Genomic DNA, 71,862 nt, shown 5'->3' on the forward strand with positions numbered 1-71,862 from the left:
AGTGGCCCCCATATCCAAAAACTGTTCCTGGCCCCTCTTAGGCTGTGTCCAGACTCAGGGTTTTTTTCGGGAAAAGTAGCCTTTTTCCGAAAAAACTTCACCTGCGTCTAGACTGCAGCCGCGTTCTTTCGAAATTAAATTGAAAGAACGCGGCTTTTCTTTCGACGGCGGTAAACCTCATTTCACGAGGAAGAACGCCTTCTTTCGAAAGTGCTTCTTTCGAAAGAAGGCGTTCTTGAATGTAAATAGGGCTTCTTCGAAAGAGAGCATCCAGACTCACTGGGTGCTTTCTTTTGAAAAAGTGGCTTGCTCTTTCGAAAGTTCCGCATGCAGTCTAGACGCTCTCTTTCGAAAGAGGCTCTTTCGAAAGTATCTTTCGAAAGCGGCTCTTTCGAAAGTATCTTTCCAAAGAGCCTCTTTCGAAAGAGGCTTGCAGTCTAGACATAGCCTTAGAGAGATGATGCTGCAGCAAAAGAAGGTCCAGGAACAGCAATCAGATTTTGTTTTTAAAATGAAAGCCACCAAACACACACATTGGCTGTGTCTACATTGGCATGATTTTGCACAAAAGCGGCCGCTTTTGCACAAAAACATGCTGCCTGTCTACACTGACGGGGAGTTCTTGCGCAAGAACACTGACATTCTAATGTGTGAAATCAGTGCTTCTTGCGCAAGAACTATGGTGCTCCTACTCAAGAAAAAGCCCTCTTGCGCAACTGTTCTTGTACAAGAGGCCAGTGTAGACAGGCAACATGAATTTCTTGCGCAAGAAAGCCGGATGGCTAAAACGGCCATCAGAGCTTTCTTGCGCAAGAAGAGAACATCTACACCGGCACAGATGCTTTTGCACAAAAGCACATCTCTTGTGCAAAAGCACATGCCAGTGTAGACACTCTCTTGTGCAAATACTTTAACGCAAAACCTCTTGCGTTAAAAGTATTTGAGCAAAATCTTGCCAATGTAGACGTAGCCATTGTGTTTAGATTACTGGGATATGTTTGACTACAGGTGTTAATCAAATTGCAACTGCTGTTTAGAAGTGTATTATACAAAATTGGGCCTTTATACTAAAAAGCCAACTAGATACAGTTGTTTCATTATTCATTACCTTCTGATGGTCTAGAGTATTACGCGAAGTTCGAATCCTACATGCAGTCTTCAGCAAGCCAAGATTAAAATTCATTTACATGAAAATGGAATTTGTGCAACTCCAAAGAATGAGAACCACTGCTGTTGTCAAATGACTCACTAATGGACAATTGTTAGTATATAAAAATATCATCCCTGGATTGTAGGAACTAAATCCTACTCCAGTCCAAGTTGCCATAACAGCTAACATTTCAGTATTTTAGCCTGTCAAAGAATTGCAGGGTTTAAGAACCCAAGATACATGTTAAATATGTCTAGATATGCAGTTATCCAGGTATACCAGTTCATAAGCATCAAACATCCCTTTTATATTAAGGGAACTTTTTTCTGGACAGTTTTCAAGTACAAGGAATAATCATGTTAGTTACACCCAACTATTAACAGGTTTCCATCTTTAGTTTGATCTCAGATCATCTTCATGATCACTGAACTTTTCCTTGAAAAGGAAGAACTTGTAGAAAAACTGCACTTAATGCTTATAAGAGAAGGGAGCAATGCAGAAGGCTCAATTAGAGCCAATAAACAAAATCTGCAATGGCTAGGCTTATTAGGACAGTAAATAATGGCAATTAATTGTGCCATTAAATACTATTTAATTTGTTTTCTACATTTTCAACTATTGATTTTACACAGAATAGTGTACAGTGATCTTTATTACAAATTTATTTTGTAAAAAATAAGTGTTTCAATTCCCACTAAGATACTGTGGAGTAGTCTTTAGCACTGAAGTGAACTTATAACTATTACATACAGAAAGTAAAGGCATTAAAAATTAAAACAAGGTCAGACTTCAGTGCCTACTAATCCACTCAGTCCTTCTTGTAAACTCATGTCTTAGAAACTGGCCAAACATTTATAGGAGATATTGTAAACAAGAAGTGGGCAAGCACTGTCACCTGAAAGTGAAAACAGGCTGTTGCATATCACTTATAACCAGCACTGCAAGATACTCAGATGCACTAAAGATTCCTATGTTGCCTCATGCTTCTCCCATCATTCTGCAGGACATGCATCCATGCTGATAGGTTCTGCTGGATAACTAGCCAAGGCAGACTGGACTGACATGTTCATTTTAATCATCCTAATCAGGTGTCACCACCAGAATGTTTCCTTTGGTGGCAGGTGCTGTAGTTTCTACATTTAAGTGTTGCTCTTAAGACTTCTGGAAACATGCTGTACACCACTGTTTCTTAAACTGTGTTCCGCAGCACACCAGTGTGCCGTGAGGCAGTTGGAGGTGTGCTGTGGAGAACAGAGTTCAAAATGGCCACTCTTAAAGAGGCAGGTGACTTCCCCCACTCCCAAACCTTCCCCCTCCCGACTCAAAGTGTGGTGCTCTTCAGGAAAAAAATGGTGTTCCTCAGTCTTAAAAAGTTTAACAAATGTTGCTGTACTCCTTGTTCCTCATTTTGGAGGGCACTACAGATTCTTAAACCTTGGAATGCTGTAGCTATTTAGAAGTCTCATATTGGTACCTTCACTGCATATCTGAAGAAACAAGCATCAGAGACTGCATAATTATGGCTGAACATGAGTAAAATAGCAGGAGGCATTCAATTCCCCAAAGAGCCCAGGGCCAAAAGCTTAACTTTTTTAAAAGAGCTTCCATGCTGATTCATGTTGTTTGGAATTGTGGCCCAAGTAGGAAGGGGCACAAGTGTTTAGCACATCTGGCACACAACTACCTTACAATGCCAGCTACATCAGTGCCACCTGAATGCCAGTTCTCATTTTGAGGTGAGTGAATAGAAAGCAGATGGCATTATCGCTCAACGTAAATAAACTTGTTTGCCTCACTGATTGAACAAGGACTGAGTGGCCTGTAAACCCTAAAGTTTCACATTGAGTGCAGATATGAACCAAAAAAAACAAAACAAAAAACCTCCACTTGTAAGTTGCTGCATCTTCATGATAAAGAGATTGTATTGCATTGCATAAGGATGTTCAGTTAGTTGATCTAAATTTAATAGTCAGTTGATACAACTTGCACGGATTAGTTAAGGGCATCTCTGCCTTTGAAGTGTAGCAAGAGCCTGGCTGGCTCCTGCTACATTTCATAGGCAGAAGTGCCATGCTTTGCTTTTGAAGCATAAGAAGAGCTCTGCTGTTACTACATTTGAAAGGCAGAAGAGTCACCAGTTCCCTGCTGTGCCCTGCCTCTTTCCCCAACAGTGCTGGGGGGAGAGGGGGAAGGGAGAAGAGAATCAGCTTTTAAGATGGCTCCCTCCAGCACTGGCTCCTGCTTTTACCCCACCCCCTTCCCCAACTGCCTCTGACAGATGTAGCAAAGAGGGGAAGCAACTAGCTAACTGATAAACATGTCTGTCAACTAGTCACTTACATTCCCTAGTACTATAGTACTTTTGAGGTGAACTGAAAAAGCCATTTACAGTGCAAGTATTGTTAATAAAATGTGCAGTGTACACTTTGAATTCTGTATTATAGTTGAAATCAATTTGAAAAAGTGTAGAAAAACACCCCAAAATACTAAGTTTTAATTGTCTATTTAATAATGTGATTAAAACTGCCATTATTCATGATTTTTACTCAAAAATTGCATACATTGACTGCCACTAATCCTCAGCCCTTGTTTTTAATGTGATCTTTTACTTATTTTCATACAGCTGAAGTACTGAGCCATAACCTTCTTACAGGTTTATTAGTAGCAGCTGTGATACCATAAGAAGTGGAAAGACTATTTATATAGTAATAGGAGTTAAATGAACATGAGGGAGGAAGAAAAATGTTTTATTCCCTTAATATCCATGGCAGAGCAAGACACACTGGAAGTGCATTTTCACTTTTATTTCAAAACTTCACAAATTTTAGTATATAAATTTGATTTCTTTACAGAATATAAAGATAATTCCCTCATTTTTCAATATAAAGTGTTTTACAAGCTTGAAGACGATTGCAGAAGTGCATTTTGAACATGGGGATCTCTGAAACAGACTGCCTTGGGTCATTACACAAGTTAGACGATTATAGTAGTTATTTTAACAAGATACAGTTAAGTGATTTAATTAAATGCATGTGAATGTGTGACACTGGAACAGTGTTAGTCCAAGTAAGGCCAACTCAGTAAACTGTGTTAGGGTCATTGCTAAGAGTTGAAAATACTCCACTAGTAGTGCAGATGGACTCTAAATAGCTTCAATGCTATTATAATTATAAGAGATTCATGGAGTGATTTAGCTAAAGCAAATTAGTTCTTTACTGACAAAATAAATGCAAAAACTGAGCTGTGTACTCATGTTAGTATAGAGGAGGCTTATTGTGCCTGTATCTGCTGCATGCTTAACTATAACCTTTGAAACCAAGTGCATTAGTCACTAACATTTACTTTGAGTGGATATTTAGAGCATTCAGGCATGTCTTATTTTGGACGGCGTGTAGTTTTTGTCTATTACTTCATCTTGTAAAAACATGTGAAGACAGCGTTCATTCTGCGCTAGAGGGTGGCCAGCAACTCTAGGAAAAAGAGAAAAAGAATTAGTTTCAGAAAATAAAAGCAAGAGTTTCAGGTTCTTAATCTGAAGGCCCCTAAATCCTCAACTGCAGATTAGAAATGCATACACCTAAAAGGCATCACATTGTTCAAGAGTGAGACTTCAAGTGTCTCCTCAACTTCCCATCCTCACCCCTTGGAGATTTATTATACCATAATACTGAAAGACTTCTCCCCCAATCCCATCTTGAATCAAAGCTGATCAGAAGACACCAAAAAAGGTGGGGAAAGACATCTCAACCTCTCCAGAAACTCCCCTAGCCTGGTTTAGAAAGATTGGATGGGGAAGCCTCTTAGCATATAGAATGGAGAACAGCAATTTATGGCAAGAACTGCACTGAACTCTGGGGCACAAAGCAGGGAAGTATTGTTCGATGGGGAATCTCCACCCCAGATGCTAATGAATCCATGCTTACCTGTACCCAGATCAGAAATTATCAGATCAATTCTAATAATAAATCCTTTACTGATATTCAATATTGAAGCTGCCCAACTATATATGAGCTCCCTCAAAGGAGCCAGCTATAGCCAGGAATGATCAGTGCCTATTGTCTAGCCTAAACAACTTTAGAACACTCTTCATCATCAGTTTCCCTGTAAATCCAGTATTCCCACTTGCACCATTGTTTCTTCCCTACAAAACTCCCTACCCATGCTCAAGTAAAGTGTTCTGAAAACTGGATCTGAATTCTGCATCAGTTCCATTGTGACTTCTGACTGGTCATGCTGGGGGGCTCTGCTCTGCATATCTCCAACACTTTGGATCCCCAGCTACCATCACCACCTGGGAACTCTGATCTAATTGAGCTAATGGAATGGTGAGATCTCTTGGATAGCCTCCTGATCCTCCTCTGTGATAAGTTAGAGTTTGCTATCCCTAACTTGTGATAAGAGTTAAATTAGAATTAATTTTAACTGTTTTGGCTCCCCTTGTAGGGTTACTGCCTGAAAATAAATGAATGGTTAAAATGGTTGCTCTCCCACCAAAGTGTTGCTTTTAGTTTTCCATTCACTCCACAAATGCTGCTTGTACCCAAGCTAAAGATCCCTGTAGCACCCAAAAATCCTGTGGGGTTTGCTCATCAAGGGGTTACTAGCAGAATGGTTATAGCATGAAAGTGGGGATAGGAATGTGCTGAAAGTGGAAGCATGAGGGTGGCAGCTGAAAGTGCTGTTAAACCCAGCCCACTGAGTCCCAGGGCACATGGGTCACAGCTTGGCATTGCGGTCCAACCCAGCCCACTGAGTATAGGGACATACAAGGGATGATCAGCCAGTCCTGTCACACCATTAGTATATGTTCATTTGTTTCACAGAGTTGGAGGGAAGAGAACTCAGCCCTGGGGAATCTAGGTCCTGCAGAATAGCTCCACTGGGAGGGAACTGGCAAAAGGGAGTCTGTTCTAACATGGTACTCAAGCAGCATAACACCTGCCTGTCCAGAGTAACCCTAATAAATGAATATACCCCAAAGAAATGGACAAATCTGGTAAAATCCAAAGTTTTTTAATGAGCACTCATTCACTGGCTCTAGCAAGTCCTCAGACTTATCTAGTTCTGCCCTGATTAGGGATGTACATGACTAGCTGACTACCTGATAAGCATATGCTTATTGGTAGCTTAGTGACTCAACTAGTCACTTCCTCTATCAGAGACCGGCAGCAAAAGAGGTAGGGGTGGGAGGAAAGCAGGAGCCAGTGCTGGGGAGAGCTGGCTTAAAGCCAGTTCCCCAGCAGTCCCCACTCCTGCCTGCTGCTCTTCTGCCTCTTAAAGGTAGTAAAGAGTCACAGGTGGCTTTTACTACATTTCAAAGACAGAGGTGCAGCTGGGATAGAGAGCGCCGCCGCCGCCCCCCCCCCCCCATCAACTAGTCAATTAGCTGATTAATTGAAATTTAACATCCTTAGCCCTGATGTAGGAAAGTTTTTTGATCTGGAGTAAATTCTAGCAGAGCACATGGGTATTCTTCTAGTCTGGCAGGGATCAGAATTGCTGGTACAGCAAACACCAACGATAAGCCTAAACGGTAATTAAACATTTGCAGCTAGCCTGTGCCAGCTGACTCAGGCTTGGGCTGAAGGACTATAAGATTGCTGAGTGGATATCTGGACTCAGATGCAAACCTGAGCCCATGGAAAGAGGGTTGTAGGCCTGGATTCTAGCCAACACCTGAATGATTGTATTGCAATTCGATAGCCCCAGAACTCAACCTCTTTGAGCCTAAGGCCTTGTCTATACTACCCCAGGCTGTCAACTTCAGCTATGTGAATAATGTAGCTGAAGTCAATTTAAGTTTGCTTATGGCTGTAAATTAGCTAATGCTCTATTAACTCTGCTTACTCTTCTCATTTTGATGGAGTACTGGAGTTGATGGGAGAGTGCTCAGTGGTAGATTTATTGCATCTATAACTACGAGATAAGCAAAACATACTGGATTGATCCCTATCTTTTGATCCAGCATATAATGAAGATGTGCCCCGAGTTGCTGACAGGGCAGCCATGGGTGTTTTATTGCAGTGTAGACACACCCTAAGATTTCAGCCCTCTGTAGTGGCACCAGAAGCCAATTCTGAGATACAGAGGACATTCCTGTGGAAGGAATCAATCATTCAGGTCAGGGAATGTGTTTACTCCCAGCCTATGCATCTACACCATCACTATTTAGCATTGATGTGAGACCAAGATTAGCTTTTCTGATCTATTTAAAGCTGGAAATTTGTATCTTCATGTCAGAATGTGTCCCCAGGGATCAGATTCTCCTCTCTAGGAAAGGAATGACCATCTAACTTTTCTTTGGACAGAAAATACCAACATCCACAACATGACAAGACTTATCAATCCTAGGGGGTTCCACTACATCCACTAACCCCAGAAGAGTTAATCTGTCCCATGGGAAGTCCTGAACTTCAGTCCTCTGTGCCCCCCACTCACCCACCATGAAGCTGAAGCACCAGGCGAGTGAAGTGTCGCAGATGGGGACCACACAAGTGAAGCAAAAAACCCCAACCCTCACTGCAGTGGCCCCCCATCTGATTTCTCTGTGGATCCGTGTCCCCAACCCAAAAGTTTTAACTTATATATGTGTATATGCTGTTTTAAACATTTTCTAGGCTACCTTGAATATTTTAAATAGAGGGGCGAGGTAAACATTTAATAAAAAGGGTTCCCCTACCCCTGTCAAAGACTGTGTTGATACCTTTTGTGGTCAAATTAATCTTACTTTTAAACAGCAATGGCTGCTGTTCTAACTACCCTCAAGAAGCATCAATATTTTAAAATCTTTTTATCTTTCAAAAAGGGAAGCTGACTAATAATTTGCTCTCCAATTTCAATACACACTTAACAATTCAAGATGGATTTATTTTTTCCAGCAAGTTTATGGGTATCAATAGTGTACTTCACTTAGGGTTGGATTAGCTGTCTTTATATCTGGAAATGTTACATTAATATAAAACTATCACCTTGTCCAAAAGTGAGTAGTTATTTGGTGTAGGTTAGAATATTCAGTGCAATGTTCAACATCCCATTTATGAACTGAACATGTCACCTATCTGGAAGAAATGCATTCTATGGTATTTCTTTCTTCAACTTGTTTGTTAAACAAAGCGTGAGAGTACTTTTGTCCCATGAATACCTAGTAAGGCTAAAAACCATTAAGCTGCAGATAAGCCACCTCCTTCTCAAATCTGTTTCCTTGAGCTCTTAAATGAGCTTCAAGACATGACACAAGCCATTTCAGTAGTAAGATATATGGGTAGGGAAGTAGCATGTGTTATTTAATACTATCCTTAGAACAGGTTTTATAGGGGTGCCAACACCAAGAACCTAGCTGTCACAGGTTAAGTAATCCTAACCCAGTAGCAATAGCTTGAGGGTTATGTCCATGAAGTTCAGATTTCTGAACCATACAAAATACCCTTTTCACTGTCCAGATCTAGTATGGCAAGCATGTTTATCCTATGCAACAGGCAAATATTTTGCTTTTGTATCCATTCCCAAAATGTTTAAGATGTTTCCTTATCAGCAAACAAGAGAAAACTGAAGCACCTTGAGCATATTTGATCTGCTGAAACCTAATTTATAAAATTGAGCCTGTCTGATTAAAAACTATCAAAATCTCTCTACTTTAAAAAGGAAAAAAGAATGAACACCTGAATTTTGCAGATAAATCTGACTTGATACCTTTAACAAAAGCAATACCACAACTTTTATCGTGATAGAAATGTAGCCGTGTTAGTCTGGGGTAGCTGAAGCAAAATGCAGGACAATGTAGCACTTTAAAGACTAACAAGATGGTTTATTAGATATGAGCTTTCGTGGGCCAGACCCACTTCCTCAGATCAAATAGTGGAAGAAAATAGTCACAACCATATATACCAAAGGATACAATAAAAAAATGAATGCATATGCAAAGGACAAATCACATGTGATTTGTCCTTTGCATATGCGTTCATTTTTTTTTTAAATTGTATCCTTTGGTATATATGGTTGTGACTATTTTCTTCCACTATTTGATCTGAGGAAGTGGGTCTGGCCCACGAAAGCTCATATCTAATAAACCATCTTGTTAGTCTTTAAAGTGCTACATTGTCCTGCATTTTGCTACAACTTATCGTCACTGAAAAACCTACATTTCAAAGTCCCTAGCCAGTAGTTTAAAATACCACTTCAGAATTTAATCTGTACATATGGGAGAGGGGCAGAAAAAAACCACCACATTTTGCCTCTGAGCAAGCTACGCCATTTACTTCATGGCAGATAAGTATTAGACATTTGTGCTAATCCCAAGTATTGAATGTTTCATGCCCAAGTAGAATCTGAGAAAAGTACACAGCAGTTTAGGTCTCAGTGACACTAAATGCCAATGTAATTACTGTTTGTTGTCCTTTATAAGTGCTTATCTAGAATTACCCTTTTTATTTTAGTCATCACTGATTCTGAAAACCTATGACGTATACTTTATAAAAGCCCCACAGCACTCCCACCTGTAAAATTAGTACTCTGTTCCTTTGAAAAACTTTGCTCTACAGCAAATAGTATTAGAAAGCTTAGATGGGCTTGGATCACTACATGTAGAGGAAAAAAAGTTGTACTAGGAAGCAGAGTTGGCTCAAGTCCTACATTGGTAGTTTGAAATGGATATTTAGTCTAATAACTATACCCAATTGGGACAATTAAGTAGTGTTTTTACAGCTTCAAAATCTGAAAAAATAAAAAATTTACCAAGCTGTTACTAGGGATGTCAGTGTGTAGTTAATTAGGTGTTTAACCTATAAACCCAGGCTTATTTGTTATCTTGACGACTACATGCACTTTCCCCTTGCTGCCTCTGTATCAGAGGCAGTGGGTGAAGGGGAAGAGCAAGAGCAGTGTCTGAGGAATTGGCTTTAAGCAGGCTCCCCACAAGCACCAGATCCACCTGCCCTCTTCAGCTGTGCACTTCTGCCTCTGACAGAGGCAGCAGTGCAGAGGGTGAGGTGGTCAGGCTAGAGAGGATAGTTGTGAAAAGCCAGCTTTTGAGTAAGCTCCCTGCATGTGCTGTCCCTGTGGACCCACCTGCCCCCCCTTGCTGCTTCCTACGGAGGCAGTGAAGGGGGGCAGACAGAAGCCAGTTCCGAGCACCAGCTCCGCAGTGCCACCTACGCTCTCCGCTATGTAAAGGGGGAAGGGGATGCTGCCACAAAGCAGCCACTGTCCAGTGGGAGCTCAGTCCCTCTGCATACAGGAGCTGCTGCCACCCACCACTACTGCATCTGATACCAAGGCAGTAGTGTGAGGTGGCAGGGGGCTCCCTAGGAGTGGGGCCAGGAGTACATGGGTTGCTGGCCCTGCCCCTGGGACCCATCAAATAGTCATGTAACCACCAAGATTTCATGCAGATATTCAATTACACAATAGTTGTGTAGTTGAATATCTAACATTTGTAGTTCCCACATCTGTCAAGTGTCTGAAATCCATTGTAAGCTTTGTTTTGTCCAATGGAAAGCACCCTTTTCCCCACCAAAAAAGACTCACAAGTAGAACTTCTTTGAATGCTGTAATTTCTGTAGTAATTTGCATAAATTAAGCCAAACACACAGAATTTTGGTCAACACACCTGAATGGATAAGCACGGAATATCAGACATGATATTCCGTGTTTGATACTTTAACATTGTAGGTTTTTAAACAAGGTCTAATCACAAGTTTGTTCTAAAACAGTGCAACCACTTAACAGTAGAAGATGGATTGGTGCTAATAAAATTCCAAGAAATAAACCTCACACTTACTTGTTTATAAACTGCTCAAGAGCTTGCTTCCTTTCTTCTATAAATGAATCGTCAAATATTCCATCATCTCCTCTAAAAGGAAGCTGACGGAGGAGAGCTTTCCCAGGTAAGGATGGTACCACAACCTGAAACATTTTTTAAAATTACTACCTATAACCATGGCCTATACATAAATTAACACTCACCCATTTGTTTTGGGGGGGGGGGTGTTGGCGGTTAAGCAACACTACATTTAGGATGTGAAAAAGGAATTTGCCTACATTGAAGCAATGCAAAAAAGTTAAGCGTAGAATTGCTTTTTCTGTATGGCCTGAGTGTCACATAGTAAGATTACTAACTAAATGTAAAAACTTGGAGCCATCTTGACAGCTTTTACAGGGTCTTCAGTACTTCATTACAATGAAAGCACACTCTTTACATCAAGTGTAGGCTTGGGGAAATTTCAAATTATATCATTAGTTCCAAGTATTGTAGTGAAAACAAAAGGAGAGAATTTAACAGATTCATTTGTGATCATTAAGCTTTCCCAAGTGGATTTGTACATTTTACTTTAGCATTCAACTCACCTTGCTTTCTCTTTCAAGTTCACTTCTCAGCCATTCAAAGTCACTGTATCTTCTTCTGACTGTAGACTCTTTCAATTTGAAAATAGGAAGGTTTGTCTAAAATACAAGAGAAGTGATTAATAACTGATGTAATTAGTGAAAAAACTGAATAGGTAAAAATGTCTTGTTAAGTTCTGAGTCATGACATCCAATACTCTTTCCTTAAGAAGGAGCAAAGGAGTTAATGTTCTGCTTCTCTGTCTAACTTAGAGCAATGATAAAAGGACACTGACATGTGACAAACATTCTAGTCAAAAAGTGCCCAAATTAAGGTTGTGAATTTGGATGCACAGAACCAGTCTTTAAATCACATCACATACTTGCCCTCAAGACACGTCTCATTCTGTGCATAGGATAAGGATAAGCCATGCTCAGGAAAGAAAAGAATCAGGGTAGTGTTTGAATCATTCCCTCTACTTATTGAAGAAGTTGAAAGACATGTAGTGAATGAGAGAGCAGATTGCAGGCACAGAAAGTAGGTAGGTAGTCAAATGCCATTAAGGTAAACAGTAGTCTACATGGGCCCAATGCAATACTATGCAAGTCACTTAAACAAAACCCTCCCCCTCATTTTTTGAGTGCCCATACTGATAACTTGGGCCTTATATTAAACCATGTGTGTTAAGACTGGGGCCACATTCTAAGTGACAATGATTAAAATATACAATTGCTACCCATTCAATGGGCACAGTCAATCCTATGCACTTCAGGCAATGGTCCTGTGAGGAAAATGTGACTAGTTAGAGATCATCATAATGCATACAAATTAGGATTACAGAGGGAACCTTATATGTAGCACATCCTGAAACCTGTGTTTAAACTTGGTACAGGCAGTCCCCGACTTACGTCGGATCCGCAGTTACGAACATGGACTGTGGGACCGCGCGGTCCCACCGCCCATGTACTCCTGGGCAAGAAAAGCTGCTCTGCAGACCAGGAAGACGCGGAGCAAATCTGCGGAGGGGCTCTGGCAGTGGAGCAGCCCAGGTGCGCCTGGGCTGCCCCCCTGCTGGCTTCCCCCGCGGCTTTGTAAAGCTGGGGGGGCTTGCGCAGCGGGGAAGCCACGGGGGAAGCCGGCAGGAGAGCAGCCCAGACGTGCTGCGGCTGTCCCGCTGCTGGGGTCCTCAGAGGCTTTGCTCCCTGTCTCCCTGGTCTGCTGGTCTCCAGCAGACTAGGGAGACTGGGAGCAAAGCCGGAGGACCTGGGCAGTGGGACCGCAGTGCGTCTCGGTCCCCCGCCCGCGTCTTCCTGGTCTGCTGGGGGGGGGCACAGCTAGTACGCCCCCCCCCCCAGCAGACTAGGCTTTTCTCCATCGCCTGTGGCAGAGCAGCTGGGGCGCTGCCGGTTGGTCCTGCAGCGCCGCTCTGGGCACTACTGGACCAACCGGGCAGCATCCCAGCTGCTCTGCCCCAGGCGTCCTGATTCAGCCACTGCTGGTCAGTTTCAGCAGCGGCTGAATCAGGACCCCTGGGGCAGAGCAGCTGGGGTGATGCTGGGTTGGTCCAGTAGTGCCAGATCGGCGCTACTGGAGCAACCCAGCAGCACCCCAGCTGCTCTGCCCCAGGCGTCCCCAAGTCAGCTGCTGCTGAAACTGACCAGTGCTGACTACAGGAAGCCCGAGGCAGAGTTGCTCTGCCCAGGGCTTTCTGGAATCAGCTGCTGATCAGTTTCAGCAGCAGCTGACTTGGGGACGCCTGGGGTTCTTAAGTTGATTCTGTACGTAAGTCGGAACTGGCAGTCAGTTTCAGCAGCGGCTGAATCTGGACGCCAGTTCCGACTTACATACAGATTCAACTTAAGAACAAACCTACAGTCCCTATCTTGTACGTAACCTGGGGACTGCTTGTAGTATCAGTAACATTCCTTTGAAATCACAGAAGTCTTCCTTGCTCTGTTCTGGTGTCCAGACATTGTGCTGCCAAACATCCTCATGCAGCAGTTACAGGGAAAGTCCTGCACAGCTGTTCTGTAGGGATAAAGCTTTTGCAGACCCCAGTGAGAGGCAGTAAGTAGCATGCTCAGCTAAGACTGAATCTTCAGAGATTTTAGCTGACAAATTTTAACAAGTCTGCAAGCACTTGACCAATTTTTTCAGAAGTTAGTACTTTTGTCTAAATTAGAGACTTTACAGGGATGTGAAGAGGCAGGATACCCCTGCCAAATTTGAAATCCTTCCACTAGATTATGGAGGCACTATAGCTTCCCAATGAAGCTGAGATAGTGATATGGGCATTTCCACCTGTCTTCTCCAAGCTAGTCATCTGACAGGGATAGACTGCTTTGACTGAAAAGTGCTCCCCCTCAAAAAAAAAGATACAGCCTAAGGTAGACAAGCAGAGACTCAGCCTGCATTATTCAGCCTATCATCGCTTATAATGTCTAGCGATGCAACTTGTTAGGCTACAGGCAACACTTTACTAATCAGTATTGAAGACTTTTTTTGGCTGCAAATGTGCAGGTAACAAACGGCTTAGGGACAGAGAGAAGGGAGCCCCAAGGACAGATTCTCAGATCACACCTTCTCAGGAGCATGTCACAGCTAAGGATCTAACTTTCATGAAGTACTAGAATCCACACAAATCTTTCAAAACTCAGATCAAATATACAATGCATTTGTTCATCAGGATTCCCACAACAGCTCTTGAAGATAATGCATCCTAGAATACTAAAGGAGCTGATAGAGGAGGTATCTGAGCCTCTAGCTATCATCTTTGGAAAACCATGGGAGACATGAGAGATTCCAGAAGACTGCAAAAGGGCAAATATAGTGCCCATTTATAAAAAGGGAAATAAGAACCACCCAGGAAACTACAGACCAGTTAGTTTAACTTCTGTGCCAGGGAAGATAATGGAGCAAGTAATTAAGGAAATCATCTGTAAACACTTGGAAGGTGGCAAGGTGATCAGAAACCGTCAGCATGGATTTGTAAAAAATAAATCCTGTCAAACCAATCTGATATCCTATTAAAGAAAGCTGAGTCTTGTGGATAAGGGAGAAGTGGTGGATGTGGTAAACCTAGACTTTAGTAAGGCATTTGATATGGTCTTGCATGATATTCTTATCAATAAAGTAGGCAAATACAACTTAGATGGGTTTACTATAAGATGGGTGCATAACTGGCTGGATAACTGAACTCAGAGTAGTTATTAATGGTTCACAATCCTGCTGGAATGGTATAACAAGTGGGGTTCTGCAGGGGTCTGTTTTGGGATCGGCTCTGTTCAATATCTTCATCAATGATTTATATATGGCATAGAAAGTACGCTTAAGTTTGCAGAGGATACCAAGCTGGGAGGGGTTGTGACTGCTCTGCAGGATAGGGTCATAATTCAAAGTGATCTAGACAAATTAAAGAAGTGGTCTGAGGTAAACAGGATGAAGTTTACTAAAGACAAATGCAAAGTGCTCCACTTAGGAAGGAACAATCAGTTTCACATATACAGAATGGGAAGTGACTGTCTAGGAAGGAGTACGGCACTACTAGGGGTTATAGTGGACCACAAGCTGGATCTAGGGGTTATAGTGGACCACAAGCTGAATATGAGTCAGAAGTGTAATGCTGTTGCAAAAAAAGCAAACAGGATTCTGGGACGCATTAACAGGTGTGTTGTGAGCAAGACACAAGAAGTCATTCTTCCACTCTACTCTGCACTGGTTAGGCCTCAGTTGGAGTATTGTGTCCAGTTCTGGGCACCGCATTTCAAGAAAGATGGAGAAGTTGGAGAGGGTCCAGAGAAGAGCAACGAGAATGATTAAAGGTCTAGAGAACATGACCTATGAAGGAAGGCTCAAAGAACTGCGTTTGTTTAGTTTAGAAAAGAGAAGACTGGGAGGGTGGGGGAGAAGACATGATAGCCATTTTCAGGTATCTAAAAGGGTGTCATAAGGAGGAGGGAGAAAACTTGTTCTATCCTCAGAGGCCAAGATGAACAAGCAGCAATGGGCTTAAATGGCAATAAGGGAGGTTTAGGTTGGACACTAGGAAAAAGTTCCTAACTGTCAGGGTGGTCAAACACTGGAATAAGTTGCCCAGGGAGGTTGTGGAATCCTCATCTCTGGAGATATTTGAGTAGGTTAGATAAATGTCTATCAGGGATGGTCTAGAGACTCTAGACAGTATTTGTGCCTGCCATGGGGGGCAGGGGACTGGACTCGACCTCTCAAGGTCCCTTCTAGTCCTAGTACTCTATGATAATGGATAAAGAAGTTTTCCGGTGTCATTTTTGAAATACTTGATCCTAAAGTTGGCAACTGTATACCTTTTCCTCTGCTGCCCACCTTCGGTCTTCACCCTGATTATATTCTTCTTACAACTTTCCATATTTGGAACATTGTAAAAATGTTAATCCTCAACATTCCCTCAGAGGCTGGTATGTTTTACAGATGAGGGACAAAAAAAGCCAGGTCTGACATTGTCAAAGTTTTCCTCTATGTCTAGTGGCCTTAGTATGGTGGCAGGAATCAAGAATTTTCTTCCTGAGGTCTAATCCTTGCTCTTACTTAATTGCTTTGAGACAGTCACCTTATGTACTACACTAATCATACAAACTTGCACCAAGCAATTTGCTCATAACTGGCAAAGGGAAATTTTACCCATCAATGCTTGAAGCCTACCTAGAGTAAATTTAGAGACCTACTTTTATAGTTAGATTCTGAGAGTAACCTCAGCATAACAAAATCACAGCCAACATTTAAATAACACACCCCCACCCTCTTTCCACTTGAACAACAAAAAACTAGTATGATTCAGTCAACACTAATCTGGGCTCATCCCATTGCTGAGAATAATAATGCCTAAACATTAAGGTCACATACACATTAATAGATACTGGACAGATACCTCATATTTTGGTCTCCCTTTTGTTATATCACATACATCCACCATCCAGGTTAAATCACTCAGATGAATGGGTTTAGCCAACCAAAAATCTTCCCCTTATACTCAATCTGATGGCAGTCTTTGCCAAAGATGACTGTAGTATGATGTTCAACTCCAGAATTTCAGACAATGTTCTAGGCATCTGTGGGCAGAACCCTATTGATTTTGGTGAGAAGTTAGCAAATTGGAATAACTTGATTATTCTGGACCCAACCAATGGCATCTATTTGATACTGCACCCCCTGCTCCTACCTACACCTAGCTTAATATGCTATTCTCATTGGATATGCAGATGAACCTACATAAAGCAATAAAGTATTTTCTATTTCAAAATGGCAAATGTTTGTGCCAAGAGTGCAGAACTGCACTGGGGAAGTTGCTGGTAGCACACAAGTCCCTGGCTTTATCATCCAGCATAGACTCAGTCAGCAGGTCAGACCTCCAGAGCACACCATGTGATGTTTTCAGGAATCTCAGAAGTTGCTGTAGGGAGAATGTGATGTGATATATGGAAAGAGGGAGACACTGTTTTACATAGAAAACAGGGGCATGGAAGGCAGCATAGAAGATGTTGTTGAAAGGATATGAAGACATGGTTAGGAGGGAAGCTTGGGCTGAACAAAGTGGGGTAGGAGTGCAGGAGCTGCGGGGTAGGACCTTGTAGGTGAGAAGTCTGCCCTAGATGCAGAAAGCCAGGGAAGAGCTGTGTAGGGGATCTAATTTAGTGAGTGAGGGAAGACAACTTTAGCAAGGGGAGAGGGAGCAAGGCCAGAGAGGCAACATTTATAGGAATCACAGGGAGATAGGACCAAGGCACGGCATGGGACCAGGGTTTAGTGCTGTTGGAAGACAGATTCAATAGCAGTCTGAAGGTAGGAAAATAAGAGGCAACATGGAAGTTGCAAGCTTGGGTAATAGAGGGCTCAGGAACAGAAACAGGAGAGGATCAAGACAGCAGGAACTGACTAATCAATCTCTCCCACCCTGAATCTTATTGGACCAGGGGAGTGAAATGGTGAATTCTCAGGCTTTAATATCCCCAGGTGGATAGTGCTCTAGGGAAGGGCAGGGCAGTCCAACCCAAACATTTAGTTCATGGCAAGTTGAGATGTAAATCTTTGCTGCATTAGCTTGTTAAACTGTACACATGCACCCTGCTAACACACATTAACAGTTCGTTAATGACCTTTGATCTAGTCTGACTCCTTTGCAAGCACATGAACTTTGTCCTGAAGACTTGTGATGCAGCACATATGGTCAATACCACAATATTTTCCAGAATCAGGTTCCCTCCCCTCCGCCACCATCAGAAAAAGCCTGATTTCTATTCCTGGGGTGGGGAAAATGGTAGGAAGGAGAATTTTGAAGAGATCCAGCTTACAGTGCCTATTCAGTGCTGCAGATAGAAGACTTGAGCAATTCCTGCTGCTGCCTATGCAGCCAGCACCTTAACTTGCTCCAAGTAGAGAGAACTGTCACCCTACACAAGCAACTAACTATATGACCCTCAAGTATGCTTCTCAGGTGTACTATACAGGAAGAGTTGAAACTCCTTAACCTGTTTTATCTGTATTTTATTTTTGCCCAGGACAATATAAGTGCTGGGCTGAAGAGATCTTGGTTTTGAAACTTCATGTGTTGTGACATTTACCAACTATACAAACCAATATGTTGTGGTCAAATTTGGGTCCAACTCAGACAACTTCCATTTAGGAAAGGAAGTGGATAGTCATCAAGCCAAACTACCCAAGTGATTGGAGGATGAAAGTTCAGCCATTGGGGAAAGTTTAGTTGCACCACCTCTATATAGAAGATGTTTCCTGAGAAGAGAAACAGGCCTGTTTAGTGGTAACTGCACACCTAAGCATAACTGCTAGTCAGTAACAGTTTATATTATGCCTAATGTAGTAAAGCAATTCTGTTTAAGCAGCTTTTCTGAAGTGCACACTTCCACAGCACTACTTACAGCCTTGTACAGGTGCTTGTGCATAACACTGTCTCATACATGAAATCTGAGCTCACTGAGAGTTTGAAAGCATTTGAATTCTCAGGTAACAACATTGTTTATTGTACTAATGACTACAAGCAAAATTGCAGCTAACAAGACTCTTATTATACTCAAAGTCAGGCTTATATTTAAGGATGCTGGCTTTCTGTATAGAACAGTTTTCTTATCCTCAGCAGGGAACACATTAGGTCCCCTAGAGTGCAGGATGAGGATTCCCAGAAATGAAGCATTGGATTATTTTTCTCTGATTTCACCTATTGGCTTTTTAACGGAGTTCAACCTTCCGCATTAAAATATTAAGTCTTTGTAAGTGTCTAAAGAGAGAAAGGCTTTTACAATATTGAGTGTTTTCTGCAGGTGAGATTTCACATTTGAGATTTCCTCCTCTCAAGTTACTGAAGAAAAGGGATTAGCTGCTCTTTTATTCAATGCTAAGATCAAGCCTGTGAAAAGAGTTCCCTAAGATTTTTCATACTTCTGGGTACGGAAGTCTATAAAGTTAATCTCTAAACACCACATCAGGCTTACAAGTACAATGTTGAGGTAAAAGTGCCAATTCAGCTCATTTTACCTTCCACATTTTCCCTTTTGAACTTTTGACACAACTGTGATTAAATAGGACTCAGTTTAACTATTTCAGAATGGTGTTTCCTGTGCTTCACAATTTCCATCAACTTCTCCAGTTTTGAAGTGTGACTGATGTAGTTTCAGAGTTTGTGAAAGCATATCTACCGGTACTGGTAGAATCTACCACAAAGCCATGATAAATATAATGGCTTAGACATCCAGAAAGCATTTAATAACCCAAAGCTATTGAGGAGGACAAATCAAGTGGACTGGAAAATGTACTACTGAATAGGTGAACTTTTTACTATACAGAAAGCCAGTCTTGGGACTGCCCAAGTTCTGACCCCATGCACTTACAAAAATGGTTGTAAGTGCAGAAGGGGCTGAAATCCCAACTTACATCCTCAGCCCGCATTTACGATGGCGCACAGCACCTATTGTAAATGAGGGTTCGAGTTATGACACTCCCAACTTGCGATGCTTCCCCCAGAACCAATCATGTCACAAGTTGGGGGCCTCCTATACTTCAAGCCATAACTTGAGAAGCTATATAAAAAAGCAACTATATATTAAAGAGCTTTTTCATTTAACATTCCTTGGGAAGGAAGCAGAATTAGGGATGTAAGCAACTAGTCGACTGATAAGCATATGGTGATTGGTTACTCAACCAGTAACTTCCCTGCCCCCTTCCTTGCTGCCTTTATCAGAGGCGCAGCAGGGGATCAGGGAGCAGGAGCTTGAAAGCCAGCTCCCCCCAGCACTGTCTGTGGAGGGGAGGCAAAGGGGCAGGGGCGCAGCAGAGAACTGGCAGCGCATCTGCCTTTGAAATGTAGCAAGAGCATTGCTCTTACTACATTTCAAAAGCAGAAGCTGCACAGGGCCAGCAGGGGACTCAAGCAGTCCCCTGCTGGCCCTGTGCTCCCTGTGGCTACCTCTAGACCACATCCCTTTGTCAGCAGAGGGATGCAAATAAAGCACTTCGAAAGTGCAAATGACCCCAGGATTTAAATATCCCGGGCTTCATTTGCCTACTCATGTTCCAGCACACTGCCAATCACACGTCATTTCCTGTACTCATTTTTTGAGTATAGGATCTGTCAAAAAAGCTCCCTGTTGTCAGCAGAACCATGGCTTCATAGCCACTTTCACTTTCAAAATGGCATGTGATCAGCACAGCGCCGGAACATGAGTATGCAAATGAAGCCTGGGATATTTAAATCCTGGGCTCATTTGCACTTCTGAAGTGCTTTATTTGCAACCCTCTGCCGACAGAGGGATACGGTCTGGAGGTAGCATGTGGGCTTTGCTTTCGAAATGTAGCAAGAATCTTCTACATCTAGAAGGCAGAGGTGCCCTTATCGGCTAATCAAGTATTTGATGGAAATTCTATTGACTATTCAATTAGTTGATTAAATATTCCTAAGCAGAATCATTGCAGTTTCTGCTATTTTAAGTAGTGCCAGAATAGTAGTATTTCCCACAAGTACAGCTGTTTGATACAGCTGAATAGATCTGCTTTCAAGCAAGAGTGCAGTCTGAAAGCACTGTTTTATGTGCCTGTTTCCTCACTCACGATGTTCACTTTACAGCCGGTTAACCTGAGGAATGGGCTATACATGCCTCTTCACCAGAGCTGCATAAAGATGCATCTTATTGAAAGGGGTGAACCCTTTCAACATCCACTTGTCAGAAAAGAGCAGCATCAGATCATCTAACCATGCATCTACTTATTGAACCCAGAGATCCATGCTCTAGTTATACAAAAGCATGCCAGATTCCCCATGAAGATGTATCCTGCTAAGATAGTGCAATGAGGCAGAATCTATGGCATATAACAATGCCACCAAGCAAGAGATCCAAACCAAGCCTACAAAAAGTCTCTGGCCAATGAGCAGCAGCAAGGTCAACCTTTCATTCACCTATTAAAACAATAGTCATAGGTCACCATGATCCAATGGATTAGGGAAAATTGCCACAATTTCCAGTAGCTGTTACTCCTCTACATAGGACACACTGAATTGTAAGAGATGTAGCCGTGTTAGTCTGATCTTGCTGGAACAAAAGAAAGGACTATGCGCACTTTAAAGACTAACAAGCTGGTTTATTAGGTGATGAGCTTGCCAGTCCCACAAGCTCATCACCTAATAAGCCATCTTGTTAGTCTTTAAAGTGCTGCATAATCTTCTTTTGTTCCTATGTAGAGGATGAGTTTGCACGTTTTCTGCAGAAAACAAGTTATTTGATGAAAGCTGGTATGCTAGCTCTGATTAAGTAATAACCTTAGTCTAATAGCTGAAACCAGAAGTAACAGCTTTTTACATCAGTCTAACCGGCACAGTAAGGACTGCTGGCTATGGCTCATGTTAGCTCTTGCGTGGTCCCACTCTTACTTCAGGGATTTACTTTTTTCATTTAATTTCCCCAACTACGATCAAAAACGTCAACTAAATACTTACTGGGGTCCCCTCACCATTTACAAACTGTAACCCAATGCATAGTCAAACTGCCCCCTCAAGCCCTACCACTAACACTGGAGTTTCATCCTGCCTGTGCAGTTTTCTTCTCTGAACATCCCTTCACAGGTAAGCTGAACTAAATGGCTTCTCCCAGCTGTAGCCAGCCTCCTTATCATAACTATTATCCTAAAGTAGTCATTACAGGTAGATGCAGTGTAAAGGACTTAGTCTGGAAGAGACATGGTTACAAGCTTGTCAGCAACAGTGGATACACAGGTATATAGACAGTATGCAACAATTTTTAAAAAATGAAGCATCAGCCAGAATTCACAAATTCTATAGAAGTTTTAGAGAACTGTGATGCTTTGGGGAAACGCAAGTCGGCTTTGTGGGATATCATCTCAGCAACATCAGAATGTACTACTTAGATGCAAAATGCCAGCCTTATAAGATCAGTTTGGAATTACAGTCCAAATGCATTCTTTCTGGGTCACACAACAAATATTCTGCAAACTGAATGCTGAGTCAGGGAGTGACTAACCACAATCCAGTTCAATCCATTTAAAATGGTTACATTTGGCTGCAAAAAAGTCTTAGGGAGTGCCTACTAAGAGCTGTTGCTTAGTCAACTCACATGATTGATCATGTATAAACAATACCAATTGAAAACTAATTTTTAGATTTTCTATATTTTTGAAATACACAGAATACAAAGTGCAGTGTGCTCACTATTTTGATTAGATATTTGCCTTGTAAAAGCAATAGTGATTACACCAGTGTTTGAGGTGAATTGAAAAAAAACACTGAAGTTGAACTTGCAAGAATAGAATTATGTCCAAAAACTATATTAAAAACAATATATAAAACTTTAAAGCCGACAAGTCCTACTTCTTGTTCAGCCAATCATTAACAAACAAGTTTACATTTACAGGACACTACTACCTGCTTACTTACAGTATCACCTGAAAGACTTGACATTCACATGGCACTCAATTGGTGCTGCTTTTAGTTACACTGTGTAATGTGTTGGATTTACCATTGTTAGTGCATCAGTGGTCTCTCCCATTCCAATCCATTGTGTCAGCTATAATTCCCCTCTGTGTTGCTCTGCTCCATTTTGGTGGCTTACAGTCAAATGGAATTTACTAATACCATATTCTCTAATACACCAATAGCAGAATTCTGCTAAGAAACACTTCCTTAGAAGCACAAGGCAAGTAGGAAGAGTACAGCTATGAATCCATGATTATCTTTGCTTAGGTCAAGGACAAGTTTGTGTACTTGGAACAATTTTCTTTCAAAAAAGGAAACATTTTGGCATGTGCACTAGATAGTGACTTACAGGCCAACTCCTACAGAGTTCTTAGTATCTGCATCTTCAAATTCAATGGGAATTCCAGATCTCCAGCATATCTCAGAATAGGCTTTGTTATGATGAGACAATACTAGGAGCCTGATTTTTCAAGATGCAATTAGCTTAGTTGTAAAAGTTAGCCTTGGGTATGTCCAACCCAGGATTTAAGCACTTAAGGAAATCATTTACATAATAATGAAAAGCTGAACACTGATTTAGAAGAGATGATTAAATTGAAATTAGGCAAACTGTTGCCCTTGAATATGGTCTAATTCCTTTCAAGGCTTAAGAAAGTGAATGAACTAGCCAAAATGTGTGTTTTATAGTGTATCTGTCCATTTGTCCAAGAATGCCTCCTAAACTGTAAGAGCTAGGACCACGAGATTTGGTATGTGGCTTCCTCTTATCCTAACTAAGCTCAGGTTTTGGTTGTGCCTGGAAAATGGGAAGGGCTGGGAACAGGACTGTTTGACAACATGGAAAGGGAAGGGCACAGAAGAGGGATGGAATACTGAGAGTGGCTACTGGGGGCAGCTGCAGCACAAAGAGTAGCTAGTAGGGCTGGGGATCTACCATCTTGCCTGCCTCCAGACCAGGTAAGGAGCCCCATTCCCTCAAACATGGAGTCTGCCCACTCTCCAGGGACAGCCTGCAGGATTGTAGGGAGACCCACTGGAGGGAGCATCTCCCAGAGCCTACCCCCTCCCCAAACAGCTAGCAAGGGGAACTGGTGGAAAGAGCAGCCCTTGAAGCCTTGACCAACCCAGACAACCTGCAGGCCACAAGAGGGGCTGTTTGAGGGCAAGGCCAGGTCACAGGGCACCAACCCTCCCTCCCCAATAGGCTGCAGGACAGGATAGCCACTTTCCCAAGCAAGGCTCCACCTCCCCCTAGAGCAGCTGCAAGCCAGGGGCTGCCTCTACCAGACAGGCTGCAGGCCAGGGTTTTCCTGCAGAGCCCTAATCTCCATTAGGGATGTTAAATATCAACTAATCAAATAGTCGATGCATTTTGCATTGACTATTTGATTAGTCAATAAAGTGCCTCTGCCTTTAACAGGTAGCAACAACCCTAGGGCTGTTGATACACTTCAAAGGTGAAAGTGCTGCATGGAGCCCGGGGTCAACCCCAATGATCCTGGACTATGCAGCACTGCTGCTTTAAAATGCCACATGCAGCCTGATGCCGGGCTCCCCCCAGCATTTCAAAGTGGCAGCGACACACGGAGCCCGGGGTCAGCAGGGGAATCCCCAGCTGATCCCAGGCTCCATGCAGCACTGTTGCCTTGAAGTACTCCTTTCTGTTATTCCCCCCTGCTTGCTGATTCTGAGGGGCAAAAAAGGGAGGGAGGGGAGAAATCAACTAGCCTGTTGCTTAATAGATAAACATTTGCTTATCAGATAGTTGACTAGTCCTTCACATCCCTAATTTCCACCTGACAAATCTCAGAGGGGTAGCTGTGTTACTCTGTCCTTTCATCTGAAGTGGGTTGTACCCACAAACACTCATGACACCCTCTACATTTTTTTGTTAGTCTCTAAGGTGCTGCAGGACATGTTTAAGTTTCTCTACCTGATACGTGCATAGACCTGGATCCCCCCGATTACAGGAGGTGCCACCCTCTGGGGAATCACTGCCATGGCCCCCTGAGAGAAGCTGTCACTGGAGCAGTGCCATTGTCACTACCATGGGCAAACCTGGTAACCCCCCCACCATCTCCCAGCCTCCTGTCCTGAGCCCACTGCCCTGAATCATGCACCCCCCCGCCTTGATTTCTGAACCCTCACCTCCTTCCCCCTGCCCTAAGCCTCCCCCAACCCTCTTCCCTAAGCTTCTCCTTACCTCTGAATCATCACTCTAGCCTTCATTTTCAAAAAATACAATTGAAATAAAGCATGTACATAGTCCAAAATTATTACCTCAGTTAAAACCCAAGCAATGCCAGGTACATCTGCTAATTATACATAAAAGTCAGGTAGGAGTTGGATTTAGAGGGTTTGTCCAGAGATCACTTAGTTCAGAGAAATTGCTTCCTTTACAATTTAGTTTTATTTTCCTTCAAGTAAAGCTGTTTGCAATATCAAGTCAAGTTTTGATAAAGCTGAGTAGAGCTGCAAGTTTCTTCTGTCATTCTTAAAAAGCCAAAGTCATGGGATTTGTGGTATTGATAAAAATGAGAAGTGGGACACAGGGACTGGCAGAAGGAGAGGGCAGGAAAGGCCAGGAGATTGAGAGCAAGCTTGCCCTCACACTCATACTTGGGACAGGCAGCTTCTATTCCATGAGGCTGGGCCTGGCTCACTACTCTGGGCACTGTGACTTGCACAAGTGGTTGCAGCACCACCCAAAGTTGACTTGGCCAGGGGATGGTCAAGTAGAATGCAGTTCTCTTCTCCTTTAGGGGAAGTATTCATATGAACACAACAATCATTAAGACCTTCATTAATTTGTGTAAACCAAAGCAAAGTATTAAAACTCAATATAGCAATGGAATACAAAGCAGGGGCACTGAACAAATGTGATTCAATTAAAGCATTGGAATTTCTGGATATGTTATGTATATGATGCTGAATGTAGAGACAACATTCTAATAGTCTGATTTCTCAAACAACTCAGAAATGAATGGATGGGCATATTTTTCTGCTTCCCATTGTAGTGAAAAAACAAGGAATTACTATTTCATAAGTCTTTTCCCCTCCCAAGTTAGTATCCTTTAACACGTTTACAGTTCTGCACTTGCCTTTTCTAAGAATGGCCATACTAGGTCAGACCAAAGGTATCCTGTCTGACAGTGGCCAATGCCAGATCCCCCAGAGGGAGTGAACAGAACAGGTAATCAAGTGATCCCTCCCCAGTCATCCATTGCCAGCCTCTGACAAACAGAGGCTAGGAATATCATTCCTACCCACCCTGACTAAAATTCATGGGGGTTAGGTCCATCAATACTTATCTAGTTTTTTGAACTTTTCAGTGTTTCTAGCAAATCTAGGAAACTGTTGTGAATACAGTTATTGTAGTGAAAGTTTTACAACTTTCACTAAGTAAAAACCTGTAGACAGGAAATTAAAGGAAGTCATACAATTTCAAAAAAACAGGTACCAATATGTTCCTCCGATGTTAACCAGTGTTTTTGAAAAGCTCATGAAGGGGAAAAAAACAGCATTACAACTGTTTCTGCTTTCTCTTGCCTCACCCTCTCCTTCCCCCCGCCCTCCCCATTAAAAGGAGGAACTTTAGAATTAAAGCCAACATTTTTACAGAATGGAACATTTTTGTACAAGAAACTACAACAGGAAGCACAGCTGAGCTCTTTATTCTCCACAATACAATGTGATTATCTTGGGAAAATAGCTTACTGAAGGCTAGACAACACTACATGTTCACTGCTTAGACAAAGACTCACTAACATTACAATACTATATTTCATACAGCAGCACATCAAATATTGTTCAAGCTATTGGCATATCACTTATGTAATCCTCCTGGCATCAAATCTTCTTACTCAAGTCATTTGCAAAAATAGACTACTACAAGCTGGAGGACCACTGTATCATAAGTTTAGACTGTATCAGATTTTCAATAGGTTTATTTTTGTCAAAAGACCCTGCACATTTTAAAAGCATAGATTATCCACTGTAAGTGCTTAAGTCACTTGACAATGGGACCTATGCCCTTTTAAATATTCTACCTCAAATCAAGTGGTACTATTCAACAGGAGTCTGAACACCAATGCTTATGAAAAAAATTGTGAGCCATTGGTTAAGCCTTCACAAATTCAAAGCTGAAGTGCTCACCTAACTGTATACATCATATTAGCACAGCCATTAGAGACATGTGTTTCAAGTACCCTCTACTTTCCTTTCTGGATTTCAGAGGGAAAGATTTAAGTGCAGCAAGAATATCACAAATATTAAACTCCACCACTTATTTACCTCCAATTTCATGGTCAGAACAATTGACATGTTAGAAGTGGAAAGCTAATAGACAAGATGGCTAGGAGTTCTGTCTAGTCACAAAAACATGAATGAGAACTGAACTAAAGCTGTTAACTGAAGAATGTTCGCAGAAGTGGGGGGGGTTAAGTTTATAGATGGAGGAATTTATTCTGCTTCAAGAAACACTGAAGTTAATATCAGCAAGTGGAGTTAGTAATACATAATGGCTACATCTAGACTGGCATGATTCTCTGCAAATGCTTTTAACTGAAAAGTTTCAGTTAAAAGCAGTTGCGGAAAAGAGCGTCTAGATTGACATGGACACTTTTGCGCAAAAGCACTTTTTGCGGAAAAGCGTCCGTGCCAATCTAGACGCGGTTTTGTGCAAGAAAGCCCTGATCGCCATTCCCGATCGCCATTTTTGCCATCGGGGATTTTTTGTGCAAAGCAGTTTTCAGCTGTCTACACCAGCTCTCTTGCGCAAATACATTTGCACAAGAGGGATTTTTCCACCTGAACGGGAGCAACATAGTATTTGTGGAAGAACACTGACAATCTTACATTAGATCAGTGTTCTTGCACAAATTCAAGCGGCCAGTGTAGACAGCTGGCAAGTTTTTCCTGCAAAAAGCGGCTGCTTTTGTGGAAAAACTTGCCAGTCTAGACGCAGCCAATGGGTTTTAAGTACCGGAAATGTAAGCTTACTAGAAATAACTTGATCCTTTCCATTGAAATTCAGCCGTCAACTTTTTAGATGGTTAAGTCAGAGCGTTTTAAAATGAGGATAGACTGAATTCAAACTTGTGCAGAATCAAGTAGTGATATCAAACACTGCCAAACAAGCCTTCAAAGCTCCCAGATAAAGTGTAGTTTGAGGGTAATTTTAACTGTGGATTCCATGCTCCAAGAGTGGCGTACTGTAGATAAGCTGTAAAAAAAAAAAAAACACACCCCCAAAAAACCTACTCTATCAGGCCTGGTATTCTGGCCAGCAGCAAGGTATTTTATGCTTTAGATTCTGTATAAATTTAAGCTCTCATTTCAAGTTAGTTTCTAATCATTGTTTGTGAACATAGTTTACATGCATCAACACTTGGAAGGTTGACATTTTATCTTCCTGTGACAAGGGTCTGGCAGCTCCAGTGCCACCACTGCCACTAAGTAAGATTAAGAGAAATGGCTAATTTCACTTCCACAAATAACTACATGGGCATCAGTGAAGCAATCAAGAAAAGCTTCAAGCAGCAACCTGGAGTTATTCACAAGAGAGGATCTCTCCTGCACCCCAGGAAAGAGTGGGGAGGAGTAAAGTATCGCAGGTTTATTCTTCCACCTCCCTAACAGCAGGCAGGAGATTATGGAGGGGAGAGACCAGACAAGGTTCCCTTTGCGATCAGCAGCTACAAGGGGTAAAGCACAACATGACACATTCTAGTCATTTACTACATAGAAATAGTTAGGAGAAACTGAGCCCCGAAACAGTCATGATAACACCCTAATAAAAATCTCAGCATTCTTCCTTAGTTCCCCTACCTAAACTGGCAGATGGCTGGGGTTAGGAGCATTTTTCCATCTATGTGCACCAACAGTGGAAACACATGCAGCTTGCTGTGGGTGCCCTCCTAAACCAGATGGGTGGCATTTGAATCTCAGTTCACAGCTAACACTGGTTAGGAGAACACTATCCCCACATCTTGCTGGTGGGATCCTTTCCATCCCTCCTGTAAATAAGTTTAGACATCCAGCTAATAAGTTTTAGTTTTGCCCACAATACTGATTTAGTGCAAAGGCCACTTTCCATCAACATCACCAGTGCAAAGGCCACTTTCCATCAACTTCATCAGAGCCCAGATTACACCACAAGTGTTGGCTAGTTAATCCAAGTTGACTGTTATAAGTGAGGAGCATTATTCAACATGTCAATAATCACAAGATACTAAATATCAAAGAGTTTGGATGCAAAATATTTCAGCTTGATTTAAGACTGAATTACAGGAGCAGTTGAATTACACATTTAGAGCAGAGGTCAGCAACCTTTCAGAGGTGGAGTGCTGAGATTTGACTTACTTGCCTCTATGTACAGGCCCAAGTGCCGGTGACACTTTTTAAAGTCAATAATAGTCCTACTTACAGCAGCTTCATTAATAAATAAAGATCCAGATTTTACCTTTTAGTGCAGGGGTTGGCAACCTTTCTGAAGTGGCATAACAAGATTTAACTTATTCACGGATCTGTGTGCTGGGGGAAGAAGGGGAAGGGAGGCAAGGACAAACTGGGTATGGCGACCTTATTTACTGAACCAGCTGCAGCTAGGGAGAATAATTTAAATTAAACCAAACAGATTAACCGTTTTAACTCATGTTAGTTTATCATGCATCATTTTCAATACAGGCAGTCCCCGAGTTAGGCGGATCCGACTTACGTCGGATCTGCAGTTACGAACGGGGCCGTTCCTCTCCCTGGTCTCCAGCAGACCAGAGAGAGGAAGCAAAGCGGCGGAACACGTGGGCAGCGGACAGGGATGTCCGCTGCCCACGCGCTCCGCAGCTTGGCTCTGCTTTGCCCCCCCCCCCCCCCCCCGTCGCCCTGGTCTGCAGACCAGGGGTCGGGGGGGCGCAAAGCAGAGCCAAGCCGCGGAGGACGCGGCCAGCTGACAGTTGTCAGCTGGCCGCGTCCTCCGCGGCTTGGCTCTGCTTTGCCCCCCCCCCCCCCATCCCACTGGTCTGCAGACCAGGGGGACGGGGGGCAAAGCAGAGCAAAGCCGCGGAGCACGCGGGCAGCGGACAGCCCAGATGCGTCTGGGCTGTCCGCGTGTTCCGCCGCTTTGCTCCCCGTCCCCCTGGTCTGCAGACCAGGGGGACGGGGAGCAAAGCAGAGCAAAGCCACGGAGCCCGAGGGCAGCAGGACAGCCACGGCGCGTCTGGGCTGTCCCGCTGCCCCCGTGCTCTGTGGCTTTGCTCCGGACACCTGTGGTACAGCAGCTGGGGCGCTGCCAGTTGGTCCCGTAGCGCCGCTCTGGGCGCTACTGGACCAACCGGGCAGCACCCCAGCTATTCTGCCCCAGGCGTCCTGATTCAGCCACTGCTGGTCAGATTCAGCAGCGGCTGAATCAGGACGCCTGGGGCAGAGCAGCTTGGGTGCTGCTGGGTTGGTCCAGTAGCGCCGAGGAGCGGCGGCGCTACTGGACCAACCCAGCAGCACCCCAGATGCTCTGCCCCAGGCGTCCCCAAGTCAGCCGCTGCTGAAACTGACCAGTGGCTGACTACAGGAAGCCCCTGCCCCGGGCTTCCTGGAATCAGCCACTGATCAGTTTCAGCAGCGGCTGAATCTGGACGCCAGTTCCGACTTACAGACAGATTCAACTTAAGAACAAACCTACAGTCCCTATCTTGTACGTAACCCGGGGACTGCCTGTAAAGTAAAATATTATCTCTAACACAAAAGGTCTCAATGTTTTCTTTATTTAATTGCAGGGGAGGGTAACTTTTTCTGGGTTTGGGGTCACTTCCAACTGATGTTTCTGTGGGTACCACAGAAGTGAGAAGCAAAAAACCCCTCCAAAAACCCCCAATGCCCACTCATGGGGCCCCAACTGAGACTCCTCACTTCTGGTTCCCCAGCATCATGGAGTGAGGGGAAGGGAAGGAGGGGATTGAGGTCCAGGACTTCTCTGGGGTTCTAGAGTTAGTGGATTTTATGGACCTCCTTAGACTTGGGCATAGGGACAAAAACAAAGGGTACAGTGTGCAAAACAGGGCTGCCAGGAAGTAGGATAGGCATGGGGTGCAGGATCTGGGAAGGAGGTGGGGTGCAGAAGGAGAAGTTGTGAGTGTGACGTAGTGGGGGTACCTTGCTGGCTACAGCACAGCCCAGCAGGGCAGGGGATGGGTCACTATGCAAAAAGGGTCTCAACCTGTCCCACCAGCTACCCCCCAGGGAGAGGAACAAAGGAAGGTGGAATGCTGCCCCTGGCTGGGGGGCAGGGCTGGAGGAGAGTTGGTTAGTTTCTGTCTGGGAAGCAGGGGAGAAGGAACTGGGGAGGGGGCTGGGATTGTAGGGCCCAGCCACCCCACCCCCCCCATCTCTGGGGGGGGCACTGAGGCCTCTTAGCCCCAGTTCCTGTAACCAGATGACATCTGTGCTGTATCCGGGAGAAGCAATAAACTCCCTCTATTCTACTGGCTGGCGGAGTCTGTTCGTGCCATTACGGGGGGGTGCAGGAGATGGAAAAACCCCAACGCGCCGTCACAGTGAGGTCTAGGTTGGGAGTAGGGTGCAGAAACAGGTTGGAAGTAGGGTGTCTGGACAGGTGGAGGGAACAGCAGCAAGGGAGGGTGCAGCATGTGGCCAGGAGAGAGGGTTCAGGAACAAGGGAGTTTCGGAGCAAGCTAGGGGTGCCAGATCTTTGGGGGGGGGGGAGAGAAAGGGGGAGTGAGAAAATTGGGATAGGATGGTCTGAGCATGAGGAGGGACCTTACCTGGCTTTGTGCCCCCTTGCAGCTATGGCCACAGCCACGCTGTCCCAGCCACTCCAGAAAGAGATCCTTCTGCCAGGGCCCATGTGATCCCGGTCCAGCCCCGTTGCTGCTGTTGACACAGTCCAGGACCACCCTAGAGTTCCTGCTGCAACTGTGGTCTGGGGCTGGCCCCGGGGGCACTGCTGCCACTCAGTCTCAGGTCTGTCCCAGACCATGTAGTGGCACTCTGGGGCCGGCACTGGACCGCATGGGGTAGTGGTTCCTCCAATGTTGCCTCCTCCCACTGCAACCTAACCTGCTGCAGGGAGGAGGCAGCGCTCTCTAGCAGCTGTGTGGGTGAGGAGGGGCAGCACTGAACTCCCTCCTGCATGATGCTGAAGTCAGCTTGCATGCCATATGGTTGCCAGCCTCTGTATTAGAGCAAGTAAAAATCTGATGTGCTGTCTTGTAGTGTTAATGTGGGTGCTCATCTTATAAAGTGCCACATGGTCTTAGTCAAAAGCAAAACGCCAGTTGCAGTTCTATCTGCAGAATTTTATTTATCCAACTCAACAGTCGCTCCCTCCCTTCCAAATGTTAACTTCTTCACGTAGCATACAGATTGGCACCACTATTACACAGCTACCATACTCTCCTCAGAATAGCTGCTAAAAGAAGTTTCCATGCTTCTATCGGCCGACCTCTATGACACCAATATATTCAATCACAACCATCGCCCTGGCAAGCAGATACCTGTACTCAGGAAGATAAGCCTCAAGCCTGCCTGAGCACCACTCAATAGCCTGACAAACTATTGACACCCAGACATGTACAAAACAAAATTGCTGTTAAAAACACAAGCAGTTTGTGCTTACATCTTCCTTCAAGTGAAACACTCATTTCTCACTGAAGAGACAAGGTAGGCAAGATATATTTGGATCAATGTCTGTGGTTGAGAAAGACAAACATTTGAGTTACACACAGCTGAAGAAGAGCTTAGATAAGCACAAAAGCATGTCTCTTTCACCAATAGAAGCGAGCCCAATAGAAGATAGGATCTCACATCTCGCATATCCTGGGACCAACAGGACTGTAACAACATTGCAAACTTACCACTAACACAAATGACCCCTTTCTGCAGTTAAGCCCTATAAAGGCCATTAAACTCCGCCTCCCCCCCAGTACCGTAGGCCGGAATTACGCTTGATCCAAGCCCCACTCCGGATTGGCACAGGACGGTGGAGCGGGAGGGAAAGAGGTTCGCGCTTCCCCCGTAAGAGGTGTGTTTACACGACCAGGCGGAGTTGAAACACCTGGTGCGAACGGTCTGAGGCGCCAATGCAGCCTGCATTGCTCCTGGCCGGGCCAGCCCCTCCGCACCCTGGTGCCAGGGACCCCAGGCCCGTCCCGCAGGGCAGGGAACCGCAGCCCCGCACGGGGGCACTTCAGCCCGGGGGGGGGGGGGGGAGCAGAGAAGCCGTTACCGCGCCCACGCGGCGGGGGCGCAACCGTGGAGCCAGGCTGGGGGGGGGGGGGGTTCACGTTCGCTGCGCCCCTCACCTTGACCCTGATCTCGTAGGTGGTGAAGCGGCCTCGGCCGACCCCCACGGTCTGCGGGTTGCTCACGTCGATCTCGAGGAAGTTGCTGGGCGGCCCGTAGGCGTCGTTCAGGTTCTGTGGTTTGCTCATGAGCCGCCGGGTGTCCGCGATGGTCTCGGCCATTTCCCTGCCCGCCCGCGCCGGGTCCCCCTCCCCAGGCAGCCGGGCACGCGCGCACCCACCGCGGAAACGTCGCGAGCCAACCCCGCCCCTCTCGCCCTCTTATGCTCCAGCAAACAGCTGACGCCCCAGCTACGCGCTGCTACCCAGCCGCCGCCCGGCACAAGCGGATGCGCCTCCCACGCCCCTCATCCGCTCAGGGAATCCCGGGACTTGTAGTACTTCCGATGCCGCCGCACTCGCTCAGAGCGAACACGGACAGGGATAAGAAAACTACAACTCCCATAGTGCACCGGGAGGGGGGGGCACAACAAGCAGGACTCTGCTATAAAATATCTTCTTGGGCCCGCCCGCAATTGTAGGGAAAAGCTACAGGAGCAGGGGGAATAGGCCCAGATCAGCTCCTGGGGCCCACTGCCCTATATTATTTTATGGATAGTGCCAGGAACTTCAGTAGCCTTAAGACTGAGTTCACAGTCTCTGCATTTATAGAGGAAGGGAAGGCCGCAGGCTCCTCAATCACTTTTCCTCCTTTCCCATTGATAGGTAGGGTTGCCAGGCATCAGGTTTTGACCCAGAATACCCAGTGGAAAAGGGACCTTGGAGGCTCCAGTCAGCTGACCTATCTGCTAAAAGTTTGATTGTAGCAGCTGGCTCTACCTGAAGTAGCTGGCATATCCTGCCAGTTCAGAGATGCAGGGGGACTCCACATGCAGCTCTACTATGTCCCACCTGCTGCCCTGAATGTTGCCTCTGCAACTCCCATTGGCTGGTAACCACATCTAATGGGAACTAAGAGGCTAGCCCCTGCAGATGGGGGCAGCATACAGAAACTCCTGGGAACTTGTGAACAGAGGAGCCATTGGGACATGCCTACCATTTCTCAAGAGCTGTCTGAGGGAAGCACCCCTTGGAGCCCACACTCTGAACCCCTTCCCATGTCTGAACACTCTGTCCCAGTCTGGAGTTCACTCTTGCATCCTGAACCCCTAATTTCTGGCCCAGCCCCAGAACCCACACCCTCAGCTAATGCCCTCCCTTCCACACTACAACCCCCTATCCTAGTTCAGTGAAAATGAGTGAGGTGGGGGAGAGTAAATGATGGGGGGAGGGAATGGCTTGAGCAGGGTGGGCCTCAGAGAGGAGGTGTGGCAAAAAGTGGGTCAAGAGTGCTTGTTTTTCTGCTTTCAGAAAGTTTGCAACCCTAATTGTAAGGCTCATGGGAGTCTTTGCAGTCAAGTTGGATCACACAGCATTGGGCGTGATTTCGGTGGAGGTAATGACTATAAAGTGGAGTGTCAAGGTGGAAGAGTTAGCATCTTTTTGTATGATATATGTCATACCTGAATGAAACTTTATTCACATAATGCACAGTCAACCCATGGAACTTGTTGCCAAGGCATGTTGTGGAGGCCAAAACCACAACATGTTCCAAAAAAAGTTAGATAAGTTCCTGTAGGATAAGTCCACCAATGGCTGTTAGCCAAGATGGTCTGGGATGCGTTCTATGTCCTGGGTGTCCCTCTGACTGCCAAAAGCTGGGAATGGATGACAAAGGATCACTCAATGATTACCTGTTCTGTTCATTCCCTCTGAAGCACCCTGCATTGGCCACAATCAGAACACAGGATACTGGGCTACATAGACCATTAGTCTGACCCAGTATGGCCATTCTTATGTTTTTAAATCTGGCTTTCAGGATTTCTACTAGGTGGTTATACGTATTTCTTCCATATGATTTATTGCAACTATCAAAAATCTTCAGGCAGTTAGAAAAATATTTGAATTCTCACATACATGAAAAGTGCCATAAATACAGTTAAAATAACAATCCCGCCTATACTCAAGCCAATGGTATGGAACTTCCCCCGTCTTGCCTGGATCTGGCCCCTGAGGCTCAGGTGAGCCCACCGCGGAGATGGAGCACACAAAATCTAATAGCCTGGGTCTCCCTAGGTTCTAGTGTGCAAGGGTAATGTGGGGAGTATTTTTCTCCTTAATCAGGAGTCATATTTTTCGTTGTTGCTTTGTTTTGGGGGGAGGGGAGTTGTGTTTTTTTCTTCTCTTTTTTTTCTTCTCATGACCCCCAACTGATTTTTCTGTGGATCAGCAGCTCTGAGCCTAAAAAGGTTCCTTCGCTCAAGCGATCTGCCCAGGCCCAGAGCAACAGAGTGAGGGTATGTCTACACTGCCACCCTAGTTCGAACTAGGGTGGCTAATGTAGGCATTTGAAGTTGCAAATGAAGCCTGGGATTTAAATATCCCGGGCTTCACTTGCATCTTGCCGGGCGCCGCCATTTTTAAATGCCCGTTAGTGCGGACTCCGTGCCCACGGCTACACGCGGCACGAAGTAGGTAGTTTGAATTAGGCTCTCTAATTCAAACTACCGGTACACCTCGTTCCACAAACTAGGGTGGCAGTGTAGACATACCCTGATTGCAATATGTTGGCTAGCCTTTGAAGGATATATGCAACGTTAGCAAGGATGCTCCTCATATCTTTGTCATCATGAAACACATGAAATTCCTCCCTACCATCCAAGTCAGAATAATCCCTTTCAAGCCCTCTTCCTAGCAAAGCAATGATGGCACTGTACCCTGAAAGAAATCAAGATAATGTTCTGGCAAACCAGAACAGAAGCAACATCCAATGTCAAGGACTCCTACCATTAGCAATGTGCATTAGGGTATATCTACCCTGCAATGTAAGCCCAGAGTTAGAAGGACCTAAATCAGCTGATCCTGGGTTAGAGAACCCAGGGCTTGAGTGTTGACATTAATTGTTAACCTCGGGATAAGAAATTTCTAACTTGGGCTTGAATCTGGGACTCCAGCATCCACACAGCAGCAGGTCTGCTGATGGGCGCGGGGAGGAGGGGCAAAGGGGTTAACTGCCCCAGGGCCTGGTGCTTCAAAAGGGCCTGGGATTTCAGCTGCTATTTCTGCTACTGCAGCAGTGGCAGTGCTTGAACTCCCAGGCCCTTTAAATCACCACCAGAGTGCCATCTGGTATGCTCTAGGCATTGCTGAGGGTGAAGCAGGAGGCCCACCGTAGTCTGGGCAGTGCTCTGCCTGGCTGCATCTAGACTGGCATGATTTTGTGCAAAAGCAACTGCGAGTATTTGCGCAAGAACACTGACTTTGTAATGTACAAAATCAGTGGTTCTTGCGCAAATACTCTGACGCTCCCGCTCAGGGATAAGCCCTCTTGCGCAAGTATTCTTGCGCAAGAGGGCCAGTGTAGACAGCAACGTTAATTTCTTGTGCAAGGAAGCCTGATGGCTAAAATGGCCATTGGAGCTTTCTTGCGCAAGAGAGCGTCTACACTGGCACGGACGCTTTTGCGCAAAAGCAAATCTTTTGCGCAAAGGCACTTGCCAGGATAGACGCTCTCTTGCGCAAATACTTTTAACGGAAAAACTTTTCTGTTAAAAGTATTTGCGCAAAATCATGCCAGTCTAGACGCAGCCCCTTTGACTGGTTCTGGTTCTTCTGCTGCTGCTGCTGCATTCTCTGCTGTTTTGTGCTTCTACTGCTCCATACCCAAGTCTGCCAGCTCTTTGCCTTTTATACAATTTCTGGCCTTGACTGACTGGCTGCTTTCTCAGTACCAGGTATTAGAATAGATCCTTCTAATGGGGTGACACCCGCTTAGTTAATCAGCATTATGTGTTATCTGAGCTGAACCTACCTGAGATCCTCCGTGTGTCTCCTCCCTTCAGGTATTTTGGCATGAACTCATCCTTACCCTGTTGAAATTTATTTCACCCCGGTCTCCCATCTGCTTTTTGTCAGTTAAGTCCAAATCCTCCATTTTGATTTTTTTAATGTAAAATCATTGCCATTGCCATTTTAGATGTCTACCCATACCTACTCAAAACTTTTACTATTTGTTACTTATCAAAAGCTTTAGATCTTTAACTAAGTACATTTTTATCTAGATTTAAACACTATGATCCTGTCATCACTTTTGTTTCGACAATTGGGGGAGGTGAATTTTGCAATGTTTTCTGCCCCTTTTGCATGCCTTTAGCTGCATGCTATTCTTGGTGCTGCTGATTTTTTTACACAGTATAGAGAAGCTAAAAGCCTCTTGTATTGTCTTTATAATCTTTGAGAAGCCAGAGGTGAACCATTTCTCCCTGAATGGAGCTATGGCAGCGAGGGGCCACTGAATTGGTACACTCAGTCAGACAGTGCAGGGGCAGATGACGATTTTGCGGGGCCCAGGGCAGCACAATTTCATGGGGCCCCCCCTTTGACACGGCCACCCCGCTTGCCCTGCCCTATATCCGCCCCTGAGACAGTGCATCTGCCACTGTTGGAGCTGGATGTTCCCAGTATATGCAAGTCTATACTTTGTGCTTCCACATTATAGACCTGCATGGCCCAATGGAAGAGTGGGAATAGCACCTTTATGAATACACTTGATGCTGGGGTGGGGACTCATTGATTTGGGATAGGGGTTCAGTGCTTGGACAGGGGGCTTGAGTGCCATGCTATGTAGTTATGAATGACATGACCACTTAAACATGGGAGTGGGGATGATTCATAATATGTAAGGAAGTGATTGAAGTGTGGATTGATGTACCTAACTGCTTACTAATTCCTAATTGTTCCCACTCATGTATTTATCTTTATTATTTTAGGTATGCGTTGTATGAAAGTGAAGCAGTGATAGCAATACATTTTCTTGATAGCACAAAAAAACTTAATTTATATACAGTACCTGTATTAGAAAAGCACAACTTTCACTCATTCACAGGCAAGCCAACTGTCATCACACCAATACACCAGAAACAACAGAAGCTTAGGAATGGGGAAGTGCATGAACAAGTGGAAACAGAGAAACCACATCCATGACAGAAATCCCCTACCATTGCAAGTCTCCTTGCTCCCCAATCGCCTTTCCCATCTTTCATGATTTTTCAACACTTGGTGCTAGGGGAGAGGGCTAGAATTGTCCACAGGGATGGGGATCAATATAGAGGACTTCAAGGGATTGAGTTGCCTTGCTCACCTGCTCATGGGACCTGACTGAATGAGACACCCAGCTGTGGAGTTTTCCAAGCTGCTTCTGGACTGAATCCCAGGTAATATCCAAGGGACTTAGACTGTGGTGCAGCATGAGCCACCTCTCTTGCAGCCAGAGCAAGTACTCTTGCAGCCATTATTTATATCAGCTGAGCTCTATCTTCCTTCTTTAGCTTCTGTTCCTATTTCAGGAACTGAAAAGCAGTATAGAAAAGAGAAGGCTAAGAGGGGACGTGATAACAGCCTTCAAGTATATATATGGACTGAGCCGTCAATTGATTAATTTAATCTTCTATGATGCCGTAGGTGAGTGATTAAGTCAATTCTTGATTAGCAAATCTAATTTCAGATGTCACATAAAAGTCCACCATTTGTGGGTGTTGTACACTTTTTGTGGATCTAACACTTTTCTTAAACTGTCTGAATACACCGACTCTCAAAGCATTTGAGAGCCTGTACCATAGTCACCAGAACAATTTGTTGTGAGCTATGATTTCCAGGTCACCAGGAGATATGCCGCATGACTTCAGATTGGCCTTTAAGATATCTTTGTAACGTTTATACTGACCACCAATCAATCACTTTCTATGAACAAACTGACCATAGTGGATCTCAAATCACAGTGTTGTTTCAGGCCAATTCCACTAACCAAATACACAGGGAAGGGTTAGAACTTAACTTCATTTACAAGTTTGATTCTTATCAGAGAGGAATGAATAAAGATATTGGCTGGCTCTGCACAGGACCTTCTACATCCTAATGACTTAACCAACCAAACAATGGGTATTTATAGAGGTGCAAATTATTCTTATCAGCCTCTTGTAATTTGAACAATCCAATTCACTATTTTTTTCTCATCCCCCCCCCCCCCCCCCCGTTCTTTCCCCTCTCCCCACCTTCCCTTATTTTCCCTTATTTATTCTTAGATTTGGACTGTTAATACTCCAGTCATCTGAAGAAGTGAGTTGTACTCAGGAAAGCTCACAACACATTCTACATGTTTTGTTAGTCTTCAACGTGCTGCTAGACTAGTCATTGTTTTTTGAGTTTTTCTAGTTACAAACTAACTCTGCTACTCCTCTGAAATTTTTGACCATAGAAGATCTTCTTCAATATCCACATATCATCCATCTTCATGACATGACCAGTCTAGCAAAACTGTTTGTTCATAAGCATTGCTTCAATGCCCATGACAACAGACAATTAAAGGACCTCCATGTTAGGGATTTTGTTCAAACAATTCACATGGGCAGTCTTCCTGAGACAGCACATATGGAACTGATCAAGTTTCAAAATGTGATGGCGAGATATAGTCCATGATTCTGAGCCATAAAGCAGGATAATCAGGACAACTGCCTGATAAACTGTTACCTTCATATGAAGTTTAGCATCATGGTCATTCTACAAGTGCTTGGTCAATCTTCCGAAGACAGTGCTGGCTTTGACTAGCTGAGCAGATAAATCATTACCAGAGTGTATGCTGGAGGACAGTACGCTTCTAAGGTAGCAAAACTTATCAACAGCCTTAGGGACAGTATCATCATCAGTGATCACTGGAGCACTGGCCTCTTTCTGAACAGACTGGGACAGAACTTCTGTCTTCTTGAGGCTCACAGTGAGTCCAAAGCAGGGAGCAGAAGTAACAAAATGATCAAAAAGCTCCTGTGCATCTTTGACTGATTAAGCCAACAATGCACAATCATCAGCAAAAAGAAGGTCACGGACAGTTGTAGTGAACACTTTGGTGTGAGCCTGAAGTCTTCACAGGCTGAAAATACTATCATCAGTTTGGAACAGAATAGGCACCATATGCCCAATGCACAATCCTTGAAAGCAACTAACAGCATCATTGAAAAGTAGATGCTGAACATGAGAAGAGGGATCTTTCTCCCAATGGTGATAAATAAACAGGTGAGACAGCAGATCAGCTGGTCATCACCAACTTTATAAGTCTCTGATGGAATCGTGTCACTGCCAGGTGCCTTTCCAGATTTCATTTGCTTGACAGCTTTTTGTGTCTCATCAAGAGTGGGCGGAATAATCAGCTGTGAATCATTAGCCCACTGAGGAATCTCTTCAAGAACACTTCTGTCAAAAGTTGTTGTCTGGTTTAATACATTGCGAAAATGTTCAGCCCAATGGTCAAGGATTTTAGCACTGCCTGTAATTAGACTGCTGCCATCAAAGGTGCACTGATGTAGAGCTAGCAATGCATGGCCCATGTGTCTTCAGCTCAGTGATGGCTGAGTGTCTTCAGCTCATCACAGAATGCTTTAAAATCATGTCCATCAGCAGCATCTTGAAGTTTGACTGCTTTACATTTCCATTAGTCCTCTTTCATTTGCCATAAATTGACTTATGCCTTCTGCTTAACTCGAATGTATGCTGATTTCCTGGAGGCACTCTCTTTATTGTTGATCCAGGCAAGGTGTGTCACATGCGTCAAGGGAGGTGGTGGAATCTCCCTCTCTGGAGATATTTAAGAACAGGTTAGATAGACATCTGTCAGGGATGGTGTAGATGGAGCTTGGTCCTGCCTTGAGGGTGGGGGGCTGGACTCGATGACCTCTTGAGGTCCCTTCCAGTCCTATGATTCTATGATTCTATGATTAGGAAAAACATCCTTACTGTCAGGGGATATGTCTACACTACCACCCTAGTTCGAACTACGGTGGTTAATGTAGGCAACCGAAGTTGCAAATGAAGCCCGGGATTTGAATTTCCCGGGCTTCATTTGCATCTTGCCGGGCGCCGCCATTTTTAAATCCTCGCTAGTTCAGACTCCGTGCCCGCGGCTACACATGGCACGGAGTAGGTACTTCGGATTAGGCTTCCTATTCTGAACTACTGGTACACCTCGTTCCACGAACTAGCGGGGATTTAAAAATGGCGGCACCTGGCAAGATGCAAATGAAGCCCGGGAAATTCAAATCCTGGGCTTCATTTGCAACTTCGGTTGCCTACATTAACCACCCTAGTTCGAACTAGGGTGGTAGTGTAGACATACCCAGGATGGTTAAACAATGGAATAAATTGTGTTGGGAGGTTGTGGAATCTCCATCACTGGAGATATGTAAGAGCAGGTTAGATAAACATCTGTCAGGGATGATCTAGATGATGCTTGGTCCTGCCATGAGTACAGCGGACTGCACTTAATGACCTATTGAGGTCCCTTCCAATTCTAGCATTTTATGATTCTATGTTCACAGACAAAACTTCTTCCAAGAATCCAGAAGCACTCACACCACTGCTATGGGGCACTGGCTCTGAGCAAAGCTAATCACCATTACATCCTTTGTCTTTACAATGCCATTGAGGACAGGACATTAAAGTGTTAAAGCTGCCGTGGTGTACTTGTACCTCCCAAGTTATTCCACAAAGTTCCTGGTTACTGATCAGAGACAGCTTTGACAAGTTTACTGTTGAAGCCCAGCGACATAGAAAATTAAAACAAAACAGCCTAGAGAATAAAAAAATCATTCAGACTTGTGAAATTCTTATTAATCTAAGTTTGAGTGACACAGGTTTCTTTCTGTAATATATTTGGCTAAAATCAGCCCAGATTTACCCCAGATTCTGCTGGCATAAACACAGATACAGGACCTCAGCAACAGGATGGCTTTTGGAGAAAGCTACACTAGTGAAAAGCAACTACAAATTCCCTTCTCCAAGGCTGCCAACATGCATCCAGCACAGCCCAAAATGGGAGAAGTCCTGACCAGAAAGGGGACAAGGCCAGATCATCTTCCATTGATGAGGCTGCCATGTGGTCTCAAGAACAAATAAGCTTCTCTCCTCTGGCAGAAACCCAGAAGAGGACAAGTGGAGATTGTACTGCCTTACCATCCTCACGTTCTCCACCCCGTTGGGGTTCAGTGGTTCCAGCTGGCAGAGAGGTGTAATTTACACCTCCCTGGGCAAGCAATAATGAAGCTGAACCATGAGTTTAAATCTGATAGTGAACCCTTAATGATGACCTATATTTTCCCCAGTTGGAGTCCCGTTCTTTGAAACTGAACAAAGGAAGGGAGAAACACTATGGCTGAGGTATACCAAAATATTGCCGGTAAGAATATACCTGTACTGTTCATGGTCTTAACCAAGAGAATCCCCATGACCATGAATGGGGAAATACTTTACATGAATGGAAAAATACTGTTTTGGGAGGCACACACCAGTGTAATTGCAGAACCTTAGGGTTTCAATACAATACATTGACATTTCACAATGTGAAGATGTCCTAGATTATGGTTCACAACACAACAGTAGAATACATGCACTTAAGCTGGCAATTTTAGAATAAATCAAAATGTGCCTTTTTTTACATGCTGTCTTGGATAACAAGGTTAAACAGAGGATCTATTAAGAAAAGCAGTGACAATTTAAATAAATCACATGTTTTTGCTGAAGATTATGCTGTGATTTTCTCCAATTATTCTTGACATTTCACCCATTCATATTGTGATCTGAGTTAATAATGGAAGGGAAAAAAAGGCTCGTCTCCTTGTTTATTCTTTGTTCCCAAGGAGAGAAGCAGTTTATAAAGATAAGTTTTTTTGTTATTTAAATTAATTTTACTGAAGTTGTTTATTTCCTTGTTTGAGTTTCTAAAAATATTGCAACAATTGTAATGCTTCTTTGAGATGTCTATTCAATTCACTGTGATTTGTACTAGAATTCATTGCTAAATGGGCACAGGTGTTGATGATGAACATACCGTACCAGAATGAGTCAAAATCAATCACGGTTCAATAAAGACACACTAAATCAGCTCTTTTAACATGTAATAAAAATGCCATTTTAGATCACTACTAATGTAGGTGTGTATATATAGTACAGAAAATGTATTTTGAGCAACTACACAATTTTAAAATAGTATGTTAGAAAATGCACTTTAATCATTGTTAGTTTTTCCGATATCCTAATTATTTAAAAAATAGTAATTGCATTAAGGACATATTTTGCTTTCTAGCAAAAAGGCAAACTAAGGCACTAAAGTACAGCTTGTAAACAGTCTTATAACAAGAAATTGTTGAGCAGTGTACAATGAAAATGACTTCTCTTTTCCAATAAATTCAGAAATTTACCTCAGGAGTAATTTATGGAAAGTGGATGTCATTAAGCTATATTTCAGAGAAAACTATCTGATGTTTCTCTGGGAATCAAAAATATTTCCTACCTGTTTTCAGGATGAGAAAATTGTGAAATTATCTCAAGCTTCCTCCCTTCCTTCCCCCCGCACTAAATACTCCAAGGGCAACACTTGAAGCCCAAATATTGTTAGGAGTGTTTCTGCTGTGCTGGAAGAACAATCAGCAGAGTCTTCAGAGGGCACTACAGACATCCTCCACTCTTCAAAAGAGAAAAGAGGGGAAGTCAGTTTTGCAATGTACCCACTGATCATTCTTCTTTAGCATATGTACGATGTGCATGCCTCAGGTGGCACATGAATAGGATTCATCACAAAATTAGGTCTGTGACTGGATCATTAGCTTTCCCAGCTTGGGCCTGGTACTAATGGGGAGTGCAATGTGAATGCGGGTCCATGTGGCCCAACGTAGGAGCAAAAGCAAAGGTCTAGCAGACAGCTATGCAATTAATAACCTAGAAACACACTTTATGGTTGAGGATTGCTTCCTTCATTCCCACTGTGTTTCAGTGCTTTTTGTTTGGAGCTAAGTCCTTTCATAACACATTATTTTATCTAGTTCTCTCAACTACTGGAATCAAAATAGTTGACTACCCTCAGTTGGGAGTCTCACTCCTGTTCTGTTTTCTTTGTGACAAACATCATCTCCTTAGAAAGGATGAGGATGGAATCAGATAAATCACACCAAGAGTGCTCTTCCTGAGGTCAAACAAGGCTCTTGCCTCAAACTCAGAGCTCTTGAAAAATGTAACATAGATTGAGAAGGACAGACTAGAGGACTATAATAAGTAGGCTCTTGGAAAGGTGGGGCGCTTGAGAATGGGTTAGTGGTTTAAGCAGCCCCCTGAGACATCTAAGTTCAATTCCCTGTTCTACCACAAACTTTGTCTGAGCTTGAGCAAATCACTTAGGCTACGTCTACACTGGCCCCTTTTCCGGAAGGGGCATGGTAATTTTTGAGATCCCAATAGGGAAATGCGCGGGGGATTTAAATATCCCCCGCGGCATTTAAATAAAAATGTCCGCCGCTTTTTTCCGGCTTTTAAAAAAGCCGGAAAAGAGCGTCTACACTGGCCCCGATCCTCCGGAAAAAGCGCCCTTTTCCGGAGGATCTTATTCCTACTTTGAGGATCTTCAAAGTAGGAATAAGATCCTCCGGAAAAGGGCGCTTTTTCCGGAGGATCGGGGCCAGTGTAGACGCTCTTTTCCGGCTTTTTTAAAAGCCGGAAAAAAGCGGCGGACATTTTTATTTAAATGCCGCGGGGGATATTTAAATCCCCCGCGCATTTCCCTATTGGGATCTCAAAAATTACCATGCCCCTTCCGGAAAAGGGGCCAGTGTAGAGGTAGCCTTATTGTCTCTATACCTTAGTTCCCAGTGCATAAAATGAGGATAATAGCATTTCCCCTACCTCACAGGTTGTAGTGAGAATACATACATTAAAGATTGTGAAGTGCTCAGATACTATGATAAGGAATGTGTCTAAGATGCAATGACAACCCTTCCCTTTCCTCTTGCAGGTGTGCACTCTGGAGCCTCCCACTGGCTCTCAAATTCACCACAGCAGATTCAGAAGTTATATGTATGATACTGTAAGTTAGATTTCTTCATAGATGCATAGACCTAAACTTCTATAGACGCATAAGACTTTTCTTAAATCTACTTACACCTCAGCAAATTGGTGTAGGTAAATGTAACGTAATCCAAGATGGTAATAATTTGCCAAAATTTGGGTGGCAATGATGTAAATTACCTCATCTGAGACTTTCTCTGGATTTACCTAGACCAGGGGTGGGCAAGATATGGCCCAGAGGCCAGGTCCAGCCCACTGAGCCTTTTAATCCAGCCCATGGCTGGCTGCTCCTTATGGCTCTCTGTGTTGAGGGGTGGGTGGGTGGACTTTGTATGCTGCCTCCGCCTTCAGCAAAAGCTCTCAACTCCTATTGGCTGGAAAGTGGCCATTGGGAACGGAGAGATTTTGCTGGGCATGTGGGCACTGCAGCACAATTTCTCAGCTCCCAGCCAATAGGAGCTAAGAGATTTTATTGGGGGCATAGGCAGCACATAATGCCTCCCCCCACAATGCAGAGAGCCACATGGAACAGCCAGTCGCTGTGAGTGCTCTGGGGTTGCTGGCAGGTAGGGAAGCCTGCCTGAGAGTGCTCCTGGCCAGGAGCAGCTTTGGTAAGTGCTTCTTGGCCAGAGTCTGCCTCTGGCACCCCACTGCCTCCCACAACTCCCTCCCAGACTCTGCACCCCCTCCTACACTCCTTCCCAAAGCTGGAATCCTCTCCTGCATCCATACCCCCTCCTGGACCCTGCACCCCAATCTCCTACCCCAGGTCACCACCCAAACCCTCTACACCTTCCTTCCACATCCGGTCACAGTTTCCTCACAGACCCTGTACCCACTCCTACATCCATCCCCCAGTCCATAATCCTTTTCTTCACCCATACCCCTCCCAGACCTGCACCCCAACCCCCTCTTTCACTCAAACTCTCTTTCAGACTCTACACCATCTTCTGCATCCCAAATCCCACAGAAAAGTGAGGCCCTTGACAACTTACCAAAATCTTGGAGTGCCCCGCCATCAAAAATGATTGCCCACCGCTGAATTAAGGTCAATGTTGTTAGTTGGACACAGTGTCACTGTAGACACTATTACTTTAATCAACTGCTAGTGGACTCCAGCAACTGTCCCACAATACCCCACCCTGGCTGCTCTAGTCATCATTATAGACTCCATTGCTTAGCAACCAGCTGGCCAGTGATTTTTGAAATTAAATTTTCTGGTTGCAATTTTGCCCAGCTTGAAGCCCTCACCTAGCAACTACTCAGCTGACCGTGCTGGCTGCACGTCTGCAGCCATAGCTCAAATCCAGCCACATAAACACCAAATATCTACAAGCAGATCTCTTGGGGCATGGAAGAGAAGGGTTACAAGAGGGACCAGGCAGCAGTGCTGCGTGAAAGCCAAGGAGCTGCAGCAAGAGTACCAGAAGGCAAGGAAAGCTAAAAATTGCTCAGGTGTGGAGCTGCAGACCTGCCACTTTTACAAAGAGCTGTATGCCATCCTCAGACAACTCCTTCCTCCAAAAAGCCATACTGATACTTTGAAGGAGCCTGAGTTAGAGGCCTCCTGCACTGAATAGTGAGGAGGAGGAGGAGAAAGTGGAGGAAGAAAAGGAGCAGTAGTACGATGTACAGGCAATTGCGGGTCCAGCTGCATGGTGAGCCAGGATATATTTTTTACTCCAATATAGTCCAGATAGTCCCTACAGTCCAGCATGGGCAAGAAGGAACCTCTGGTAAGTATACTGCTTACTTGAAAATTAAAGAGAGGGAACCCCTCCATCCTCCAAAAGAGCAGGGCACATCTCTTAATTTGCTCTTTTTTACTTATGCTAGAAAGAAACAACCAATAGAGGCAGAGCTGCTGTCTGCTTCTCACCCATCTCTAAAGTTGGGGGAGGGAGGCAGAAGAACAATTTGTTTATGTGCACTGGAATGTCCTGTGAATCCTCCATAGAGATCTGAATGAAACTTTCCTGCAGGTAGTTTGCAATCCTCTGCTGTAGGTTTCTGGGGTGGGAGCCTTTTTTTCCCACTAAGGTATGGCACCTTTCCACACCACTCAGCAATTACTTCAGTGGGAACTATTGCAATACACAGGCTAGCAGCACATGATCCTGGGCAGCAGACAGATGCTTGCAGGAGTGGTTTCCTTTCAGCTTCCATTATCCTCAGGAATGAGATATTGGCTAAAATCACATCCACCTGTAGAAAATTGATGCCAGTGGTTTTTGTTTGTTTGTTTTTTGATTGTCCGATAGCCATATACCCATGCCTGTGAACTATTCCCCCTCATTTTGCCAATTCACCTCCATCTCCAGGACTGTACTCATCACGACTGGTGCTGTGACAACCAACGTGCTATATAAATCCCAAGGAGAAATGAGGATGTAGTGTGTATAACTTGTGTGAATCAAAGGGAGTAAGTTCAATATCCTAAGCTGCGATTTGCCTCATAAATACAATGGCAACAGTACTTCTGTGTATTGTATCTTCAGTTGTTGCACATATGGCTTTGAGGATCTCTCCATCCACACCAGAATAGATAAGCCAGATAAGGTAAAGCAAGAGGGCTAAGGATGGCATGTTCCAAGAGAGTCTGCAAGTTTCTGCTGCTTTAGATAATGAGCATAGGGCTTGGAGTATCACTCTTGCAGACAGAATGTCCAGGGATAGAGCAAAGAGGAGAAAGGCACAAGAAAAGGAGAGGAATGTGCAGCAGAGACTTTTGCGCTTCTTAGGCTGCAGAGAAGCGGCAGACTCTGATGGACCACTAGGTTCAGCAATCTACAGGGCTACATCTACAGGGCAGTGCTATTTTGGGATACCGGAGGTATCTATTAATAGCTATTCCGAAATAGCTATTCTGTGTCTTTTGAGCATACCCATTATTTCAAAATATAACGGGCTTGCTATTCTGATGTCTCATAAACTTCATTCCATGAGGAATAAGGGATGTTTCAAAATAGTCATTTATTTTGAAATAAGTGCTGTATAGACAACGCCATATTTCAAAATAAGCTATTTTGAAATTGACTCAAAATGAGCTATGCAATTTGCTTAGCTCAGATTGTGTAGCTTATTTCGAGCTATGGGTGCAGTGTAGGTGCACCCATAGAGAGCTTGATATTGGGACCTCCAGGTCCCTACAGTTCCTCTCAACATTCCTTGGGGCCTCAGGGACTATTGTTCTACTCCCATGGTCCCCGCCGTGGCGCCCGCCGGGCTCTTTACATGCGCCTGCGGAGCAATCTGGGCTGGCCCTGCCCCTGGGCGTGCGGCAGGTGCCAGCCCCGGGCGCATGGCCGGTCCCGGCCCCGGGTGCACCGCGCATGCCGGTGCCGACCCTGACCCCCGCCCCCGGGGGCACCGCGCGTGCCCTTGCCGGCTCCGGCGCTGGCCTTGGCCCCGCCCCCGCCCCCAGGGGCACCACGCGTACCCTGGCCCCGGCGCCGGCCTTGGCCCCGCCCCCGGGCGCGCGGCGCTTACGGGGGGGGGGGGCGCCGGCCCCGGGCGCGTGGCTATGGGGGGGCCCCGCCCCCGGGCGGGCAAGTGTCCCCGCCCCCTGGCGCCCGGCGGGCGAACGGCCACGCCCCCTGGCGCCCGGCAACCTGAAAAGGTTGGGGACCACTGTTCTACTCCACCACTCTTCCCCAGAGGACATTAAAGACATGCACAGTGGCTCATACACTGACCTACAATGGAAGTGACCGCTCTTTCCCTTCATAAGGTTTTTTATTTAAATTTGTCAAGTTGTATTACATTATAAATGTTTTTCTATTTGCATCGTTATGAAATAAAAAGTCTGTTTACAGAAACAATTAATATTTATTGGTTCACAACATATTCTGGCTGGAGCGGACGTCGTTTACAGACAGTATTAAACGATGCATTGACAATATATCATTTACACAGACAGCATTCACCAAAGGGATCACACAGCTAGGGCTGCAAAAAAACCAGCACGCTGCCGCCCCAAACAAACTCCATTTTCCAGCATGCATCGCTCCTCGCCGTGTGGCAGGCGGAGGTGGCGCTTTGCATGCTGGGGCTTGTAGGCCATGTAGGAGAAGGCTGGGCCCGGAACGAAGGGAGAGTGGGCGGGGCCACGCACGGCGGCAGCAGCCTGGCCGGGGAAGGGGACGAAAGATGGCGGCGCCCGTGTCGCCCTTGGTTACCGCGGCCCGGCACGCCGCCCGCCTGCTGCCGGCCCGGGCCGCGGCCCCGTGGAAAGGTCAGTGCCGGCCGCAGAGGAGGCGGGGAGTCCGGGCTGAGTGCAGGCCGCTGGGGAACCCCGGGCAGCTCCTGCCTTTGCCCGAATCCGCTGGGGAGGCTGCTAGGCCGGCGGCGCCCCACGTTGGGCGGCTCTCCGCGGGGAGCCTGCGTGGCCCTGCCCCGCTGGAGATGGAGGGGGATGCGAGGCGGTGTGTGCTCGCTCCCCTGGCTCTAGGGGTCTGATGCGCGCGCGGGGGGGGGGAAGGACTCGTGCCTGCGGCTGGGAGTAAGGCGAGCGGCGCTGCTCTCTGCCCACCCCCGTCTGCTGAGACAGAAGCGGGGTCCGGAGCTTCTCCCTTGTCAGAGCAGCAGTTACGTTGCTGGGATGGAAGCAGCCAGCCAGCAGCTGAGTCGCCGGGAGGTTCAGTTCAGTCCTTGGGGCAAAGAGGAGAGCGCGAGCCCGGAGCAAAGGACAGTGTCTCCTTCCCCGGCAGTGGAAAGAATGCGCCTCTGTGCAACTGAACTGGCGCTTGGTGGTTGGGCAGCTGTAGCGAGCTCACAAGGAACAAACTGTTTCTCGCTCAGTGTCTCATCATAGTTACCTGCACCTGCCCTCACCTCCTTTCCAGGGGACGTTTCCTGGCATGTGCCAAACACAAAAGGAGATGAGGGTTCTAAACTTATACATTCGGAGTCCTTGTCTGTACTGGAGAAATTTACTAACACAAATAGCACTTGCTCCTCCTCAATTGATTGAAATACATCTCTGTCCAAACACAAATGCTTCAATTGGTTATCAGGGCAGCTCATCATTGAGTTACCCTTGTAATTTGTAAAGGTAAAACTCTGATCTCCTCTCAATCAACTTGAGTGCTCCTGTGGTCACCTTCCACTGACACAATCAAGGGCTGTCAGAGTTGACCATACACAGTCTGTCAACCTGACTGCTCCCTCTGCTGGCAAACATCCTTAGTTCACTGCTGAGTTGCCTTTCTACTCCTTGACATGCGGTCTTTAGAACCCCTCCCCAGAAATGTCTCTGCTATAGGCCTCCCTTTTCTTGATACCCCTGCTCTGTTTTGCAGGTCTGGATCTAGTTATGGTGCAATAAGTGAAGCTGCGTTCTCTACCTCCTAATATATTTGTACCTCCCCCCCAGTACAACCTCAAGCTCTGTAACTCCTTAGCAGGTGATCACTCATAGTCTGCCAGCTACAAATTGAGGTCTAACAAATGATAGGTAGGTTGTCAAATTTAGACTATTGACCAGCAAGCTGCAGATTGATCATCAGTTGGGGTTGCTGCAAGAGATGAGGAACTTTACTCTTCACCGCCTTTTGTTAGATTTGGAGAACAAAAGCTGGTAACTAAATAGCGGAGTAATAAATAAGAATAAGGACAGACCAGTTTGATGAATAATCTGGATTGCTTGGTAAACTGGTCTTATATGAATAGCACGTCTATTAATACAGTCAGATGTAACATCATGTAGTAGAAACAAAGAAGATAGAGCACATTTATGGGATAGGGGATTATACTGCAGAAAGCATTGATTCTGGAAAGGACTTAGGCATCGTGGTGGGCAAAACAATCAGTCTTGACTTCCCACAGTATTATGCTTTGGTTAAGGGGACTGACATGATCATTGGAAGCAGGGAAGATTGAGTAGAAGGAGGTTAGTAATACCTTTATAAACAGCATTAGTGAGAGAATTCCTGGAATATTATACACAGTGCTGGTGAAAAATTGGAAAGGGTTTAGAAAAGAGCTATGAGAATGATTAAAAGTCTGGAAAACATGCTTTACAATGAGAGTTGTAAGAAGTTCAATCCTGTTTAGCTTAACCAAGAGAAAAGTTAAGTAATGATTTGATCATGATTTGCGAATATCTTCCTGGAGAGAAGTCTTGTCATTATAGATGAAAAATTTGATTGCTGTGAAATAATATGCAAATATTCAGTGTGTGCAATATAGCTTGATCAGTATGTTGCTTCCTGCAAATATGAGTCCTGTGCATTGCCACAAAGAAAATAGAGCTGGCAGACCATCTAGATAATAATCACTGCACTGCGGGACAGTAGACCCTTTTGTACTGCTGGGCTATGTCTACACGGCCCAGTCTTGTGCAAGAATATAGGCAAATGAAGCGCAGCAATGAATATTGCCGCGTTTCATTTGCATACTTAGTGAGCTGCCATTTTTGCGCAAGGAGCTTTTGCACAAGAAGGAGCAGTCTACACTGCTCCTTGCGCAAAAATCCCCTCTTGTGCAAAGAGCCGTTCTCCCTGAAAATAAGCCGCTTGCGCAAAAGGGCGGCTCATTTGCATATGAGCTGCCATTTTGCATATGAGCCACCTACCCAGGTGGTAGAAGAGGATGAGGATTTTTTTAAACTACTAACAAAATCATCCAAAGCCCAAGATTTGATGGTGATGGGGGACTTCAGCTATCCAGATATATGTTGGGAAAATAACACTGCGGGGCACAGACTATCCAATAAGTTCTTGGACTGCATTGGAGACAACTTTTTATTTCAGAAGGTTGAAAAAGCTACTGGGGGGAAGCTGTTCTAGATTTGATCCTAACAAATAGTGAGGAACTGGTTGAGAATTTGAAAGTGGAAGGCAGCTTGGGTGAAAGTGATCATGAAATCAGAGTTCACAATTCTAAGGAAGGGTAGAAGGGAGAACAGCAAAATAGAGACAATGGATTTCGGGAAGGTGGATTTTGGTAAGCTCAGAGAGCTGATAGGTTAGGTCCCATGGGAATCGAGACTGAGGGGAAAAACAACTGAGGAGAGTTGGCAGTTTTTCAAAGTGACATTGTTAAGGGCCCAAAAGCAAGCTATTCCGATGTGTCGGAAAGATAGAAAATATGGCAAAAGACCACATTGGCTTAACTACGAGCTCTTGCATGATCTAAAAATAAAGAGGGAGTCATATAAAAAATGGAAGATAGGACAAATTACAAAGGATGAATATAGGCAAACAGCACAGGAATGCAGGGGCAAGATTAGAAAGGCAGGGCACAAAATGAGCTCAAACTAGCTATGGGAATAAAGGGAAACAAGAAGACTTTTTATAAAGACATTAGAAGCAAGAGGAAGACCAAGGAGAGGATAGGCCCAATGGTCAGTGAGGAGGGAGAAACAGTAACAGGAAACTTGGAAATAGCAGAGATGCTCAATGACTTCTTTATTTCTGCCTTCACTGAGAAGTCTGTAGGAATGCCTAATATAGTGAATACTAGTGGGAAGGGGGTAGTTTTAGAAGGTAAAATAAAAAAAGAACAAGTTAAAAATCACCTTGAAAAGTTAGATGACTGCAAGTCACCAGGGCCTGATGAAATGCATCCTAGAATACTTAAGGAGCTGATAGAGGAGGTTTCTGAGCCTCTAGCTATCATCTTTGGAAAATCATGGGAGACAGGAGAGATTCCAGAGGACTGGAAAAGGGCAAATATAAAAAGGGAAATAAGAACAACCCAGGAAACTATAGACCAGTAAGTTTAACTTCTGTGCCAGAGAAGATAATGGAGCAAGTAATTAAGGAAATCATCTGTAAACACTTGGAAAGTGGCAAGGTGATAGGGAACAGCCAGCATGGATTTGTAAAGAACAAATCATGTCAAACCAATCTGATAACTTTCTTTAATAGGATAACGAGTCTTGTGAATAAGGGAGAAGCGGTGGATGAGGTATACTTAGACTTTAGTAAGGCGTTTGATACTGTCTCACATGATATTCTTATCAATAAACTAGGTAAATACAACTTTGATGGGGCTACTATAAGGTGGGTGCATAACTGGCTGGATAATCGTACTCAGAGAGTAGTTATTAATGGTTCACAATCCTGCTGGAAAGGCATAACAAGTGGGGTTCCGCAGAGGTCTGTTTTGGGACCAGCTCTGTTCAATATCTTCATCAACAAATTAGATATTGGTATAGAAAGTACGCTTATTAAGTTTGCAGATGACAATAAGCTGGGAGGGGTTGCAACTAATCTGGAGGATGGGGTCATAATTCAAAATGACCTGGACAAATTGGAGAAATGGTTTTAGGTAAATAGGATGAAGTTTACTAAAGACAAATGCAAAAGTGCTCCACTTATGAAGGAACAATCAGTTTCATACATCCAGAATGGGAAGCGACTGTCTGGGAAGGAGTACGGCAGAAAGAGATCTAGGGGTCATAGTGGATCACAAGCTGAATATGAGTCAGCAGTGTGATGCTGTTGCAAAGAAAGCAAACGTGATTCTGGGATGGATTAACAAGTGTGTTGTGAGCAAGACACGAGAAGTCATTGTTCTGCTGTACTCTGCGCTGGTTAGGCCTCAGTATTGTGTCTAGTTCTGGGCACTGCATTTCAAGAAAGATGTGGAGAAATTGGAGAGGGTCCAGAGAAGAGCAACGAGAATGATTAAAGGTCTAGAAAACGACCTATGAGGGAAGACTGAATGAATTTGGTTTGTTTAGTTTAGAAAAGAGAAGATTGAGGGGGGACATGATAGCAGTTTTCAGATATCTAAAAGAGTGTCGTAAGGAGGAGGGAGAAAACTTGTTCATCTTGGCCTCTCAGGATAGAACAAGAAGGTTAGACATTAGGAAAAAGTTCCTAACTGTCAGGGTAATCAAACACTGGAATAAATTGCCCAGGGAGGTTGTGGAATCTCCATCTGTGGAGATATTTAAGAGTAGGTTAGATAAATGTCTATCAGGGATGATCTAGACAGTATTTGGTCCTGCCATGAGGGCACAGGACTGGACTCGATGACCTCTCGAGGTCCCTTCCAGTCCTAGTATTCTATGATTCTATGATTCTATATGTCGCCATGCCTCATTTGCACATGTTCTTGCACAAGACTGGGAGGTGTAGACATAGCCGCTGAGTTATTAAACCAGCAATTTCTGTCTACATTGCGTGAGTGAAGACTGGCATAATGGAAGACCATACAGCAGTTAACCTTGTAGAAAGGAAGTCTGATGTAAACTGTCCCTTTGCATCATTATGAGCAATTTTTGTCCACATATGTGATGGGCCAACTTTTTTATTTTTTATTTGTTCCATTGTCTCATAGCAGCATAGGAGATCACATCCACATCTTTTTTCAGAATGATACAGAGGAAGAGAATGTTGGGTTCTGCTATGTTATACCTACCGGTTTTAGCATGAGTGGAAAGCATTATAAGCAAGGCCCCATGTATTCTAACCCCTAAGAATGCTGTAGGCTTCCCATCCTATCTTTCTTTCCTTACGCTCCTCATTAACCTCTCTTTTGCCTCTGTCTCTTCCTTGTCACAATACAAGCAAGCTTTAATGTTTGCCATTTTAAAGACAAATACAATCCACACCATTGACTTTCCTTGCCTGTTTGACTACTATCCCTTTTCCCTTTCCTCTTTCTTCTCTGAGTTCACTGAATGCACTGTTACAACCATTTTCTGGAGTTGCTCTTTTCCAATTTTATTTGAGGCTTTCTCCAATCCTGATTCTGTTTCTTTCACTCAACTTAAACTGCTCTTGCCAAAGTCTCTAATGCCCTCTTTCTAGCAAAAACTCAAAACCTAGCACTTCATCATAATTCTTTAACTTGTCACTCATGCGTACAAAGTCTCACTCTTCTTGGATTCTTGTCCTCTTTTGACTTCTGTGACTGTCCTTTCTTGGTTCTCCTTCTGCCTCTGTAATTACTGCTTTGGTAGTGGATCCTTCAGACCTCTCCTGGCAATTTTCAGTTGGAATTCCAACTCTGTTCTTGGTTCCTTTCACTTGTCCCTTTATATCTTATATCTTTGCCCCATTCTCAAAGCTCCCACTGCTGCCTGCTGTGTCTGGTCTTCCTCCTCTCTTCCATCTCCCCACTCCACAGGTCCCTGCTACTTTCTGCATCTCTTTTGTGCAGGGGTTGGGGAGTGAAGAGGGATGAGTTGTGCTGGTGGTGGGTAGGGAGATCTGGCCTGGGAGTACAGGGAGTCCCCAAGTTACGCGGATCCGACTTATGTCGGATCCGCAGTTACGAACGGGGATTTCTCGCCCCGGAGAACTAGAGCAGCGGGACGCCTGGTCCCGCCGCCCGCCTTCTCCGGGGCGAGAAAAGCTGCTCCGGGTGCTGCAGACCAGGGAGACGCTGAGCAAAGCCACGGAGGACACGGGCGGACCCGCGGCTTCCAGATCAGCTGAAAGCGCTGCGGGTCCGGCCCGGGTCCTCCACCGCTCTGCTCAGCGTCTCCCAAGGAGACGCTGAACAAAGCGGCGGAGCACCCGGGGCCAGACCCGCGCCGCTTCCAGATATAAGATATAAAGGGACAAGTGAAAGGAACGGGCAGTGAACCACCTGCTCTACCACAGGCCCCCGGCTTTGCTCCACGTCTCCCTGGTCTGCTGGGGGGCACTAGCTGCATCCCCCCCCCCCCCCAGCAGACCAGGGAGACGTGGAGCAAAGCTGCGGAGGACCCGGGCGGACCCGCGGCTTCCAGATCAGCTGAAAACGCTGCGGGTCCGGCCCAGGTCCTCCGCCGCTCTGCTCAGCATCTCCCAAGGAGACCAGGGAGACGCTGAACAAAGCGGCGGAGCACCCGGGGCCGGACCCGCGCCGCTTCCAGCTGATCTGGAAGCGGCGCGGGTCTGGCCCCGGGTGCTCCGCCGCTTTGTTCAGCGTCTCCCTGGTCTCCTTGGGAGATGCTGAGCAGAGCGGCGGAGGACCTGGGCCGGACCCGCAGCGTTTTCAGCTGATCTGGAAGCCGCGGGTCCGCCCGGGTCCTCCGCAGCTTTGCTCCACGTCTCCCTGGTCTGCTGGGGGGGGGGGGGGGATGCAGCTAGTGCCCCCCAGCAGACCAGGGAGACGTGGAGCAAAGCCGGGGGCCTGTGGTAGAGCAGGTGGTTCACTGCCCGTTGGTCCCGCAGCACCGCTCCTTGGCGCTACTGGACCAACCCAGCAGCACCCCAGCTGCTCTGCCCCAGGCGTCCTGATTCAGCCACTGCTGAAACTGATTAGCAGCGGCTGAATCAGGACTCCTGGGGCTGAGCAGCTGGGGTGCTGCCGGGTTGGTCCAGTAGCGCCAAGGAGCGGTGCCGCGGGACCAACTGGCAGCGCCCCACCTGCTCTACCACAGGCCCCGGGCTTTGCTCCACATCTCCCTGGTGTGCTGGCTCCCGCAGCAGACCAGGGAGACGGGGAGCAGCTTTTCTCGCCCCGGAGGAGGTGGGCGGTGGGACCAGGCATCCCGCCGCTCGAGTCCTCCGGGGCGAGAAAATCCCCATTCGTAACTGCGGATCCGACATAAGTCGGATCCGCGTAACTCGGGGACTACCTGTAAGTGGGAAATTTAATGTCCTGTGATTTATAGGAGGTCAGACTAGTTTATACTGGTACTTTCTGGCCTTGACCCGTAAGAATGAAAGTGATTTTTTGGAGTAGATTTGAACCTGAAGATTAAAGGCAAAATATGTATTTATACCTTGATATATCTATTCCCAATTATAATATTCATTTTGGAAAAATTCGCTAATATCCTTTTCCAAGTATGCTGTTTGGCACTGACACACTTATAAGATGAACATTTGGGCCTAAACCCAATGATTGAATCCTTTCATACAGAAAGATACTAAACCCGTTTGCACGTTTTGTTGTGATTCCTATTTCTTTAACTAACTGTTTCTTATCACTATTTTTCTTATAGTTAATGCTATATTAAAGCTATAATATGGGCATATAATGATAAGCATGCCATTTTAATGGCTGTTTAATACATATTAATGTCTAAAAAGGAATCTAGCTCAAATATTAATTTGGCCAGATGGACACATGAAAAGTGCTTTTCCTGACACCATTTTTCTCTCTCAGTAGTCAGTAAACATTTTAAATTAAAGAACTGTTTTTTCTTATGTAAAATACTGATTTAATTTAGCTACCAAATTTCAGGGCTTGACACATTTAATAAATGTCTTCTAGCCAGAGAACCATAGTTGCTAGTTGGAGAGCAATACAAAAGATGAAAAGGGGAAGCAGATTTACTAGGCTTTTGCCCTTGAGTAGTGTAAAAGATACTTTTCTCCACTTTACCTCTCCATATCTCAGAATATAGGAGAGTGCTGATATTCCTACAAAGTTGTTGTTCCTGAGTCCTTATGGAAATTGTATCTTTTCTGTCAGCTTCTAGCTAGTAAGAATCTTCTCAATTTGAAATGGCTCATAATTCTATCTGATTGCTGGAAAGAAAAAGTAACATTCTGCATACTTCAGCTATCACCTCCCACTTGCCGATCACAGTGATGAGTGGTATTTGGGCTTGTCAATACAACTGGGGTGATGAATTCTATGCAGGTGTGATTGTTATGCATTAATTGGTCTGTGTAGACTCCTCTGCAGTTGCACTTTGACATAGTGCTGTTTGAAACAGTGCTTCATGGGAACTTTAGTGTGTACCAGCAGGTTCTACATAGATCAATTAAGAAATCATGTCTCCCCCTTAGAATGTAATTATCCCATTGTGTAGATAAGCCCACAGGAAAAATTAATTCAAAACAAGTAAAAGTGTGATTTTTAAAGAATATTAGTTAAAACTGAATTAAAATAAACCAGATTATGACAACTTTAATTCTGAATTAATGTCCACATGGATTTAATGCAGTTTGACAAATCCACTTTAAATTTATACCTTTAGTTAATTCATTGTTCCCATGTAGACTCTACTTCTTTACCTCTCCTTCCTCTCACTGCAGCCAAGAGGTGGTTGTTGGTTCTCTACTCTCTGCGTACATTTTGGGTTGTTTCCTCTTTAGATGTGACTACCTCCCAAAGTCTGCCTCAGATGTGGACTACTGCTTTCACAAGCCACATCAGTGAAACTTGATCGGATATTGTCAGTTTCAGTGCTGCCACAAGGTTCTGAATAACAGCAGGAAAAATTGACAATGTTTTATTTAATTTTCACACCCTGCTGCTATAGGTTGGCAAAAACGGGAGGCTGGAATTGGCAAAACTTGAGAGACTGGAATTGCCAGTCATAAATGTAGGAAGATATCACTGTATTGTTTCATGTTTGATTTACAGTCAAATGATGATCTTTGCAACAGTAAACAATATTCTAAAAAAGAAAGATTAGACACTTCAGAAGTTGGTTGTAGGTTCTTCCTTTGCCTCCTTTGTCTACTTGCAAATGGATTTTTCAAGCCCTAGGTTAATGTATTCTTGTTTGCTTCAGGTTTAGTTTTTTATGTTCTTTTAGTAAGTGGTGTCTTTCACTTTATTTCATTATCAATATCTTCTGGCATGTTGATCAGTAATATTTGGGTAGTAGGCAGCCAGCAGGACAAGAAAATTGGCTGCATGCAATAAAATGAGATTACATTTGAATACATATGTTTTACGAAAAGAAATAAAAACACAGAAACAAACTGAAGGCAGTTCTCTAGAAATTAGTGAATTTAAGAAGAAAGGGTGACAGTGTATAATAAAACAAACAAGCTTGGAATCTAGCACTCTTGTGAAAAAAGCCAAATACACAGATTTAATGTAAAATTAGGAAACTATGATATGGTTTTGCACTCTGTTGTGACCATATCAGAAGTATTACATGTGATTCTCACCGTTTAAGGATACTTTTGAATATGGAGGGAAAACAGAGAAACATGGTATACAGGCAGTCCCCGACTTACGCGGATCCGACTTATGTCGGATCCGCACTTACGAACGGGGCTTTCTCACCCCGGAGGTCGAGGTAGCGGATTGCTACCTGCGAGCTCCGGGGCGAGAAAGCCCTGTTCATAAGCTGCTCCGGTGCCCCTGGTCTGCTGGAGACCGTCTCCAGCAGACCAGGGGCACCGGGCGGGTTCCCACGCTTCTGAGGCTTTGCCAGAGCAAAACCTCAGAAGCGCGGGAACCGCCGCTGCTGCCGCTTGAGACCCGGTGCCTGTGGTCTGCTGGGGACGGTCCCCAGCAGACCACAGGCACCGGGACTGAAGCCGCAGCCGCGGGGGAGGGGTGTCCCGCGCCTCTGAGACTTTGCCAGAGCAAAGCCTCAGAGGCGCGGCACCCCGCTGCCGCTGCTGCTCTGCTCCCCGTGTCCCTAGTCTGCTGGGGGGGGGGGGCGCGGATAGTGTGCCCCCCCCCCCCCCAGCAGACCAGGCTTTTGTTTTGGACTCTGGAGGAGAGCAGCTGGGGCGCTGCGGATTGGTCCTGCAGCACCCGCTCTGGGCACTACTGAACCAACCTGGCAGCACCCCAGCTGCTCTGCCCCAGGTCCTGATTCAGCCGCTGCTGGTCAGTTTCAGCAGTGGCTGAATCAGGACGCCTGGGGCAGAGCAGCTGGGGTGCTGCTGTGTTGGTCCAGTAGCGCCGAGGAGCGGTGCTACTGGAGCAACCCAGCAGCACCCCAGCTGCTCTGCCCCAGGCGTCCCCAAGTCAGCCGCTGCTGAAACTGACCAGTGCTGACTACAGGAAGCCCGAGGCAGAGTTGCTCTGACCCAGGCTTCCTGGAATCAGCGCTCATCAGTTTCAGCAGCAGCTGACTTGGGGAAGCTTGGGGTTCTTAAGTTGAATCTGTATGTAAGTCAGAACTGGCGGTCAGTTTCAGCAGCGGCTGAATCTGGATGCCAGTTCCGACTTAGATACAGATTCAACTTAAGAACAAACCTACAGTCCCTATCTTGTACGTAACCCGGGGACTGCCTGTATAATACTAGGAGTATAGGATGTGACAGCAAGAACAGTGGACAGATCCCAATTTTTACACTATGGAAAGTAAAGGATTGCAGGGAAGTGATATATACCATGAGCGTTATTGATATACTACAAAATGATAGAATAAGAAGTGTAAGAATAAGAAAGAGAGAACATTCTGGTGTACATTTGCTATATGTTTCTCATAATAATGAAGAATCTCCTTTTCTGTTATCTGTTTAATGACAGGTAATAGCAGAGAGGCACTGGTAATGATATGTGGATCATTCCTGGAAAATGCTATCTTAAAAAGGATGACTGAGTAATCTTTTCTGTCTCTGTGTATCACTTTATTGATGTAGGGTAGATGTTGCAGTGGAATGACACACATTTAGCTCCTGACCTCTCTCTGAATCTGTTTCTAGTGGGATTACATTGTTTCTTCTAGATACTGGAAGGAGTGCCAACACTAGACATGTCATTCAGGTTTTGGGGCTTAGCCAGGCCTCTTCTGTCAGGGTACGTCTACACTGCATCCCTAGTTCGAACTAGGGATGCAAATGGAGACAACCGAAGTAGTTAATGAAGCGGGGATTTAAATATCCCACGCTCCATTAACATGATCTCGCCGGCGCGCTAGTTCGAATCACAGCTGATTCGAACCAGGAAGTGCGCGCCAGGACGCGTTAGTTCGGACTAAAGCCCTTAGTCCGAACTAATGTTACTCCTCAAAAAATGAGGATTAACATTAGTTTGGACTAAGGGCGTTAGTCCGAACTAACGCGTCCTGGCGCGCACTTCCTGGTTCGAATCAGCTGTGATTCGAACTAGCGCGCCGGCGAGATCATGTTAATGGAGCGCGGGATATTTAAATCCCCGCTTCATTAACTACTTCGGTTGTCTCCATTTGCATCCCTAGTTCGAACTAGGGATGCAGTGTAGACGTACCCTCACACACCAGATCTTGTGCATCTCGTGGTGAAGATGCAGCAGTTCTCCTCTTTCATAAATCTCAGCTTTAAATGCCTATTTTAGTATAACTATAAGTGGTTCAGAAAAGGGCAACAAAAATTATTAGGGGTTTGGAATAAGTGCCAAATTAAGAGAGATTTCAAAGACTGGGGCTACGTCTACACTATGGGTTTTTTTGGTATCCCGGAAAAACTCTGCCACATCCAGGGAACGTGTCTGCAAAAAAAGCGGAAGAGCAGACGCGCTCTTTCAGAAGCCCTGTCTTCCTTCTCCCATGAGGAAGAAAGGCTCTTCCAAAAGAGGAGGCTTTTCTGAAATTTGGCCCAATGTAGACGGGCCAAATTTCGGAAAAGCCTCTTCCGAAAAAACTATCGAAAAAAGGTAGGCAAATTGCAGAGCGCAATTTGAGTACCTTTTTCCAATAGATCATTGTAGTGTAGACATAGCCTGGGACTTTTCAGCTTAGAACAGAGGAGTCCAAAGTGGGATAGGATAGAGGTCTGTAAAATCATGACAGGTATGGAGAAAGTGAATAAGGAAAAGTTATTTTCTTGTTTCCATAACATAAGAACGAGGGGTCACCAAATGAAATTAGTAAGTAGCAGGTATAAAACAAACAAAAGGAAGTTTTTCTTCAGATAGCGCGCACACAGCCTGTGGAACTTCTTGCCAGAGGTTGTTGTGAAGACCAGGACTCTGACAGAGTTCAAGAAAGAACTAGATAAATTCATGGGCTACGTCTACACTGGCCCCTTTTCCGGAAGGGGCATGTAAATTTCACGAGTCGTCGTAGGGAAATCCGCGGGGGATTTAAATATCCCCCGCGGCATTTAAATAAAAATGTCCGCCGCTTTTTTCCGGCTTTTAAAAAAGCCGGAAATGAGCATCTAGACTGGCCCCGATCCTCCGGAAAAAGCGCCCTTTTCCAGAGGCTCTTATTCCTACTTTGAATAAGAATAAGAGCCTCCTACTTTGAAGTAGGAATAAGAGCCTCCGGAAAAGGGCGCTTTTTCCGGAGGATCGGGGCCAGTCTAGACGCTCATTTCCGGCTTTTTTAAAAGCCGGAAAAAAGCGGCGGACATTTTTATTTAAATGCCGCGGGGGATATTTAAATCCCCCGCGGATTTCCCTACGACGACTCGTGAAATTTACATGCCCCTTCCGGAAAAGGGGCCAGTGTAGATGTAGCCATGGAGTTTAGGTCCATCAATACTTATTAGCCAGAATGGGTAGGAATAGTGTCCCTAGCCTTTCTTTGTCAGACACTGGAAATGGATGATTGGAGAGGGATCACTTGATGATGATTCCCTGCTCTGTTCACTCCCTCTGGGACATCTGGCATTGGCCATTGTTGGAAGACAGGATACTGGGCTAGATGAACCTTTGGTCTGACCCAGTGTGGCCATTCTTATGTTCTTATGGTTGCCATTTCTCCAACAGAACCTTCTCTCATCATGTACATATGCTCTCTTTCTCCCATGTCTATAAATGAGGAAGCTGTTTCCTTCCCATCTCAAGAGACTACCTGCAGGTATCTCACTTTATACTTCTGCTGCTATTTGGCAAGACAGAGCAGATGAAGTCCAAAGCACAAAAATGCCCCACCTTTAATGAGAGTTTGTGGAAGTCTACTAAGGGAGAGCTCTGTTACAGATGCCTTCACCCCTGTGTTCAGGAACCATACAGCACCTGAATACTTTTCCTTCCATAAATTTAGGTTTCATGCTCTTTCTTATTCTATAATCTTGGGTATTCAATAGGAACTGGGGCTCCCATGGCACTAATGACTCCCACACAGTATAGAGAGAAGACCGCTCTGAACAAACTTCACAGGATCCAAACTCATAGGTCCAGTCTAAGAATAGTTGGGTTTACTTCCAGGGATGGTGATTTTAGAGGGACTGTCCGTGCTGATCTCAGCATTGCCCTGATATAGAGAACTGACTGTCAATGTTTTGTTGGGGTGGAGTCAATTGAAACGTCAGGAAATATTTTCAGCACATTTTAAAACTTGCCTCAGAAACCCATTATTTAACAGAATTTTGTTTTGAAAAAAATATTTTGATAAAGTCAAAACATTTGGTTTCTGCTTTTCTATCTTATTGGGTCCATTTTGATCTGTAGTTTGACATTTTAAAATTTCATATTTAATCAGAAGGAAGTGTTTCAATTTAATTGAATCATTTAAAAATATATTTTGTGGAAAGTTTGAAATGTTCTGGTTTTGTTTCAGTTCGGAACAAAGCCAGATTTCTACTTGACAACATTTCCTGGCGAACGGAAATTGCAAATTTTGAGCATCCCCAACTGTTTTTTTGTTTGTGATCTTTATATCTATATCTATCTATTTATATATATAATATGTGTAAGGGCACCTCCCCCCCAGTACTAAGCAATTTCCAGTATTTAAGGACATTTTTAAACTCTTATTTAGAGAAATACAAAGTGATTGCATAAAATATATTGGTGCATGTTTAGCTAATTTTTATTGCTCTGTTACTACTTACATAAAATAGTAGATAGCCATTTTGTCTTTATGTGTAAATTTAAGAATACAATAGGACAATTTTCAGAACCTTTCTAGTAACAGTTAATTATTTCTTATTTTACAGGATATACAATTCAGGCAGCTGCGAACATAGCCCCTAATACTCTAGCAGATGCTAACTCTAGGGCCCTATTGGTTTGCAATGGGCCTTTAGAACACTATGACTTTCTGATCAAATCAGAAGAGCTGCGGAATGATGAACAACAACGAAGAGTGATACAATGCTTGCAAAAGTTACATGAGAGCCTTAAAGATTACAGTATTAGTCCAAATAGTCTTCTGTCAAAGGTGAGGCTGATAGAGCTAAATAAGAAAAAACAGCTTTAAAAGTGTACCCTCAAAATTTATATTTTTATATAAATGTTCTGTTTACATGGATATATTTAAAGAGATACTGTATTTCTTTGTTACTAATTTAGGTCTCAGTTCTGCATTCAGATTCTTGTTGTTTGGAGCTTCCTTCTTTGTTTTCAATTTATAAGCGGCTGTCCATAAATTATGTAACATGTTAAGTAAGGTTGGACAAGTCCTTAAGTTTGCATGCTTGTTTCAGTGTTACCAGGGGAGGGAAGTGGGTCATGAAAATAATAAAGAAATGTATTATGTATTTTATGGATAGCCCATGTCAGCCTACCACATAATAATAATAATAAAATTACTAAAATGAAAAAGAATTATAAAACTAAGTCATTTGTACTGTTTGTCACACATGCTGCCTACTTTTGTATTTCACGGAACTTTGACAGAAAGGCCTAGTATGTTTCTGGTACATGTGCATAGGCAGAATGTTGGAGTGCTTGAGTTGTAAAAACTGCAGGCAAATGTTTGTCATACCAAACTTTGCAATTAATATTTTTCATTAAATGCCAAGATTCTCATTAATGTTAAGACTTGTAAAATATTTTTTGTAAACAAAACTTTAAATATTGGATCTATATCATTACTGTATACATTGCTAAAAGTATGCATAGTACTTCACAACCCAAAAATGATGTCTTTACCCTGAGGCATTTGCAATCTATATTAGATTTGGAATATTAAAGGATGGCAGTAAACAAAAAAGGAGAGAGTTTGATGGAATAAAGATTACATCAGTGAGGCACTTCTTATGTGTACATGTCCCAGAGTGTCTGTTGCAGCACTTGTGCTCTTTAAGACAGGGAGCTGCTGTTGTAGATTACATGTATTCTTCTCTACAGAATATTTCATGTGGATCTTTCTGCCTCTTGGGAAGAGGAGAGTAGAGATCCAGGATCAAAGAAAGACTTGAGAGGGAGCTCTCCACACTTGTCAGGTGAAAGTCCTGAGAGGAGAGATACATGCACCCAGTAGGAACGCAGCTGGGGGAAGGGCATGAAGGTTTTGAAAAAGGTCTGAAAGAACTGGGATGCCCTGGAGTCAAGAGCTAAGGCTATATCCTAAAGGGCAATAAGATTATTTTTGGCTTGTATTGAATCTTCATTCCAAAAGATAAGAGAATTAGAGAGGTACAGTTGTCTGGATCATAGTTTCACTTTCTCCAGATCATGAACTAAGACATTACTTTCCAGGGCCTTTCTTTGAAAAATGCTAATCCTGTGATTTCTTTAAAAAATAAAATAATAAAACAGTTGAAGATTGTTCAAAATGAGGACTACCAACTGAAAGTGAGCCCCTATTTTTAAACTTCTGTTGCATTTCTAGATATGTGGATGTGTATCTCGGGCCCCAGATTTCTATAATTTCTTTTTAACTCTGCTTGTGAGTCCAAAAGCAAACACTTGAAAAGGATTTTTTCCCTTTTAAATTATATACAAAAGGATATCTCCTGTATTTCATATCTGTGCTGTGCTGTTTAGATATTGTTTTCACATAGATGCAGGGGGATGGATTCAGAGGCTTTCTTTTCTATTGTAGGTCAGGAAAAATCCTTTGTAGATGTGCTTCACTATGCTAGAGACCTATATCTAGAAGTTAGTTGTACAAATAAATTATGGTTTCTTTTGCCTTCTCAATGAAGATGATATACAAGAGCTTTTAATTTAAGGATCTATATGTATTTTTAATCAACGCTGGAAATTGTTTGGTGCTTTGTCAGACAAAATTAGATGTTCCATGGTATGCATTAAAATAGGTGCAGTAATAAAATGGCAAGCAAATATATTCTAGAATAATAATTTATACACCTGTTCACATGTGAATTTTTAAGTTTATTTTAATTTTCTTTTCTGGCAGAGTTTGGCCTCCTGTCTTACCTTTATAACTTTAATCAGTCAGTCCTTCAGCACAGTCTATATGAGGGCTGATCACAACACGCCTTCCATTTTTCTCTTATCCTGGCCTTCCTTCTCTATGTGTGACTATGTTTTTTCATGATAAACTCTTCCCATCTCTTTGGAGGCTGTCTGAGAGATCTTTTCAGTTCCCGTGGAGACCATTCGGCGACAGCTACAGTACATCGATTGACAGCTCACTGCCTAGCTATATGCCCGGCGTATTGCATTTTATTGTACCTGCTGTCAACAATGACATCCTGCATTCCATATCTGATCACTTCACCGGGGACTGGGTCACAGATTGAAATCCCCAGAATTCTTCTTTCCATCACCCTCACCATGACAGACAGTTGTTGTACCTCTACCTTTAGCATTGCCAACGGTACAGTTGAGTTGAAGAGGTTGGTTCATGTTGCCTTGTTGATGTTTCCTTGAAGGACATTCTTAATAGAACTGAATGCACACCAACCAGCTTTCTTTCTTCATGAGAGTTTGCCTTCCTGATTATGGTGCATGTTGCTCAACTTATTTTGTTTTCTCTTGAATATTATTTGGATTTTTGGCAAGGCATCAGACCACATACATTTTGTCTTAGAGCCATTCATTTTCAGTCCAACTTGACTGCCTTTTATGTCAAGTCTCACAGCTTTTTTTATGGTTTGATAGTGTTTTCACCAGTCAGCACAATCAGTGGTGAATTTGAGGTGGATTAACTGCTGTACAAAGATGCTAATTCTACCCTTCCAGTTCATCTGGTGTATTACTTTTCAAAGTTTGAGGCAGACTTTGAAAAATTTCAGTGAAATCATGTCTCCTTGTTACACGCCTTTTTTTGATTGGGCTGCAAATGGAAGTGTCAAATAGATTTATATCCATAGTGCAGTCAGTGTTCGCTTCCTTTAATAGTTTGTATTGCTGCCCTTCTCTGCAAGAGCTTACAGCACTGCATTGAGCTCTACACTATTGAATGCTTTTTCATAGTGAATGAAGGCAATGTATAAAATAAATTTGTATTCCCTTGTATTCACTTGAGCTAGTTTATACTGAAGAAATGGTCTGTTGTGCTGAAATTCCTTTGAAAACCTGCCTGTTCTCTTGGCTGCTGCTCATCCAGACCTTGTGGGAGTTGGTTTGTTGTTAGTTTTGTGACCAGCTTGTAAACATGTGAGAGCAGGTATATTGGATGATAGGTCTTTATGATGCTCTTCTTATACAGCAAAATGTTGCTGGACTCTCTCCAGCTGGATGGTATCTTCTGCATTTCCAAGTAATGGCTACACCAATTAGCAAGAATTTTTCAGAGATCTTTGCCTGCAGCTCTTATCATTTTGGTGTCAGTCCATCTTCCTGGAGTTTTTCCTCCCTTCCTTTGAAAAACTGCATGTCAAACTTCATTGACGAGAACCACTAGTATGCACTCATTGGTCTACTGAGGTGTTGGTAGTGGGACATTTATTTAAGACGTAAACAGTTTGGTGTAGAAATCTTTGCAGACCGCTTCCATCCTTGAAGTCTCCTGTCACAATTGTATAGGTGTATATTTGAGAGAGAATTCTTCCACATCCTCATCATCACCTGTGTTTGTGGGAGACTAGATCTGGATAATCTTGAGGAATTGTTGCACTTTGGCATATGAAGACTTGAATTTACAGGAGCTTTTTGAAGATCATTCCTAGTTGACAATAAAATTGTTTTCTCCAATGGTTCTTGGGCCCTCTCCTTTTCCCAATTACGATGGTACTTCTGTCTCTCCACTTTGTTTCCATCTCTTTTCTTTGTCATGTTTTGTAGACGCTAACAGTGTCATAGGGTGTCTTTGTCTTCACCTCTATTAAATAGCTGATTGAGTTGTCCCTTGTCAGTTTCCTGCATTTGTAGGTACTCGCTTAGAGGACAATTCCTTTTCTGGCCTCTGAGATTCTTAGAAGCCTCTTATCCGTCAAACTCTGCATCGTTGCTGTAGAGCAGATTGAGGGAATTATGGATTTAAACTGAACACTTTGGAGTATTTTAGATTACAGCAATGCTTTTTGCAAATTAGCTAAAATATTTTTAAATAAGAAAGGATTTTTATTTAGCAGGAGTTGGTATGTGTTAAATATGTAGTGGATCTACTTTTATAAAAAATGCCTTATATTCAGACCAATATAATGCAGTTCTTTTAAAAGAAATAATTATATGCAGCAGTCCAGCTGGAATCATTTGTCTTTGTTTCTGACATTTTTTGAGATAATGTATCTGTGGAATGGTGGTGAAGAGGAGTCCAAGAGAAACAGACAAAAATAGCACAAATTCATTTATTCAGAGCAACATCACCTTATTTCATGGTCTAACTTCTTCCTTCACTTCTAGCAGTGGAAATTTGGAGTACTTCTTGAAACCATGGACTTACTCTAGGTTTAGTGCCATTAGAAATGATGGAATAATCTGGCCCCCTTTCTTCAGTGCAGATAACGTGTGAGCTTCTTGGAGCTATGAACTAGATGAAACATAACATGCTTTTGGTTTTATTTTGGGTTTTTTTTCTATATGTTTAATTGTTGCATGTGATCCAAATAACATTATTCATTAAAATATGATAAACATAAGATGTTGAGTACAAACATTATCTATGAAGCAACATCTAAATGTTTTGTCTGGGAAACTTAGTAGAGTTGCCAACCTCCAGGATTATCCCAGAGTCACCAGAAATTAAAGATTAGACTTTAATTAAATATTATGCCCTGTGATGAAGTCTCCAGGAATCCATCCAACCAAAATGGGCAACCCTAACTTTGAGTAATTTTGATAAAATGAAAGCCATTTCCATTGTATAGATATACGTTTGCTAATATTTCAAGATTCTTTTTTTGGACGAGTTCATAATGAATTTAAGTGAAAAAGAAAAACATTACATATATTGTTGTCAGTAGAATAAATTCCTATTTAAAAAAAATATTAGTCTCAAAATTTAAGCAATGATTTTAACTTTATGAAAGAATGGCTTTGTGTATGTTCAATTCAGAGGATCTGAAAGTATCTGAGGCTCAAGGCCACCAGAGTTTGTATAAATGGTTCAGATCTACAGGTTTTCAGAACAAACACCAACTGGGGCATTTTAAGTGTTGTTGAGTTACTATATTAATGACTCAAAATAAGCTTGACTCTAAGTGAGGTCATGTTTTGAAATAGGGTTTGAACAATAGTAAATGTGATTCAGGACCTTGAAAATATCTTGAAATACAGATGCAACTAAATGGAGCTCTGAAAAGAGGGAGAAAAAGAGATTGATCTGTTCTTAAATAAGGAATACTCTCTAAAATATTCTAACTTAATACTGCCTATATTAATGTAATCTGATAAACAAAGAATTTCATCTGGAATTTTGGATATTTATACTAATTTCATATTGTCAAATACATTATAATGTAAAAATGTTTAAAATTGACATTTAGATAGTTCTAAGGCACTTATCACATGCTGTAGTATCCAAGACAGAAAAAAATTGTCAGACCCTTTTAAAAGTACTCAAGAGAAAATGGAGAGTTTTCAGACTGAATCGAAAGACTCTGACCATATTAGCACTTGGGAAAGAATAGTGATTAATCAGAGACATTAAAAAAGGAATAAAAAAAAATCCAGTCTGAAACATAGTACACACTGTGAGACATGCAAATTATTTTCTTTTAAAACAGGACAAAAAGGATCTCAATAGAGAACAAAATTAACTTAATTTGGTACGGGAACATAGTTTGAAATTCTCTCTCTCCTATGGAAAAATTAATATTTTCAAGAATATAAAAAAAATTCAAAACTTTTGCAAAGCAATTTAAATAAAAAATGAAAAAAATATGTCCTTTGCTGTGCGTCCCAATTATTCTTTGCATTATGTGGTATCATAAGTATAGTGTATTTTGTGGGTATTGCAGAGGAGTCGGAGCTAGCAATTTGTCACAGGTTTTAAAGAAGGAAGCAGTTAAGACTGCAGGATAGTGTATTGAATATATCTCTTGGAAGACTGTTCAGAACATATGATATTAGTATAGTTTATTAGATTTTTTACTGTTCCTTGTGCAAGTCAGCTTTTGTGGTGTGCCTTAACCTCTTCGCTTTTGTAGGTGTTAAGTGCTAATTTTATAATTATCCTTAAATAATGACACTACAAAAACAAAAGTGTCCAAGAATCAATCTTGTCTGAGGGAGAGGTGTACTTCAGTATCATTACTAGACATCTGAGGACTAGGGATGTGAAAGTGAAACATTCAAACAGTTAACCAATGAGCCTGGACAGCAGCATGGTGGGGCGGGGGCAGGTGGGAACTGTCTTTCCCTCCCCTGCCCTTCTGCGTGTAAAGGTGTAATCGCTGACTGTATACCCCAAACTGCATAACAGAGGCAGTAAATTTTTCATGATGTCCTAGTTTTGAGCTGAGGCTAATGGCCATCAATGAGACTTCTTTGGGTGGTTTGAATGACTCAACTGCCAGAGCTTGTATTGGAGATAGTTGGGGTGATCTCGCATAGGGATATTTGAGTGATGCTTATTAGTTAACGGTGTTGGTTACACACAGTGAAGCCTCCTCCCTGAGAGGGCTACCTTATCTGCTCCCAGAGAGGAGGCTTCTCTGCCAGCTCTGCTCCTGGGGAGGCTTCGCTTTATTCTGCAGAGTGTCCGTACGGGTAACCGCTGAGTTTTTTCAGCAGTTACAATGTTACCCTACTATTTTTAACATCCCTAATCTGTAGTAAGGTTTGTAGTGTCTATGTAAATTACTTTATTGCTTTTAGTGTTTTCTCCTTAGTGCTTTACCTTAATAATAAAATAAGCTTGTGTGGTAGTTTATAAATGTTGGCAGTTGTTCAGCCTGAAAATGACCCAATCCAGAGGAAGAGAGACTTGGATCACCACCCAAGAAAGGCAAAAGCTGGTGAGCCAGAAACCTGAGTATGGGAGCCCTTGTTGGATCACTATGAAAATACTGGGATAATTGCTCTTAACTGTGACACCTACTCCATTCCGTAGTATTGAAACTGTTTAAAAAAAAAAAAAAACTCCTGCAGTCCTGCATGCCTATTTAGGTTTCCCTTATCTTTCACATTACAGTATGTTTCTGGCAGAAGCATGGACTCTAATCAGCTCACCAGAATTCTCATGAGAGATCCTAGTACAAGACATATGATTCTCCTATGCTTGCAGAGCTCTAATGATTTGTTGCTACAACTGGGAACACAATAAGGAAAATTATGGAGATGTTTTGGCTCAGTGGGCACAGTGGGGGAAAAAGCCTATTATTTGCAGGCATTCACAGAGCAGCTCCTCACAGTGTATCACTACTTTGCCACCTAAGAAACAAGCTTTGACTAGTGGGATTTCATCATAACACAGGTGTGGGGCCATAGAATCATAGGGTTGGAAGAAACTTCAGGAGGTCATCAGGGCCAACTCCCTGGGCCTTGGACCCAACCCCAACTAAAACAACCCATTCAGGGCTTTGTCAATCCAGGACTTAAAAACCTGTAGGGATGGAGATTCTGTCAGGACTTAAAAACCTGTCAGGGATGGTGTAGGTGGAGCTTGGTCCTGCCTTGAGGGCGGGGGGCTGGACTCGATGACCTCTTGAGGTCCCTTCCAGTCCTATTATTCTATGATTCTATGATCACTTCCCTAGGTAACCCATTCCAGTGCTTCACCACCCTCCTAGTGAAATAGTTATTCCTAATATCCAATCTAGACCTCCCCTACTGTAACTGAAGACCATTCTCCCTTTCTATCCTCTGTCACCCCTGAGAACAGCCTCTTTCCATTCTCTTTGGAATCCCCTTCAGGTAGTTAAAGGCTGCTATCAAATCCCCCCCTCACTGTTCTGAGAACTAAATAAGCGCAAATCTCTCAGCCTCTCTTCATAAGTCAGGTTCTCCAGTCCCTTAATCATCCTTGCCTTCCGCTGGACCCCCTCCAGTGCGTCCACATTCCTTCTGTAATGGTGGGGAGGGGCAAGAACTGGATGCAGTACTCTAGATGTGGCCTCACCAGTGCTGAATAAAGGGGAATAATCACTTCTCTAGATCTGCTGGAAATGCTCCTCCTAATGCACCCCAATATGCAGCTAGACTTCTTGGCTACAAGAGCACACTGTTAACTCATATCCAGCTTCTCATTCACTGTAACCCCCATGTTTCTTTCTGCTGAACTGTTGCTTAGCCAGTCAGTCCACAGCCTGCAATAATGCTTGGGATTCTTCTGTCCCAAGTGCAGCACTCTGCACTTCTCCTTGTTGAACTTCATCAGATTTCTTTTGGCCCAATCCTCCATTTTGTCTGTCACTCCTGGACTCTGTCCCTACCCTCCAATATAACTACCTATCCTCCTAGCTTAGTGCCAACTGCAAACTTGCTGAGGGTGCAATTCATCCCCTCATCCAGGTAATTAATAAAGATGTTAAACAAAACTGGCGTTAGAACCGACCATTGGGGCACTCCACTTGATACCGAGCGCCAACCGGACATTGAGCAATTGATCGCTACCCATTGAGCCTAGCAATCTAGCCAGCTTTCTATCCACCGTGTAGTC

General features: G+C 44.0%; 2 protein-coding genes and 1 long non-coding RNA gene across 6 annotated transcripts in view; 2 read left to right on the plus strand and 1 right to left on the minus strand.

Moving 5' to 3' along the window:
* Positions 1–3,933: 3,933 nt before the first annotated feature.
* Positions 3,934–33,058, minus strand: SNX3 (sorting nexin 3). The gene is made up of 4 exons (XM_006123176.3): positions 32,748–33,058; positions 11,492–11,587; positions 10,926–11,050; positions 3,934–4,620 (listed from the first exon to the last, which is right to left on the minus strand). The coding sequence occupies exons 1-4, from the start codon at positions 32,907–32,909 to the stop codon at positions 4,515–4,517; spliced, it is 489 nt and encodes a 162-aa protein (XP_006123238.2). The 5' UTR covers positions 32,910–33,058; the 3' UTR covers positions 3,934–4,514.
* Positions 33,059–33,071: 13 nt separating this feature from the next.
* On the plus strand, positions 33,072–40,816 carry LOC142827850 (uncharacterized). 2 transcript variants are annotated; one of them, XR_012902622.1, is made up of 4 exons: positions 33,072–34,182; positions 37,556–37,999; positions 38,132–38,246; positions 38,867–40,816. It is a non-coding gene; the product is annotated as an uncharacterized LOC142827850 (long non-coding RNA). The 2 variants fall into 2 exon arrangements; XR_012902621.1 differs by lacking the exon at positions 33,072–34,182 and having other exon boundaries at positions 34,219–37,999.
* A 7,909-nt stretch (positions 40,817–48,725) lies between these two features.
* AFG1L (AFG1 like ATPase) overlaps positions 48,726–71,862 on the plus strand; it is a 129,401-nt gene continuing 106,264 nt past the window's right edge. For 2 of the 3 annotated variants that reach the window (XM_075923093.1, XM_075923094.1), the window contains exons 1-2: positions 48,734–48,897; positions 63,122–63,345. In XM_075923093.1, coding sequence (XP_075779208.1) covers positions 48,813–48,897; positions 63,122–63,345 — 309 coding nt within the window. In that variant the 5' untranslated portion in view covers positions 48,734–48,812. Of the gene's footprint in view, positions 48,898–63,121; positions 63,346–71,862 lie in introns of all 3 variants that reach the window. The other variant, XM_075923095.1, reaches the window with a different exon arrangement.

The sequence above is a fragment of the Pelodiscus sinensis genome, chromosome 3 (assembly GCF_049634645.1).
Source record: "Pelodiscus sinensis isolate JC-2024 chromosome 3, ASM4963464v1, whole genome shotgun sequence".
Taxonomy (NCBI): Eukaryota; Metazoa; Chordata; order Testudines; family Trionychidae; genus Pelodiscus; species Pelodiscus sinensis.

Bases quoted from the DNA above. Each gene is read 5' to 3' on its own strand.
- SNX3 (XM_006123176.3), bottom strand. From the start codon at position 32,909: ATGGCCGAGACCATCGCGGACACCCGGCGGCTCATGAGCAAACCACAG. The intron at 11,588-32,747 runs GTGAGGGGCGCA...CTTGTATTTTAG, and splicing joins CCTACGAGATCAGGGTCAAG to ACAAACCTTCCTATTTTCAA. The intron at 11,051-11,491 runs GTGAGTTGAATG...AAAATGTTTCAG, and splicing joins AACTTGAAAGAGAAAGCAAG to GTTGTGGTACCATCCTTACC.